At 45.9% G+C, this 72,089-nt stretch overlaps 2 protein-coding genes and 1 pseudogene across 2 annotated transcripts; 1 reads left to right on the top strand and 2 right to left on the bottom strand.

Moving 5' to 3' along the window:
• Positions 1-5,773: 5,773 nt before the first annotated feature.
• Positions 5,774-8,303, bottom strand: LOC120682064 (annotated as a pseudogene).
• Positions 8,304-40,717: 32,414 nt separating this feature from the next.
• On the top strand, positions 40,718-46,955 carry LOC120682079 (ricin B-like lectin R40C1). The gene is made up of 2 exons (XM_039963830.1): positions 40,718-40,968; positions 46,412-46,955. Exons 1-2 carry the CDS (start codon positions 40,840-40,842, stop codon positions 46,808-46,810), a joined length of 528 nt encoding a protein of 175 aa, XP_039819764.1. The 5' UTR covers positions 40,718-40,839; the 3' UTR covers positions 46,811-46,955.
• Positions 46,956-49,368: 2,413 nt separating this feature from the next.
• On the bottom strand, positions 49,369-51,202 carry LOC120680895. Its single transcript, XM_039962475.1, has 3 exons — positions 50,794-51,202; positions 49,679-50,702; positions 49,369-49,609 (listed from the first exon to the last, which is right to left on the bottom strand). The coding sequence occupies exons 1-3, from the start codon at positions 51,200-51,202 to the stop codon at positions 49,369-49,371; spliced, it is 1,674 nt and encodes a 557-aa protein (XP_039818409.1).
• Between the last annotated feature and the right edge of the window lie 20,887 nt (positions 51,203-72,089).

Raw genomic sequence — 72,089 nt, 5'->3', positions numbered from 1 at the left:
ACTGGCGTCCAGAGCAGGAAGGATGGAACCTTGGACAACCAATGAGCTATGGGCCTGGGAGCAGTTCAAGATGCTGGCATCAGCAAATGAGAGGAGACAAGTGATCACTCAGAATGGACAGTTACCTCAAATGTTGGCAGGACGTCGCATCTTGTGTCCTCAGGTGCCGGTGGAGCATCTCCTCTCGAAATTTCTGGCACATCGGCTGAAGAGCCGATGTGTGGCTGGGGATCTGTTGAGGGAGCGTTAGCAGGTGGTACCTCCGGCAGGGGTTCATCGATGGCTGAGAGTAGCAAGTCAACACTACCCTCTATAGTTTTCTGTGCCTGCAGGAAAGGAAAAAGTGGTTGGAAGACAGATGTTTCGGGCCAGAATATCTTGGATACGAGACATACCGGGATGTCATCAATTGGAATGATTGGAGCTTGTTTCTTCCTCCCTAGAAGCTTTGTCACCCTGGGTTTCTTGGCCGATGGCTGGCATGCGTCATCGCACCAGCGTCTTGTCTCGGGGGTAGCAAACAGGACCTTCTCCAAGGAAGGGGCATTCTTGCCGTACATGGGTGCTGGTGCCGTAGGTACATACTGAAATGGCTCCCCCTCGACATCCTTGGGGACGGGTTTTTCTTCGAGCTGCAAAGGAGAATTATGTTTAGGTCAATAGGCGAAGTACATTGGTACTTCGAAAGGATCCAGATCGGTGAACTTACCTCTTCTTGTGTTGGCACGTGTGATGGGTTGGTGCTGATCAAGAGGATTCCAAGCGGACCTCGAAAGAGATGCGTTTTCCAGCAAGTCCACCAGGGATCAAAACCGTCAGATGAGTACATAAATTCCAGATCGTGTGGTATTGGAATGGCAAGATCTGAGAAGAGGTCGTACACGCGGCTGGCTGGCAGGCGTTCAGTAAGGTCAGCTCGGCTCCGGAAATTCTCATGGATGATAAAAGGAGGAAGTTGGTTTAAGCCGAGTTGACGTGCTGCCACCACCGGCTAGTAAGCCTCATAGCCTGGTTTCGTGATTCTATTACTAGTACTCATGCTGACGGGCAGCAGGCAAGGGCGGATTATCAATGCAAATTGCGCTCGTGTGCCATCATCATCGGCAAAGGCGTCTAATCTGAAGAAAGAGGGGTTTTCAAAAAAACTTCGGATTCAGAATAGGCAGAGAAGGAAACCTGGGTTCTATCATGATAAAATAACTTGAACTATTTAGCTGTTTCCTCTTCATCTGGCCTACTGCCACCGGATGAGCTTGCCATCAGGATCAGGAAAGGAAAGGGTCGCCAAGTGTGGGAAGTTAGGAATACTTGGAGAAAAGTACAGCTGACACCAGAGTTGCAGGAACCACCATGGTCCTCCGGCCTTGATGCGATCGCCTGACAGTAGCCGGGTGTTGTTTAAAGATAAGTGGCGATATAGAGCACCCAGAAAGAGTTTTCCTAGTGCCAGGCGTTTTCCATCGGCCAAAGCATTTGCTAAATGAAGATAATTTTTCGTGGGTGCCAAGGAGGAGCCACAGAAAAGGAAGTGGTCAAGCCAAAGATTCAGGAATGCAGTGTGTTCCCGATGGTCGATGGTTCCTTTCAGTTTATGATGGTGCTCGATGTATTGGCCCCAGTTGCGCGCTGTGGCCTTGTCGACTATTTTGTGGCTGCACTCTGTCAGGGCAAAGGAAGATGGGCAAGTGGAATGGATGTCCAGACCTAGAATCATGACTACATCCATCAGAGTCGGGGTCATGGGTCCACGACCGAACATGAAACAGTTCAGGGTATCCGACTAAAAATAGCCGATGGATCTCAGAAGATTTTCATTTTTCTCTACAGGAGAAAGGGTTAAAGAGAGGGCGTCGGCTATCCCTATGTTTTACCAATCGGCCACATAGTATTTGGCTACGTGCTTGTACCAATTTACCCAATTTTCCATGGGGAATGGCCAAGTCCTTAATTGGTCGGTCCAAAGGTTTGGATCTGGTGTCTGAGCAATAAATGGAATCCGCTACAGTTCGGCAGAGATTAGATCCAGAGGCGGTTCAAAGGATCGAGGACCCAAACTAAGAGATTTGGAGGTGGAAGATTTGGGGATTAGTATGTCACTCGTCTGAAAATTCACAAAAAGCGCGAGGTTTGAATGCTACAGTCTTTTATCCCCAAATCTAAAGAAAAAAGGAGAGGCCAAAGTCTTACCTTTAGGCTGAGAAATTGTTGCGGATTCTTTGAAGATTCAGCAATGATGGTGGATGCCATCTGATTCGGTGCGAGTAGAGCAGCGGAATCCTTTGCAGGTGCGCTGTTCAGTTCTTGGAGCGAGAAGGGGGGGTTTGCTCGACTCGCCGAAACGGAAGGTGGAGTTTTTGGTTTAGTGGGTCGCAAAAGGGTTCGAGTTGTGGCTTTAAGACTGAACCCTCGTGCTCCGAGCCGATAGGTTATCGGCGTGAAAGGATAAGGATGAGCGTTCCAAACATCGGCCGATGCAGAGGCCAGGGGTGATTGACTCTTGGATCTTGGTATGGTGGTTCTTTTGCCGATGCCTGGGTAAGTCCGATGCATTGCCATCGGACCCAAAAAAAATGATGATGACAACAAAAATAAAACAAGATGATATATTATTGGGAAGTAGCTTATATTGATATTTTGCAGATAATTTACATAAGCCGGGATGATTTACTCATCGCTATCGGCTTTGGTGCTGCTACTAGCCCTAATGCTACTGTTGTTTTCGCCGCTGTCGCCCGGGCTGTTCGGTGGAGAATCAGCCGATGAGGCTCCAAAGGATGATCCTGGAGTACTGCCACCCTTGGTGTTGGTGGAGGTGTCTCCCGACAACTCGCCGGAGTTTGACGGGTAGGAGGCGGTTGGGGAGGCCCTCATCCTCGATGTTGCCGTCGTGTCCCACCAGGAGAAGCGGTCGTCGAGGCTAGAGGGGATGGTGGAGTCGGATAGGAGGCCGTGGAGGTCCTCCGTACCACGGTGGAAGCTCTGTGCGAGGAGAAGGAGGAGGTGGGTTCCATGGTGGAGAGCCCACGACGTCGCTAGAGTTCACCGGAGTCTGTGGTGACTCCGGGAGGAAGCGAATCGGTGAAGCGAAAACAGATGAGGATGAAGAAGAAGAGGGAGGAAAACCCATCGGGCTTTTCGGAGAAAAACCTAGAGGATATTCCAGGAAAGGAGTCGATGCCGTGGAGGGAGTAGAAGGAGTCGGCGTCGAGGAGGGAGAAGAAGGTGGAGTGGAGTTGCTGCCGCTGGAAGACTCCATTGGAAGATGAATAGTGTTTGAAGAAGGGAAGTTTTTTGCCGATGGAGGAAGAGTACGGAAGCAAGGCGACGGTGTCTGATTATAAAGGCGATAGGAGGAAGATGAAAGGGCATCAGACTCGGTTTCCGATGGGAGTCTCCGACGGTCAAAGATGGAACTGTGGATTCCCAAGAGTTCTCTTCTGATTTCGCAATAATCATTATTGGCGAAACCAGGGGGGCATGTGTTACCACCGGAATTTGACCAAGATTGAGATGGGCCAAGAGAGTCTGCTGGGCCGAATCGGATCGTCCAAGGAAGAGGCGATTGTGGTCCATGCCAAGAGCCGATGGGCTCTTTTTATCTGTGTCTTCGTTAGAGATAGATTAGTTTTTCCATGTGTTTAGGTTAGGGTTTGCTAGCTTGCATGTTAAGTCTTCGGACTATAAATATGTACTCATACCCGATGAATAAGATTGACGGCAAATGTTCCCACAGCATTGGTTGTCTCCATCTCCCTGGGCGCATCGCCAGCCCTACTCACGTCAGGGTTAACCTTGAGGTAAGCGCCATGCGGCTCTAAGGATCTTTCTTAGAGCATCACGGCTCAATGCCTTGTACCTTTGGTGGATCTCGTGCTGAAGCATTTTTGATGGCAAGATCTGCTATTTATCCCGGTGTTTGCAGCATAGCTTTAGTAGATCGATCGTGCTTTCTCGTTGCTTAATTGCTGCATTTGCCATGTCATCCTTGTGCATGGAATCAGCTGTTTCTTTATTTCACGCAGTGTGTCATAGAGCCGATTCACACAGGGATGACGCCTTGCTTTGTGTCGTTTAGTAGATCCGATCTGTTACTGTTCGTCTTTATTCAATAAGGATTCGCTTAACATCTGCGTTGTAGATGATTTCTATCGCGCTCATCTGGCCTAACTCATGGACGGGATGTTCCTATATAGCGGTGAGAGTTGTGACGGTCGTGGTTCCGATTTACTCAACACTCATAGAGCGAGTACCTTTTCTTTTGAGATTTTACTTGTTTTATCCGGATTTGTAAGATCCTCATTGTTCTTGGTTTTCGGATCGGGACGTGTTACCTAGCCGTTTGTTACAATCCACGACGTGCGCTGCAACACGTGCATGCGACCTGCCGATGGGTTAGCGCGTGCCGATCACCCTGCCTAATATGTCTTAGATCGGATCTATCCGTGTGGATGGGTTTCTTTGGAGATCCTGGCTATGCTCATGTATGCTTAGATCATTCTATGTTGTGCGTAGCAAGAGCCGATTTGGATAGATAGATCTGATTATATCATGTTCCGGAGCAGGTTTTACCCTATACAGATGCGGTTTTCATGCTTTATTTATCGATCGCATCTACAATCGGCAAATGTGCCGATATGCCTCTGAATGCCTTTGGATCGGCTGATTGTGCCGATACAGGGCAGCCGGGCTCACAGTTTGCCGATCCGAGCGATCTGCAGGAATTTAACGCTTTATCTTGTGTGATACAGGGAAAGCAGGAGACGGAAGCCTCACCACTCACCCCTTCCTGGCTGTAGGTCAAGCCAGGTGGCACGCCCGCAACACTAAGAGCAGGCCCGTACGAGCCGCAGCCAGGAGAGACGAGGGTAGCAGCAGCCCGATCTCCCAGCTCGTCGCGTGCTGCCCGACTGCTGGACCTTCCGCCCGCCTGTCTCCCGCGAGGGGCAACACAAGGAATTGGGTTTTTAGGGGAAGTTGTTAACATGGCAGACCATACTCTTTGAATTTGCAGGAAGCATTCAAATACTAAATTTATATTTAAATTCAAAATTTGAATCTATATTTCAATTCACATATGAAATTTATATTTGAATTTGAATATGAAATTATATTTGCATTCGGATGCAAGACATGAACAGTACATATAAGTATATATTGATTCCATCCAATGGGCATTAATACGGTAGCCGCATGGTGGCCCGAAATCTGCCCAGGGAGGAAGAGAGAGAAGAGAGGGGTCAAATGGCGTTTGACTGCCCACAACTCAGGAACTCATATAGAAATATGAAAACCAGCCAAAATAAAAGTTGTAGAGAAAGAAAAGATCTATAACTTTTCTTTTGGATAAAAGTTGATTTGAAAACAGCCCGCTGTCTGATATTGAAAAGGCTAGAAAGAAAGAACCGGCAACTAACCTAAATAATATTTGGGCCTTTGAGGAGAATAATGCCAGACAAATATCTAGAGATAGAGAGATCCTAGAAGGTGACAGGAACACAACATATTTTCATGCCGTAGCAAACTAGAGAAATAGGAAAAAAGAAAGAATTGAAGCTTTAGAAGACCCCCTCTTGTGGTATAGTAGAAGTCTAGAAGATGTGCTGTACCTGTACCTTCTCTGTCAACATACATTACATGCATGCATACACATGCATGATTACTAATTGATTATAAAGCAATGGTAATCAGGGGCATACTGAAATAAATCGGAATAGCTTTTTTTTAGACAAATAAAACGGAATAGTTTAGGGCCTTCACGTGATGTTAATCTGTAGTAATACCGATATGCCATGAATAGAAAAATAAAAAAAATTTAATATAGATAGCATTTGCGTAGCCTTTTGATCGACTCATACCGTATCATAAATGTGATAATCAAGTTAACAACCGGAACATCAGAAAGTTGGAGAAGTCTAGCTTGAAAGTAGCAGCCCAGCTAGAAAAGGCTCACATGCATGATTCTAGCCCATGCGAATGTATGGTTGACAACCGGTTATATACTTATATTCAGTTCAGAACATCAAATCACCCAAACAGAGATACATGCATGTTAGGAGATAGCAACGGATGCCTGCAACTAAGAAATTGGTACTGTATGCTCAGCGGGCACTTGGGCCTTGTAACATGCTACCAGCAGTGCTACCTCGAGCAAAAGCTGCAGAAGCAACTAGAGAGGAAATGGAATAGCCGTGCTTAACGACTCCAATGCCACAGCAAAACATCTCGAACATTTCAAGTCTCGTTTCTGTTTCTGCAACTTCTTTTACCGCCTTATCAACTTGATGCTGAAAGAAAACCTCGAGGTAGCTGCTGCTGCTGTGCACCATCCAAATGATTAGTTCTACTGTAACTCGCCGTATGCCTGGGAACTCAGTGTCTGGTGACTTGTACAGATCAAGGATCCTTTTAAACTTCTGCATGAACACATCCACTTCGAGGTTTTCATTGCGGAGGGCGTCGGCAAAACCGCTTGCCTGAATGGATTTACAGATCTGAACACTGAGACCGACAATGCTCTCCAGTAGTGCGCCCAGCTTGGTCCTCCATTCTTCCAAATTCTACATACGTGTAGTGTGCATTTAGGGTGAGTTCCTTTCAATAAAAAAACCATGTAGCTAACTAAAGGACAGCTAAAAAAATGAAGGATATATATGTAACTTCCATACATCGTGGGTATGCAGTTCTCCAGCAGATACCGGACCCTCCATTTTCTCCACTTCTAACTTGATTATTTTCAGCAGCTGTTTGTGATGACAAATTGTAAGAGTACTATATATGTTCCTAAATAGACGAAAGAAGGAGCAATCCAAAATAAGAAATTTAATGAAAAGTGTGAGTAGACCTTAGTGTATATATACTTGCACGCATACACCAAAAGAAAAAACAAAGATGCATGCATGTGAATTTACCAGAGGTAGCTGGCTGTCGATTGTCCTATTATAATGAGCATGCTCTGGTTTAGAGTTCACACGTAAACTCCCCAAGAGTTTTGCAACCATAGTTCTGAGCTCTGTAGAGTCAGAAGAGAGCATCTCCACAAGTTGCTGTATGTTTTCAGGCATCAGTTCTTCTAGGATCTTCCAAGCAATGCTTGTGCTGTCCACGGCAAGCATGACTAATGCTTCAACAGCAGACTTAGCTAGCTCTACTCTGTTAGATGGAGTTGCAGTTTCAGGAACAAGGAATGAAACAAGCTTCTTGACTATTCGGGGCGAACTCCCAATCTCTTCCTTTCCTATCTCATCCAAAGCTAAGCAGGCAACAACTCCAATTGCTTCAGTGAGTAGCTTTGTATGGCTGTTAGGATGTTCTAGTATCTTTCTGATGTTCCTGAGAACATGGAGGTTCTCGGAGGTTTTGCACCTAAGCACCCTCCCGGCATCACCGGTAGTTCTGACCAGCTTGTGCAAGACCTGAACTGCCTCCTCAATGATTTCTTCTATTACTAGAGACCATGAGATTGAGCTGCTGTCAATGTCATCACTAACAGCTGTAAGGTCCACAATGCTTGACATCACGTGGTCATCGGCATCCGTCACCTTCTTTCAGTTGTCTGGATTGTCCATGACCTTATTGAGGATTTTCACACCAAGCCATGTGAGCTCGATGCTCACATTGCTGGAACTTTGGGGATTTCTCCGGGCCATGGCCGTGGTTGTCTTCAAAGTAAGCAACGAGGACACCATGTGCAACGCTCCTGGGAAGCTCTCAACCAGGAGGTCCGGAGAGAGCCACAACACCACGTTGGCTGCATGCCCTCGAGTGTTCTCTTCCTCCCTCGTCTTGTTCTTCAGTCCTAGCATACTGACCACACTCGCCACCGTGTCGGAGGAAGCCCGTAGCCTCATCAGCGCCAACCCTCTGTACTTGTGCACACTGAGGATGCGGTCGAGAATCCGGACGCCGACGAGCCGGTCGGCCACCGAGTTGGACCTTACCATCTCCATTGCGAAGCTGACCATGTCCATGTTCATGGCTTCACGCACGCTCCCACCGCAACATTTCATGTAGGTGTCGAGCATGTAGCGCTTGATTATCTGCACCCCTGAAGAGCCGAGCTGGTATGTCATGCTGAGCTTCAACACCTGCTGGACATCGGTGACGAGCATGGTGTCGGCGAGGAAGGAGGCCAGGCCCTGCGCGAGCACAAGCCCGTAGAACAGGTTGAGGGACCCCCTGATGCTCTTGTGGTCGCTGCTGCCTTGGTCCGCCGGCTCGACGTAGTCCTGCCGGCTCAGGCGCAGTGCGGCCAGGACGATGGAGGTGAAGCCCGCGGCGAACTGTGCCAAGGTGAAGCCCGACGAGAGGATCTTGGCGAAGAAGATCCGGCAGGTGCAGCAGCGCCTGGACGTTAGGAATGATGCGATCGCCGCCCCGAGGCCTGCGGTTCCTCGCTCCGGGTTGGTGCGGTGTCTTTCCCAGCTTCCATGCTCCATGGCCTCTATTTTCTTGGTCTGTGCTGCCACAACTTCCGGGGCGTTGAGGATGAACGTATCCTCTGCATCCACAGCACTGCTGAAAAGTCTGCCATTTGCAAATAAAGCGCGCACTTTATTAGTTTAATTTGCAGCCAAGTGAGAGTGTTGCACAACACAAGATTTAAACAGACATCGATTTGCATTTATTTTTATACTAAAACAAGATGAAAATAATTAAGCACAGCAGTATACACACACGCCCCAACAAATCATTTTACAGAACATGAAAAATTAGGAAAAAACTTGAAAACAACAAAATAAAAAATAAACAAATATCCTTGCTAACCGGTCACCACCACAAGCCCCTCTCCCACTGAGATACATTTTTTTTGACAAGATATGTGTCGGCATTGCGTATCGCCGGACCGGCTAGTAGATTAACGTATGCGCGTCACTGGTTCGGATGATAATGCAAGGGAGACACAAGGATTATACTGGTTCGGGCGGAATGTCCCTACGTCCAGTTCGGGTCACTCATGTTCTTGCACTCAGTTTGCAGTAGGAGGTTACAAACGGGCGAGAGAGGGACGAGTTCCCAAGTCTCTAGTGTAGGCGTGTGTGGTTGCGAATGGGTTCTACTTGAATTGAGAGAGTCCGAGCCCCCCTTTCTAGGGGTACGCCCACTCTCTTTTATAGCTCAAGGGAGAGGGAGGGGTCGGATACAAATGTGAGTGAAATAAGATAAAGGGAGAGTCTGAGGGGTCGGATGAAGTCCGACCCCTTCTCCTTCGTCGTCAGCTCCGGTGGGTCCTGATGATGGCGACGCAGGTAGTGCGGCCCCATCCCTGGTCCTGTGCGGGTCGTGGCTGCCCGGGTGGGTGGTTGACTATGGATGACGTCTCCATCCGGTGGAGTGGGCGCTCTGTCTCGTCCCTGTCCTGTCGTCCGGCGCACTTCCCGTTGCACGCCGCTGTCGTCATGATCCGTACCGGGGAGTGGTTGCCGTTGTGGGCGGTCACGCCCTCCTGAAAGGTCCTTATTTGGTAATTGAGTGACAACAGTAGGTGGACTAATAATGTGGTATATGGAGATACATAGGTGATTAGTCCACATGTGATGATGAGAAGGAGCTCATTGCATATGAGACATGACATGGAGTCATGTGACCAAGGTAAAGAAGATCAAGACAAGGCTTTGCGTCGATAGACCGGTTGCAAGTGTGAAGGGCAAGTTGGAGGCTTTGAAGCGACAAACCGCATGTGGCGGGAAAGCTTGAGCAAAGACTTGGCGCCGATGGACCAAGGCAATAGTGAAGAGCAAGTTAAGTTGAGATCGATGAACTAATAAGGTCACATGATGATATGAAGTGGATCATATCATTCAAGGAAAATCAAGTCAAGTGTTGACTCATGATGATGATCAAAAAGCTTGATGGAAGTTGGTGCTTGTGTGGCATCAACATTTGAGAAGATGAAATGGAATGCGCAAGGCAAATGTATAACTTGTAGGGCATTTCATTTCACCGGTCATAGGTGTGCAGAGAAGTGCTTGATCGGATTTAGGATAGATGGCCGTACTATCAAGAGGGGCAAACTTGCTTGCATATCGGTCATCTAGTGCCACTTGAGCGATCTAACTTTGCATACGTTGCTAGGATCGAGCGGTGTTGAAAGTTATTCAAAAATGATTTGAAAATGCTAAGTAAGTCTTAAAGGTTTTGATCATCCCGTGGGAGATCATATTGGAGTTGGCATGCTTTGGAAAAAGGGTTTTTGTTGTGCTCCTAACTATGGGTTGGATCTTGGAATGGATTTCTGGGTCGATCCATTTTGTTTTGGATCATTTATTCAGTTGGGTTGTGTAGTCCTCGATCACTGTTGGTACTTTGTAACGTTACGAATAAAATCCGCAAGTGCACGGATACTGCTGTAACTTTCACCCAGGAGTATTCCAGGGTATCGTATCCTCTGAGAAATGTGAGTACACTATCTACGGGTTCAGGCTCATCCAAGGACACACACACTGGTGTAGGAGGGATAGGACAGAGAGGACTTCCTAAGATTTAGAATCTATGTTTAGAGAAAGAGATACTTCGCCTTTATACTTCGAGCTACCGGTTTCGACTGGCTTATAAAAGCCAGTAGCTTCAGTAATAATGCTCTATCCGATATCCGAACGTGGAGGGTTACTATGGCTCGAACATGGCTGTCACCACTTACCGGCTACCTCAACAAACCATGGGACTATAAGACAACTGAGTGATAAAGTCTAGTCTAGACATCTATTGGCGCTCCTTAAGTACCCATTTTATCCCTTGTTTATCCTTGATAATGGCATGAATTTAATTACAAAATCACTAACCGTCCTAACCCCGGCCTAATTATTGGTCATTTTCACACTTGCACATATATTTTGGAGGAACTTCGTTTTTGCAGGTTTTTGTCCTATTTTGGAGCATGAAATGACGAGGCCCGTGATCAAGCGCCAACACGAAGAAAGACGAAGGCCAAAGCCCAAAGGAAGGACCAAAGCCCATGTTGATTCGAAGCCCATTCATGCACATCCATCCTCCAAGAGAGCCCAAAGGACTGAGCCCACGAAGATGAGATCAAGATACTTCGGGATTAAGCAAAGCAAATGAAGATTTAAGGAAGGATTCCCTATCCTATCCTTTCCTCGAAGATATCTCCAAGATAACGACATCCAAAGGGGTGCAATCGTGAAGGACATAAACTCTAGAAGATGTGAGGAGTCTACACGCGAAAGATGAGACCAAGGCGGGCCCGAAAGAGGGTAGGCCAGCCGGCCTAGGCCCATGAGCCGGCCGGCCTAGCCCATTTCCGAGGTGCTTCGGCCTCCCCTTCGACCGGTGGCTTCCTCGACTTATAAATAGCTCGCACCTTATTCAACTCGCGGCATCCATCCACCCAGAACTCGACGAAAACCTAGGGCCAAGACCGGAGGGAGACGACGGCCGCCGCAAGTCTTCGAAGTTGTCTAGGAGATGGCTTAGGCCGCCCGTAGCCGCTATGGCCTCCCTGCGTGGTTGTGCCATGGTGGAGTTCATGAGCTAGTTGGAGTCGTCAATGGTATGTACTCGGTGGTGACGATCCAAACGAATCTATTTTGTGAGTAATGATAATCATGTATTCCGAATCTTTTAGCGACCATGTTCTCTCTTTTGATTTCGTTTTTTTTCTTTGGGTTTGCTTCATCCTAGATCTATTATCGAGATAGATCGCTTAGCATGATCTTGTAGTCATGGTGGATAGAGGTTCATGGCGGAACTACCAAAGAGGGTTCGACTTGCTTCAGGGTGCTTTCGTCCAAAGGGGGACGTCGTGACAGGGCGTTGCTTTAGTAGATGGGGTATCGAAGGATCGGATTGGAGATTTTGGGTTTAAAGATGCCATTGATTGAGATGCATGATTTTTTTGCTCGTTAGCTTGAACTACAACTAGATGACAATAGGCCTAGTCATGTCTTTGGTTTTGCTATGGTTACGCCTATATTCATGGATGAGATCAACCTTTACACAACACTCATATCTATTAAAGGTTACTCTATATGTGCAATTCATGCTTCATGTTAGGATATATCCGTTAGATTAGATGGAAAACCTTGGGTAGTTCTTTGTCGATCCACGGGTTGATAAACCTTGGGGGAATACTCTAAGGGAAAAGCTACATGATCCCGTGCACTTGCGGTATATAAATTGGGGCGCTAAGGAGCGTCAACAAGAGATCAACCTTTACACAACACTCATATCTATTAAAGGTTACTCTATATGTGCAATTCATGCTTCATGTTAGGATAGATCCGTTAGATTAGATGGAAAACCTTGGGTAGTTCTTTGTCGATCCACGGATTGATAAACCTTGGGGGAATACTCTAAGGGAAAAGCTACACGATCCCGTGCGCTTGCGGTATATAAATTGGGACGCTAAGGAGCGTCAACAAGCTTTTCTGGCACCGTTGCCGGGGATCGGCAACTCGAACCCTAGGGCGATCTATCTAGTTTTTTTAGACTAACCCTAATTTTTATTATTGCATATACCCTTGTTTTCTTGTTTGTGTCCTTGAAAGCAGGTGGAAAAAGCTAGACACCAAACTTGGACTTCGAGAAGTCCATAATCCACTTCAACAAATTTCAACAATCGGCAACAAGATGATCGAGGAGCCTCAACATGGAACATCGACAACGTCGACATGACGGCAACAACATCAAGATTCGCTCTTTAGTGGTCGGTGCTAACTTTTGTTAGTGGCCCAGCATCCGCTATCGAGTCCCCACTCCCCAAAGCAAAAGATGATAAATAAGGTACGCCACCGTGTCAATTAATTTTAAAGACTAATGTTTTTGGAAAGAATTGTTTGTTCAAGCAATAGGTATGAAGCATGCCCGCGAAGAAAATTGTGCGATCATCATCATCTATGAAGTGTTACTGTTGTGATGAGTTTTTCATCCAAGATCAGAGAAGTACCATGAGCAAATAATAGATTATTTTGAAGCTCCATCAAGTCTTCTTTCCAACAGATCAAGAACCGTCAACTTTGGAGATCGGTGTGAAGAGTTATGGTAAAATATTTCAACGCTGCGCGTTCTGAAATCCTTCTGGACAGATTGCAACGCCGTAATAAAACAAGCATTACTTCTTTATCCGGAGTCCAATTGGGGCGAATAACCACTTGTTGGAAAGATAATTTGATGCACCTTGCAATGGAGCAGAAGTTTGGTATATGTTCTGTATTGGATGAATGGGAATTCAACGAGAACAGAGGCAGTAGCAACTGACGAAGAAGGTGATGACGATGTCAAAGGATGATTGGAAGGCTGTGTACGCAAAAGATGATGATTTGAAGTTGACCAAAGCTGGAGGTAACAAGACTAGAAGAACCACAACACCACCTATCTTCTCCAATGGGATGCTCGATATACTCCTAATCGAGTGATGTTATCAAGGAAGGAAACCGTTCGGATCATCAACACGAAGCACAGGAGCATCTTCCAATCCCGACACCTTGGGTAGAGCAAGAACAATGGAGAAGACACATCATTGAAGCCGTGATATTTGCTGGTAATCAATAGTGATGACCTTGAAGCCTAGGGACGCACGACACTACGTTCCAAAGACCACATGATCGAGATCATTGACATCTTCGGATGAATTCACAAGAAGATATTGTTCTCATCAATGTCCAGCTTGACCTCAGAAGAAAATAGCAGCATATTTTTGGATATTCAAAAGCTCCACGAAGTTCCGGTTCCAACGAATCAAGAATGAAGTCAATCGAAGTTTCCCACAAGAAGTTATGGCCAAAACATCGAAGGTCGTGCACTCTGAAATTTTCTGGACAGCACGCAGTGCCAAAGTAAAATGGGCATAACTCCCTCATTTGGACTCGGTTTAAGATTAATGACCACTCGTTGGAAAGGTAATTTCATAATCATTTCAATAGATCTATATTTTGGTATATGTTCTGTTGAGTATATAGGAGAGATTCCACGAAGAAGAGGTAGGAGCAACGAGATGAGAACAAGATAGAGAAGATGACGATGACAACAATGAAGGGGAGCTTGGGCGATGCTTTCATCAAGCGTACATGATAAAATTCAGAGGCTTGGAGTAGAGGAAGAACCCCAATGACATTGGTAAATGAAGGCACAAGCGGTCGACCTTCGACAAACGAAGATGTTGCAAACAAACCACGACGGATTACAAGAGCGCAACATTCAACACATGGAGACGTGAGAAGCAAACCACAATGGACCACGGAGAGTGCATCAAGATGACATCTCGCACAAAGCACCACGACTCCAATGAGTATGAAAAAGCTCCGAGGCTAAGGTATACATTGAATTCTCAAGCTTCTATTGGTTTTGTTGATAATCTTTAAAAATCTCATGCTTGAACCGATAGTTGGAATGAAAGTTTAAATTCTATGCCTTGTTCTTTTCATGATGATAGGCTAGAGTTTCTTGAGAATGTTGATTTCACGCTTAAAGGACCTCTGCCTAATAATGAGCTCCGCGCTATGCAAGAAACACATGCTGCATTTAATTACACCATGCCTTGTTGATGAAATTTAATTGAGGATGTGATTATGTTGCATATGTTTACAAATAATTGCAAAATCTCGATCTTGCTTTGCGCTTGGTCAAGCTCATGACCCTAAAAGAGCACATGTCGGGAGAAGCCCCGAATTTCACTAACCATGCAGGACATGAAACTCAAATGATGAGGAGGAAAACCGTGCCCAAAATTTTAAACACCATCATCAACATCTTCAAGTTTCAAGAACAGACGTCGCTATGCCTCATCAATTTTGTGCACAAGTCCAGAGATTTACAATGCAAGAAAGTTGAATATTCAGGATTTCCATCAAGTCCTCGGTTCAACGCATCCATGATCGATACAATTGAAGACCCACGGGAGGAGCTATGTCTCAAACATCGGAGATGCACGTGCTGAAATCAGCACGGGGCAGATTGCAGTGACGGGGAAAAATGGGCATAACTCCCTCAATTGGAATGCGTTTTGGCCAAATGAAGACTTGTTGAAAAGAAGATTTCGTGCACCTTGCATTAGATAAATTGGTTGGTGCAACTCCCAATCCGGACATAGAGGAAAATCCGTGAAAAAAAGGTAGCGATGAAGGACAACAAAGAATGAGGTGACGATGATGTGAGAGACGATTGGGCAAGTTTTCCATTAAGCGTGATTGATCATGTCCAACATGGGAGGTGGAATAAGAGCTGCATGGAACACCTTCACCTCTTGCATGAAGGACCATGGCTTCACATCAATTTGAAGGTAAGAAAGTCGAGCTCTATGACTTTAAATGAAGCGCTTTGCGGGAGGCAACCCGTTCATTTTATTTATCTATTTATATATATATATTAATATGACCGTCTACATTGCACTCTTTAATCAGAATATCAAGTAATGTTGTACCATTGCTCTAACAAAAACCATGACTTCATGTTGTTCATTCTAAATGTTATTGAGGGAGCACTTTGTTATTTGATCTTGGGAAACTTGTAGACCTTTTTGTGTGCCTATTAGTGTTTAAAGTCTTTTTATTTGTGTTCTTTTAGAGGGAAATATGAAGTGTTGCACCACCCTTTGATTCTAAACTTGTGGCTAGTTAACTTAGGCTAACTTTTTGTTTTGTTTTAGACCACCTCATCATGTCATATCATTTTGTTCACCCACCCCGTGTTGCATTGCATTCCATGTTGTTCGTCTCACCCTTGTATTGCATTGCACATTGCATTTAAAAAAACTTTTTCTAAAAACATTGACTAGCCTCGCTTTTGAGATCCTAAAACCCTTAGGAAAACCACTCATAGAGCAATCCTAAAATCATAGGTTATGTTTTTCATTCAAAAAAAATCTAACTTTTGTTTCTCTCTAGTTTTTTTAAAAACCACCTTAGATAGAATTTCTATACCCAACACTCTCTCTTCAAAATTTTTGTTTTAAACCAAAAAATATAGGAAACCCATAAACCTACTTCTAAAACCTTGTTAGCTCGGTTGCTTGGTCCTTTTCGATAAATAACCTTTTCATTGACAAAAGCCTCACTTCTTATGAAGTGTCGCGAAGGCTTTTGGTCACTCTTAGCAATTGTTTTTGAATAAGCTAGTTGTAGAACAACATCAAAAGGTCCTTTCAACCTTGTTAACACTTGTTTTTGCTAACTTTGCATTTGCACTTTGCATCCATTCCATTGTTCATGCCACAAGTTGAGTCTAGGGATGCTTGTTTTGTTGGCTTTTGTCTCTACTCCCGACCATTACCCCGGGGGTAGTGTGTGCACTTGATTGTTTTGCAGGCATGACAGAGTGTTCCCATGAATTTGTGATCAAAGAAGAAATCAAATTCGTCAAGATCTCCAAAGTTTGAGAGCAAGCCCCGCTGTTTTCATCAAATTTTGCACATTGCAGAGACGTACAAGGAAGAACAAGTTGATATTCAGAAGCTCCATGAAATTCCCGTTCCAACGCATCCAAGATCAATGAATTTGAAGACCTGTACAAGGAGATATGGCAAGAACATTGGACGTTGCGCGTTCTGAAATTCGGGAGAGATTGCAGCGCTGGAATGAAATGGACATAACTCTCTTGTTCGGAATCAATTTTGGGCGAATGAGGACTCGTTGGAAAGGAAAATTTGTGCACTTTGCAATGGAGCAATGTTTCAATACATGTTCTGTTCTGGAAATTGAATGAAAAATTCATGAAGATGAGGCAACAATGGGACAACGAGGAATTGAAGGAGGCGACGATGATGTGAAGCAATGATTGGGACCATGACTTAGTACAAGAAGAAGTTGAAGGAAATTGAGGCAACAAAGGTGAAGACACATTGAAGATGATATTCATACACATGAGGGAAGGACTTCAAGAATTGTAAGATGGTCCATCTTCTCCTTCCACGCCTAGCATCATGCTAAGCATGGTGGAGGATTTCGTGGACAAGAAAGAAAGATCTCATGGAGTAAGATAATCACGGTTGCCACAAGATGCTCATGATTCTTCTTCCATGCTTAGCACAATGCTTAAGTTTGGGGGAGGCCGCGCTACACTTCATTACGAGCATCGAGAAGGACGGTAATTCTTCCTCAACTCTCTCTTTTTCTAAGTGCTTGTATATATATGCCTTCAACCATAAATGCAACCTTTGTATATCTCTCCCTATAATAACATGGTTACTAGGAGTACAACATAGATTTGTTTTTGTTTTCAATGAATGATAACCACCATCACTTTGTACTCACCACATTGATACATTTTGGCAATGCCTTATGCTTATGGAAAAATGATGAAAGTTGCTGCTTTGTTTTACCTACGCTATGTTGTATATGACTTGACCATTTGCTCTCAATTAAATGGAATTAAAATGATTAAATACCGGCTCTTTTATTTGTGGAGGTTAAATGACTAAATTCTAGACCCACATATTCTATGTTGCTCTTTGATTTAAGTCTACCGATGACCTTACACCTTGTGTTGTTTAATTTGAAAACTTAATTCCTATGCTATCTATGTTTGTGAATCTCTTGCAAAGTTCTACCTACCAAAGCCTATACATACATATTCTTTCATGATGAAACATTTAGATTGCAAACTTATATTTTGATGAGTTGGATTAAGATTGATTTCTTTGGTATGAGACTAAGAAGCTGGTCATTCCGTTTTTTTTTGTGTAACCTTCTTTCTGCTAGCCTATTTATCCATGCATTGTGAGTTTCTATTTCGGGAATTTTGCAAATCTCGCTGGATATCCACCCTAAACCAAAAATATCTTTTTGTGATTACCTCCTTGACCACAACCCAATTTGAGTATGGATTATCATTTCGACGGAATCAAAAGAATCAAGGGCACCATATAAAGAAAAGTTTTGGGAGACAAGGCTCCCCGGAGATTCAAGAGATTCTACGAAGAAGAAGGTGAATTTGAGATACTTACCCTAGCTAGTTGGTTCTCCCACTATTCATACTCGAGGACGAGCATTCGTTCAAGCATGGGGGGATGGCTGGGTAAGTATTCTATGTTATCAAAAGTTCTAAGGAGCAAAAAGAAAGAAAAAAAGAAGGAAAGAGAAAAATAGAAAAATGAAAAAAGGAGAAAAGAAAAAAAAATGAAAGAAAAAAAAGAAAAGAATAAAATGCTCCTTAGCTCTTTTTGGCTTCATTAATTTTCCAAGTTACTTTGAATAACTATTCCATACTCAAATCTTCCAACCATGTGCAATCCGATAACGAGAACTTCATTTGTGTCTCGAGATCATCCTTTTGCCACTTGCACATGCCCACCTATCTAAATATGTGTGTTTCATCTTTCTCCCTCTCCAACATTATTTTCCAATGGCCTTTTTGACAAGTCTCAGTAAATCCAATAGATCTCTCTCTTAGTTTGACAATATTTTAGATATAATGTTTTGCTAGGATTGTTTTTACCTACCAAGCTCCACATAAGCCTTCCACTTTTATATATGAGTAGAATAGGTTGAAGACAATCTAATGTAGGCTTGAGAGACTTGATGAGATGAGTATTTCCATGATCTTTTGCAAGAGAACCTCACTTATGTTTGATATGCATTCTTTTGAAAACTCTTCACGATGAAACAAGGTAAAGGTTTGAAGCTCGCTTAAGTTTGAGAGCATTGCATTTATTTATTATTGTGGCTTATTTTTTAATTGCTAGTCTATCTTCCATAACGAAAAATTAGCCGGTCACAACATGAACTTAAATGCAAAATACTTGAGAGAGCAATATGTCTTGTTATGTATGACTAAGTGCAGAGAGGACATTGAGGGGCAACGTTGATTTCTTTATAAGCAAAGCTCCTGGACTTACTCGAGGACGAGCAAGGTTTAAGCATGGGGGGAATGTTGGCGCTCCTTAAGTATCCATTTTATCCCTTGTTTATCCTTGATAATGGCATGAATTTAATGTCAAAATCACTAACCGTCCTAACCACGGCCTAATTATTGGTCATTTTCATGCTTGCACATATATTTTGGAGGAACTTCGTTTTTGCAGAATTTTGGCCTATTTTGGAGCATGAAATGACGAGGCCCGTGATTGAGCGCCAACACGAAGAAAGACGAAGGCCAAAGCCCAAAGGAAGGACCAAAGCCCATGTTGATTCGAAGCCCATTCATGCACATCCATCCTCCAAGAGAGCCCAAAGGACCGAGCCCACGAAGATGAGATCAAGATACTTCGGGATTAAGCAAAGTAAATGAAGATTTAAGGAAGGATTCCCTATCCTATCCTTTCCTCGAAGATATCTCCAAGATAACGACGTCCAAAGGGGTGCAATCGTGAAGGACATAAACTCTAGAAGATGTGAGCAGTCTACACGTGAAAGATGAGACCGAGGCGGGCCCGAAAAAGGGTAGGCCGGCCGGCCTAGGCCCATGAGCTGGCCGGCCTAGCCCGTTTCCGAGGTGGTTCAGCCTCCCCTTCAACCGGTGGTTTCCTCGGCTTATAAATAGCTCGCACCTTATTCAACTCGCGGCATCCATCCACCCAGAACTCGACGAAAACCTAGGGCAAAGACCAGAGGGAGATGACGGCCGCCGCAAGTCTTTGAAGTTGTCTAGGAGATGGCTTAGGCCGCCCCTAGCTGCCATGGCCTCCCTGCGTGGTTGTGCCATGGTGGAGTTCATGAGCTAGTTGGAGTCGTCAATGGTATGTACTCGGTGGTGACGATCCAAACGAATCTATTATGTGAGTAATGATAATCATGTCTTCCGAATCTTTTAGCGACCATGTTCTCTCTTTCGATTTCGTTCTTTTCTTTGGGTCTGCTTCATCCTAGATCTATTATCAAGATAGATCGCTTAGCATGATCTTGTAGTCATGGTGGCTAGAGGTTCATGGCGGAACTACCAAAGGGGGTTCGACTTGCTTTCGTCCAAAGGGGGGCGTCGTGACAGGGCGTTGCTTTAGTAGATGGGGTATCGAAGGATCGGATTGGAGATTTTGGGTTTAAAGATGCCATTGATTGAGATGCATGATTTATTTGCTCGTTAGCTTGAACTACAACTAGATGACAATAGGCCTAGTCATGTCTTTGGTTTTGCTATGGTTACGCCTATATTCATGGATGAGATCAACCTTTACACAACGCTCATATCTATTAAAGGTTACTCTATATGTGCAATTCATGCTTCATGTTAGGATATATCCGTTAGATTAGATGGAAAACCTTGGGTAGTTCTTTGTCGATCCACGGATTGATAAACCTTGGGGGAATACTCTAAGGGGAAAGCTACACGATCCCGTGCACTTGCGGTATATAAATTGGGGCGCTAAGGAGCGTCAACAAGAGATCAACCTTTACACAACACTCATATCTATTAAAGGTTACTCTATATGTGCAATTCATGCTTCATGTTAGGATAGATCCGTTAGATTAGATGGAAAACCTTGGGTAGTTCTTTGTCGATCCACGAATTGATAAACCTTTGGGGAATACTCTAAGGGAAAATCTACACGATCCCGTGCACTTGCGGTATATAAATTGGGGCGCTAAGGAGCGTCGGCAACACCATGTCTATGCTATTCCGTACTAATCATAACCCTGGCCAAGATTATCCTTCTCTATTCGGAGTCTTAAGCTAGGATCAAATGCTACTCTAAGCATACACTCAACTAATATAAGGCAGAAGAAATAACTTGCAATGAAACTCTAATTCTAAATAAGGAAGTTTGGAACACTTACAACCGAATAAGCATCCGTCGAGGTACAAGCGAAGAAGAGTGCCGACAAACCTGGCACTTTCCCCGGCTCCTCCTCACTCTCCTCCTAATCTTCTACACCCCCTAGGCTGCCTAAAGCATCTAGCATGAAGATCTTCAAGATCCCAAGGAAGAAAGGATGAAGGTGAGTTGTATGTTGTGTGTGGTGTGTGTTTCATTTCTTCACCCCCCTTTGTATTTATAGGAGGGAGCCACGGCCGAGGGGAGCTCCATCTGCAGGTTTACCTCCAAGAACCGACCTATGCTTCCAATGAGCAAGCTCCATGTGGCAGGTTTAAGTCGGTGGGGCCCATGGGCTGGTCGGCCGACCAAGGTGGTCGGCCAGCCACCCAGTGGGCCCAACCGACCTTGGCCTTCTTCAGTTGGGTTGAGCTCTGGGCCCACTTGTCATTGGCACGAGGAATGGCTTATGTTATGTCGGTTTCTTGCTCTGGTTGGCCCTCTAATCCATGTTATGACACGTGTCGTGCTCTGATTCGCCAGAACATCATGTCTTGGATCATGCCACACCGTTATGCTGCAAAATTAGTTTAAAATCACCTGCACACATTCTCAAGCATCATCTATGGAATTCATTAGTAAATAAATCTATCCTAGCATTTATTCCACATTATGGTTCGATTTTGTGCAGGAGTTGATGGTCAAAATGGGTCGTTAGTGACCGTCAACAAGATCCCCCACACTTGGCCCTTTGCTCATCCTGAGTAAAGGTCAGGACTAAGGTGCCTTGGCATCTCCTTGATCGAACATCCTGCACAAAAGTTATTCCATACCTTGCTTTTACTTGTGAACTTGGGTGTGTCTACCATGATGTCTGTAATTGTTGAAGAACATAATGAACTTGGCCTCAAGTGTCGTCTTGCCATGTTGCCAAACTTGGGGATTTTTGCAAGAATTTTCACAAAAAGTGTTCATGGTCTTACTCTCCTTGATAGGTCTCTCAATGTCACTCATGTGTATTTTCTTACCAGGGCTTGCCTCTACTCTGTCTTACTGATATGGCTGGCATATGTGGAGTTTGGAAAGGGAGTAGAAAGACATCTGCTTTGACTCAAATCTGTTGCAAGATCAAAGATTGGATCCATAGATATAATACTTATATTTACAAACTGATTAGGTTAGTGCATAGATAATTACATGCTCCTTTCATGTCTGACTTTATTTATTGGATCATGCTTCTTTGGCATGCCATCTTTTCCTCTCTCTTTTCTTCTTCTTTTTTTTGGGTCATGCTTCTTTGGCATGCTATCTTTTCCTCTCTCTCTTTTTTTGAATACTATTGTCAGACAATATTTAAGGAGCATTGATCTTCATCTGTGCATACAACCTTTAATTAAGAACATAAATAAAGTTAACCATGATGGATCACAAAATTTGATCGAACCCAACACGTAGTCAAGAGACATATGCAAATGATTTTTTTGAGTGGGAAACATCATATGGCTCTAGTAGGAAAGCATACATGGAGGTAAAGACCATGAACTTAGTTTTTATTTTCATAAATAAATTCCCCAAACTTGTCAACATGAAAGGATGAGCAGCTTTGAACCAAACATATCACGTTAGTCAACAATTAAGCATCATGGGGTCCTATAAGATTTGGTTCACAAACTCAAGCGCAGTATGAAACAACATTCATGCAAGCGTTCATCAAGAACTCCTTTTAGCATATTCTTAAATAGTTTTCGAATATTTAAAATGTTATGCTCATGTTTAGAAATGCTATAGGGAGGAAACAAGTGAGGTAGTGCAAACTCAGGAGTCGGAGCGAGAGGTGTGAGTGACGTATGAAGATGGTAGTAGCGTATATGCGCGACGTCATGGGATCTCCCCCCACACTTGTTTTCGAACTGCTCATCGATCATAGACAAAACAAAATATGAAGGATAAAAGGGCTCTGTCGGCATTAACACCAGGGAGCCAAAATTCTTATTCAAACAACCAACTAATCCTGGGGCGCAACCAAACTGAACTAAGCCTATACAAATTAACCTAAACTAGCACCCAAACTAAACTAATGATAATGAGGGATCCCCTCTGTAAGACCCCTACTCTAAATCTCTGATTCCTATGTGCCCTCACTAGGTGATCCATCTTGTCATCAAGGTACTCCATGTAGAGGTCAAGGTCTTCTTGCATATCCTTGATTTCTAACCTCAGTCTTTGTTGAGACATGTCCAATCTGACGTTGGCCATGTGAGCTCTTCTGAGTTCATGGGAGAATTCACCCATCTCAATTTTACCTTGATGACCTTCTGCCTTGGCCGGTGGCCGAACTCCGAAGATTGTGAGATGTGGTTGGAGCAGTGGCTCATCAGGAGATATTTTGTTGCGCCGGTAATCGTGACTGATCACGTGGCCCTCCTTGGTTATCCAAGAATGCACGTACTCCTTGTCGGGCTTTAGTCTTGGCCCGGGTGCATTCTCATCTTGAAAAAGCTTGATGGTGAAAACCTCCAACTTCTTCTTCGATGGTCTATTCCGTGGCTTGCGCTGCCGACCCTCCTTGGGAGGCGCTTCACCAGGCGAGAGGGAACCACCAGAGGAGTCGGGAGCCGAGCGGGCACGTGGGGCCGTCGGGGTCGGCCGACCGTCCCCTAGCATCCCTCGGGTCCCTCCTCCTGGGGGTGCTTCGAGGTGTCGCTGGTGAAGTCGCGAAAAAAGAGAAAACTTCTTCTTGTAGGGCCTCCGCGAAGTATTGCTCCATTGGGCTGAAGGGATTGTCTCGACAGGGTTCCGAAGCAATGAACGGGATTATCTCCTTGCCGGCCATGGTAGGTGGTTTATGGGATGCTGCTGGAGTTTGATGGGGGGTATGGAGTAGATGGAAACAAGGTGGAGAAGGAGAGGGTTTAGGTTTTCTGGAAGGGAGGCACATGAACTCTCCTTTTCTCCTTGCGAACGCCGTCATATCTCACGGATTCGGGCTTAACATAGGTCAGAGGGGCCATGCACCAAGGATGGGCCGCATTGGGGCCAGCCCATGCTCTGCCGACCATGGTGGTCGGCGGACCATGGCTAGGCCCCAGTGGGCCCTAGCTTCCTCTGGTCGACAGGTAGGGCTGGATATAGTATAGTTATAGTGGGCCCACCGCCCTTTTGGCCTATATGGCTCTTAATTAGATATATACGCATGATTAACTAAGTCAATCACGTCTATTTCTTCATCAAGAGCTCTGTTATGGTCTAAGAAAAGCTTGAGGCATTGACCGTTTACCTTAAAGGTGTTACCGTCATCATCTTGTATCGTGATAGCTCCATGAGGGGAAGTGTCGATGACGTGGTACGGTCCTAGCCACTTGCTGCACAATTTTCCGTGAGCAAACAATTTGAACCTAGAATTAAAAAGCAATAACTTGTCCCCTGGGTTGAAGGTCTTGGGCTTCAACCGCTTATCGTGCCATCTCTTGGTTCTTTCTTTGTAGATCGAGGCACTGTGGTAAGCTTTATCTCTCCATTCCTCCAGTTTCGAGATTTGGCGCTTTCGGTACTCTTCGGCTTGTTTTAAATCCATGTTCCATTTCCGGATGGCCCAGTGCGTTGTGCTCCAGCTCAACAGGTAAATGGCAAGTTTTCCCATAGACGATCTGGTAGGGTGACATTCCAATGGGTGTCTTGTACGCTGTGAGGTATGCCCATAGAGCATCCGGTAGTTTCAGCTTCCATCCCCTCCCCCATTTCATTCACGGTCTTCTGCGGAATATTCTTGATTTGTTTGTTGGATGTTTCTGCTTGACCGCTGGTCTGGGGGTGATACGGGGTCACGATGTTGTGCCTTGTCCCTAGTTCCTCGAGAAAGTTTCGGAAAGCCGGACCAATGAAATGCGACCCTCCATCACTGATTACCATCCTTGGTGTGCCAAACCTTGGGAAGATAATCTCGTGGAACATCTTACGGGCGTGCTTTGCATCTGTGGCCCTACATGGCATGGCTTCGACCCATTTGGAGGTGTAGTCTACGGCGACCAAGATGTACTCGCAACCATGGGACTTTACGAAGGGTCCCATATAGTCGATGCCACAAACATCAAATAATTCAACTTGAAGGTTATAAGTTAAGGGCATCGCGTTGCGAGCTGTGATCCCTCCATGCCTCTAGCAGTTTGGGCATCTTTGGATGAAGTTCATGGTGTCTTCATACATAGATGGCCAATAGAATCCACTCTGCCAAATTTTCGCCTGAGTGCAAAATACACCATAATGACCTCCGTGTGGTACTGCATGGCATTTTTCTATGATTTGCGTCCTTCTACCGTAGGTACACAACGTCTGAGTAACGCATCTGCACATACTCGGTACAGATATGGTGCATCCCATAAGTGGCGTTTGCTCTCATGGATTAGCTTCTTTTTGCTCTCCCCCGGGGGTACATACCCTGAAACCATGAAGTTCACGATATTCGCATACCAGGGGTGCGAAGCTGTTACCTTGAAAAGCATATCATCCTGTAGGAAGTCATTTATCGGCGGTTCTTGAGTGCTGGTGATGGGCATGCGCGATAAATGATCCACCGCTGAATTCTGTACTCCTTTCTTATCCTTAATTTCTCGATCAAATTCTTGGAGTAGGAGAATCCATCTGATCAACTTTGTTTTAACATCCTTCTTAGTGAGGAGGCACTTGAGTGCTGCATGGTCGGTGTAGACTATGACCTTTGTCCCCACTAGATAGGATCTAAACTTATCGATAGCAAAGACAACTGCTAGGAGCTCCTTTTCTGTTGTGGCGTAGTTGAGCTGGGCTCATGTGAGTGTCTTGCTAGCGTACGCGATTGCGTGATGCATCTTATCCTTGGTCTGACCTAGCACGGCCCCCACCGCATAGTCACTAACATCACACATGATCTCGAATGGGAGCTTCCAATCTGGGGGCTGTATGATTGGAGCTGAGACGAGTGCCTTTATGAGAGTTTCAAAGGCCTTATGGCGCTCGTCGGTGAATTGGAAAGGAACATTCTTGGCTAAAAGGCTTGTGAGGGGTCTAGTGATCTGAGAGAAATTCACGATGAATCGTCGATAGAATCCCGCATGGCCTAGAAAGCTTCGGATTCCTTTCATGTTGGTGGGAGGCGAAAGTTGCTCAATGACTTCGATTTTTGCCTTATCCACCTCTATCCCTCTTTTGGACACCAAGTGTCCTAAGACGATGCCTTCACGGACCATAAAATGGCTTTTCTCCCAGTTGAGAATCAGGTCCTTTTGTTGGCATCTCTGAAAGACTTTGTCCAAATTTTCTAGACAGTGATCGAAGGTCGTTCCATAGACCGAGAAGTCGTCCATGAAGACTTCCATAATTTCCTCAATCATGTCTGAGAAAATGGACATCATGCACCTTTGGAACGATGTGGGTGTGTTGCATAGCCCAAACGACATTCGTCGGTAGGCGTACGTTCCATGGGGGCATGTGAACGTGGTCTTGCTTTGGTCTTCGGGATGGATGGGTATTTGATGGTAACCAGAATAACCATCAAGGAAACAGAAGTAGGAGTGCTTTGCCAACCATTCTAACATCTCATCGATGAAAGGCAGCGGGAAGTGATCCTTCTTTGTGGCCTTGTTGAGTTTTCTGTAATCTATACACATCCTCCATCATGCCCTCTTTCTTGGGCACAACCTAAACCGGGCTTACCTACTCACTATGTAGAAAAGGATAGATGATTCTGGCATCTAGGAGTTTGAGGACCTGTTTCTTCACTACCTCCCTCATAGCATTGTTCAACCTTCTTTGGGGTTCCCTAGAAGGTGCTATTTTGGGATCCAGAGGGATTCAGTGAGTGCAAAGAGCGGGACTGATGCCCTTGAGATCCTGTAGGGTATAGCCTAGGACTGATCGGTGCGTTTCTAGGATGGCGATGAGCATGTGTGTCTCCTCTTCTGAAAGTTTATCACTGATGATCATGAGAGACTCTACATTGCTATTTAGGAAAGCGTATCTAAGCCCAGAAGGTAAAGGATTTAGCTCAATCGGAGGTCGTGATGGCTTTTCGGTCTCGGGCAGTTCGAAAGTCTCGTTAGAGTCTTCATCTGCCTCGAGAGTATCCTCCTCGAGGTCTGAATCAAAAGATTCGAGAGCGGAAGTGGCCATTATTTTCTTGATCGGTTCGAGAGTAGGGAGATCCTCCATTGAGCATCTTAATGCTCGATGCACTGGGATGTGGAGAATGTCCTTCCCTAACTTGATGTTTAGGCACCCGTCTTTAGGAACATCCTTAAGGAGAGCCTTAAGGGGATGTCCTATCAAGAAATCAAAGTTGAGATCTTCGAAGACATGAAAGTTCAGTCGCACCTTAACATCATAGTGCCAGAATGACACATTTGTTAGTATCCCGCAACTGCTTGTAAAAGAACCTGAAGGTCTCTTGAGCTGTCTATCTATCGGAGTGAGCTTGTAGTTGCCCAAAAAGGCTAAAGCGAACTCATCCGACATAAGATTGGCTCCAACAGTGGGATTATAGAGAGCGTCCATGTAACACCCGGTTTATAAATGAACATAAACCGAGCAATCATATACGTGCCAGGATCAAGTCACACGTATATACAACAGAATGAACAATATATCACAGCACATATCACGAATAAGACATAATAAATCGAAATACGAATGTTATTTATTACATTAATGACAAAAATGTCTGATACAGCGGAAGCGAAGTACAAATACGATCAAACTCTCCGATGCTGAGCAGGACACCACAGGGACGTCGACTGGGAGACGAAATGCCTAGAAGTCCTCGTAGTCCTGGTAGCGCTGAGTGAACTCCCTCGCGTCGGCAGGAACTGAGCAGCAGTAGAGTATCCAAGAGGAAAAGGTAGAGAAGATGCAAGAGTGAGTACACAACTTGTACTCAACAAGTATAAGACAAACTATGAGGCTCTAAGGTTGGCTGACTGACTGCATTAGCTTTTAAGTCTTGGCAAAATTTTATTAAAGCTATTTACTACAAGTTGATGAATTACCATAAACCCAGTTACATAGTAATTAATCAAAATTAATCATGTTACTACTAAGAACCATACCGAAACCACCAAGGTAACCCCGAGAGGCACCCCCCTCGTCGGAAGGAGATATCCCCACTAATCAAAAGGAGGATCTGGGCCGCTCATGACCGTGAGCACGGCTAGTATACCAGTTTTACACTCTGCAGAGGTTGCACATCTTTACCCACAAGTCGTGAGCCACGCCAGTTGTTCATCACACTTCCTTAGGTGAGATGACTAGCAAACTCACTACGAGGCCTTTACAAAGAATCTCGTTGGTAAGGAATAACCGCGAGGGTTGGATCGGCGACCATGTAGCAGGTCTAGTGGGCGTCAAGAATACCACAGACGAGGCCACTCAGTACGAGGGACATAGAAGCTTACCACCCTTGCCCCGCAGGTAAGTTACAACAAACCAAAAAGACCTAATTATTACGCCAAGACCGTCCCATTCCAGTCTTGTGGTAGCGCTGTTGTCCCAGGTTGTCACTCTATGAACGGGTCCTTATGGAGAGTGGCCAACCAGGCAGTAAGCACCGTGCTGGCCCCCTAAACCATGTTTCTAACAAAACCAATTTTAATGAGAAGTGAGCCACTCAAGCCACACAGAGGGCCACTCTCAGAATCAAGTTGCATATACCATTAATCAAATTAATTAAAAAGGACCATTATGCGTTATAGCGCGGCACCTAGCACAACTAACCAAAATGCAACCCAAGGGATATATATAAAGGATATAAAGTGACTAGGAAAATTCTTATAGGCATACAGTATTAAAATGCAGTATGAAATTGCATTTAAAAGTGATAGGTTGTTCATGTTATACTTGCCTTCCTCGTACTGCTCCTGCTGCTGCTCAAACTGGTCGGAAGATGGCTGCTCCGGGTACTAGTACTGGGGCTCCTATGGTAGCTCAACGTCTACTCACGATCACATGGCCAAAAAAAGGCACAACATAAACATACATGCAAACAATAGCTAAAACTAATAAACAGTACAACAATACATAAAAACAGCACACTAAACTAGTCTAAAACTATTCTACGTGTTACAATGATCGCGTGGACATAAAGAACGCCTAAAACGGAGCTAAAACGCAAAAACTAGAGCTAAAACAAGATCTAGGGGCTTATCTGCGAGAAAAACTAAGTTACAGGGGGTTTCTAGGCAAAAACCAGGGGTTTATGTGCAAAAACCAAAAAGTTCTAGGGGCTGACGTGCAAAAAGGCCTCATCAGGATGGCGGGTTCTATTTTAAAGAAACTCAGGGGGTTATATGCAAAGTTCTGGGCAGATCTGCAAATAGTTTTTAATAAAGCTGGACCACGGGTTGATTTCCCTAAAACTTAAGGGCTCTTTAGCAAAACTACAAGGGCGAACCGATATCGGCCGTTGGATCTGGATCTGGTGGTTCAGATTTGGTTGGAATCCATCCGTGCGCGGGGGCGGCGGCGCTCGCCCGCCGGCGACTCTGCTCCACGGCGGCAGGGCTGAAGCTCGCCGGAGCTCGCCACAAGTGGCATTACAGGGCTCAACTCGACCGGGTTTCAGGTCCAGGGGAACGCGCACAACTTAGCTAACCCAACTACAGCCTCGGCGGAGGGCCGTGGCACGGCGGCGTGCGAGCGCAGCGGCTGGGCGGGACGGTGCCGCGCCGGTGAGCAATCGCGCGGTGCAGGGAACAAATAAGGGGTAACTGGGCACGGGAGGATTTGTTACCGCGACGCGAAGGTCCTGGGGTGCGTAGAGGCGGGAGAGCGGTGGTGCAGGGCGGATCTGCGGCGGCACGGCGGAGCTCCGAGCCCGGCAGGGTGGCGGAGTGCGGGGGACGGCCATGCAGCGCCTCCCTGGTCGTCTGGCCCAGTGTGAACAAAGCGCGTCTGCTCTACAAGGCGAGAGGACAGGTCAGGGGGGTTGGAATTGTACCGGCATCATGGGATTTCGGCGAGAGGCTCACTGTGGCGGAGATCCACCGTCGGGGCAGCGCTAGGGCTAGGGTTTGAGGGAAACGGCGGCTGTGGTGGCGAGGTGGAGCGTGGGTGAGGCCGGGGATCCTTTTTATAGGGCTGCGGCGGCGATCCTGGGCATGCGCGCCCCAGAGGGAACGCCCGCCGGGGATCTCGGCGTGACGGGCGCACGGGAGACGCGGGAGGAGGGAGACGAGGCTGACCGGTGGGGCCACGGCGTCAGCGAGACTGGCGGATGCGGCGCGCGCGGTTGCTGGGCTCGGGCGCGTGAGCTGGGCCGAGCGGCGTGCGGGGCAGGTCGAGGCGCGGGCGATGCGCGCGGGCTGGCCAGCGCGGGGGGGGGGGGAGATGGGCCGCGCGAGCTCGGCCATGGTGAAAGAAGAGAGGGGAGAGGAGGCCGGGCCCGAGAGAAAGGAAAGAGTGGGCTGAGGGGAGAGGGGCTTGGGCTGGTTTGGGTCCGGGTGGGTTTTATCTTTTCCATCTCTTTTCTATTTCTAAACAAATCAAATCTATTTGAATTCAAATGAAATTTGAATTCAAACTCCTATGCAAACCAACAAATAAAACCATGCACCAGCATGAATGCAACAACAAATTTTAATTACTTGTGAAACAAAAATTAGATTAAATGCAAGACTAAGCAAATTAAATCCTTAGAAAATTAAATAAAACAATTAAATTTATTATAAAATGCTGAAATTTAAATTAGGGTGTTACAGTCCACATCTTGATCTCGTAGACGGCAACAGAGTGACGAGGAAGGGGAGTAAAGATGAATTGGGTTTAAGGATGACTCTCCTTCCTGCAGCCATTCGCTACTCATCAATATTGTCAACTCTTGAATCGTCTCCCGAAGATAGTTTTCTTCTAAGGGATCCGTAGGGGTGACAGGGATCATTGGTCGCTTCTGACAGAAATATCTTGAAGTGTTGCCGAAATCTTCAAAGAGATCAGACTCGATATTTCGGAGAAACTCCAGAGGTAGAGGATCCTCTTCCTCTGGTGTTTCAGGTTTAAATTCAGGAGAGGTCTCAGTGGTCGAATCTATAGATTGGTTTCTAAAGGTTCCGATTCGATCTCTGAAGGTTCCTCTTAACACATCTCAAGTTCTGTCGGAACTGGCTCATGGATACAAACGAAAGAGGTTCTATCCAAAATTTTATCAAGGACTTCCCTGCCTTCGGATGGGATAAGATGAGCAAAAGATCCTCCAGAAGTGAGGTCGAGATGGTGTGCAGACTCCTTGTCAAGACCAGTATAAAAATGCTGAAGCAATAAATGCTAGGGTAATGACAAGTCAGGGCCTGATTGAACCAATAAGGTAAATCGGGCCCAAGCTACACCGATCAATTCCTTATCATTCTGACGGAAAGTTAAAATTTCCGTTCGTAAGACACATATTCGCGAAAGCAGGAAGAACGCAGAACAAAATCTATTTCGAAGTTCAATCCAACTTCCATTCACACATCCTACGACACGAATGTACCATTGCTTCGCTTCCTCCGAAAGGGAGAAAGGAAACAACTTCCATTTAAGAGTTTCATGTGTCATGCCTAAAATTTTCAAACATGAGCACACTTGCTCAAATTCACACAGATGATGGTAGGGATTTTCACAATCCATTCCTGAAAAGGAATTTTCCTGAACTAAGGCTATAAAGCCTGAGCTGAGTTCATAGCTGGTGGAAAGAATTGGGTCAGCGGGAGATGATGGCTCATATAACTCGCTCTTGGGTGAAGAGAGCTGTTGAAGGGATAGCTGCTCTATGGATAACAGGGGTTGAGGTAGAATCAAAGAAAAAGAAAAAGATACGAGGACAACTGAGTCCGAAGATAATGTAGCTACCGTTCCCCGGCAACAGCACCAGAAAGCTTGTTGGTACTTTGTAACGTCACGAATAAAATCCGCAAGCGCACAGATACCGCTGTAGCTTTCACCCTGGAGTATTCCAGGGTATCGTATCCACTGAGGAATATGAGTACACTATCTACAGGTTCAGGCTCATCCAAGGACACACACACTAGTGTAGGAGGGATAGGACAGAGAGGACTTCCTAAGATTTAGAATCTATGTTTAGAGGAAGAGATACTTCGCCTTTATACTTCGAGCTACCGGTTTCGACTAGCTTATACAAGCCAGTAGCTCCAGTAATAATCCTCTATCCGATATCCGAACGTGGAGGGTTACTAGGGCTCGAACAGGGCTGTCACCACCTGCCAGCTACCTCAACAAACCGTAGGACTATAAGACAAATGAGTGGTAAAGTCTAGCCTAGACACCACATCTACGCTATTCCGTACTAATCCTAACCCTGGCCAAGATTATCCTTCTCTATCCGGAGTCTTAAACTAGGATCAAATGCTACTCTAGGCATACACTCAACTAATATAAGGCAGAAGAAATAACTTGCAACGAAACTCTAATTCTAAATAAGGACATCTGGAATACTTACAACCGAATAAGCATCCGTCGAGGTACAAGCGAAGAAGAGTGCCGACAAACCTGGCACTTCCCCCGACTCCTCCTCACTCTCCTCCTAATCTTCTACACCCCCTAGGCTGCCTAAAGCATCTAGGATGAAGATCTTCAAGATCCCAAGGAAGAAAGGATGAAGGTGAGTTGTATGTTGTGTGTGGTGTGTGTTTCATTTCTTCACCCCCCTTTGTATTTATAGGAGGGAGCCACGGCCGAGGGGAGCTCCATCTGCAGGTTTACCTCCAAGAACCGACCTATGCTTCCAATGAGCAAGCTCCATGTGGCAGGTTTAAGTCGGTGGGGCCCATGGGCTGGTCGGCCAACCAGGGTGGTCAGCCAGCCACCCAGTGGGCCCAACCGACCTTGGCCTTCTTCAGTTGGGTTGAGCTCTGGGCCCAATTGTCATTGGCACAAGGAATGGCTTCTGTTATGTCAGTTTCTTGCTCTGGTGGGCCCTCTAATCCATGTTATGGCACGTGTCGCGCTTTGATTCACCGGAATATCATGTCTTGGATCATGCCACACCGTTATGCTGCAAAATTAGCTTAAAATCACCAGCACACATTCTCAAACATCATCTGTGGAATTCGTTAGTAAATAAATCTATCCTAGCATTTATTCCACATTATGGTTCGATTTTGTGCAGAAGTTGATGGTCAAAATGGGTCGTTAGTGACCATCAACAATCACCTAATATGGTTGACAGAGTTAAAAGTTATGAGTGTTTTACCGATGGTCGATTTTGCTGGAAATAGACCAGCGGACCATCTGCTACTGGGCGGCAGATGGTCCGCCGGTTTCTGGTTTGAACATGAACAGAACTATTCTGGACTTTGGGTGTTGTCCCAAGTTGTACGGCGGATGGTCCGCCCCTGGAGAGCGGACAGTCCGCAAGTCACTTCCATTTTTAGTCAGAAACATTTTCGTTTCTGGGCATTCGGGGTTTTGAACGGCGGACGGTCTGCCCGGGGCTCTAACGGTCGACTCTGACACACAATCATTGCAGATCTAGCTGTTCGTTTAGAATGGCGGAACGTCCAGTCTCAGTGTGGCGTCGACGGTTTTTTGAGGTAACGGCTAGTTTGGGGCCTCCCACTATAAATAGAGGTAGTGGCCGGCTATTTTGCGTAGTTGAGCACCTTGGGGACTTGGTGTCCTTGTGTGAGGGTGCTTGAGAGCCCTCCAACTCACTTGTGATTAGAGCAAATCATATCTGCTAAGTGAGAGAGCGATTCTAGTGTGTTGCATTAAGAGATTGCAAGAGTTTGGCATTAGGTGATCGAGTTGCAAGCTCATGGTGCTTGTTACTCTTGGAGGTTGCCACCTCCTAGACGGCTCGGTGGCGTGTCTCCGTTGTGAAGCCAGCAAGAAGATTGTGCGGTGCTCTAGAGAAGTGATTGTGAGGGGTATTGTGCTCACCCCGCAGGAGTCGCGAAGAGAAACTCTAGTTGATCGAGACACGAAGAGCAACAAGTGGTCCGGCCGGATCATGTGCTAGAGCTTGGTGTGAGCACTCCACGTGGGAGAGTGTGACTTGAGCGTCACCACTAGCAAGAGGATCGGCGGCAACCTTAGAGCTTGTCTCAACAGGTACTAGCTTGGTGGCAACCAAGTGAACCTAGGGACAAAATCATCGTGTCAACATTTGTCTTTCCGTTGGTTTGCATCCCCGATACACAAGCTTGTTTTTACTTACTCATATTTTATACTTGTGTAGTTGCTCTTGTAATTAGTTGGCTAGTGTAGCTTGCTAGTTTTCTTTCTCGCTTGTGTAGCTTAGAAGTAGCTCCCTTGCGTGACTAATTGGCTTGAGTAACCTTGTTAGTCACTTTGCTTAGTTTGTGTAGCTAAGTAATTTGAGCTCTCTAGTTTGGCTCATGTAGCCTTGCTCTTGAGAACTACTAGTTATGCTTAGTTTTTGTGACCATTGCTTACTAGTATGTCTAGGAGCTTCCTGGTTGTTTGAGTACTAGTTGCATAGGCTTGTGTGACCTTGCAAATTAGATTTGTATAGGTGAGCCATACCTAGCCCGGTACCTTAGTTGCTCAATTAAGATCTTTTTGCAAGGTGCAAGTATTAAATAGAGGGGTGTAGTCTTGGCTAGACCGTTTAGTTTAATTCCATTTTTATTTTGGTTAGTCGGAAATGTTTTAAGTTTTAGAAAGGACTATTCACCCCTCTCTAGTCCGCCATCTCGACCCTACACCTCTGCTGTCTGACGTGACAGCTTGGTGGTGGACCCCTCATTGACTGGGGGGGGGCGTCCCCCTCTGGCTTGGGGTCGGATGGCTGACACGTGGCGGTGTGAGCCCTTTTCCGAACTAGGTGGGATGGGATAACTCCCGCAGGAGTCGGGCGATGTGGTCTGCCCTTGTAGAGGTCGGGCGAGGCCGCTCGTCGACGAGTCTGTGGGCCGTTTTCTTGAGTTGGGCTGTCTGTGTCTTGGCTTGGCGTTCGCCGCCCTTATTTAAGTTTTGAGTCGCTAACTGGGATTAAGTCTGTAACTGGTGGTTTAGCTGCACCGGTTACTTTTATCCTCATCAATATGCACACTTGCATAAATCGGGATTCGAACCGCTTACCTCAAGCCTCGCGCATACCCTCCTCTTCACCACACTACACACTCACTTGTGACTATGGAATATGCTATCCTTTTATATTAACTCTTAAATCGATTTGTAGGGGCGGGTGAGGCTATGGCCCGCCCCTACAAATCCATTTCTAGGGGCGGGTGTCAACGTCATCGCTGTCACCGTCTCTAAAAATATTTTTTCATTTTATTCCAAAAATTCTTTTAAATCTTTAAATATAGTCGAACAAATAAAAAATGGAAAATTCTACACGATGGTTATTGTGAACTGTAGATATAGAAAAAATATACCAAATATATTTCAGTTTATATAAAGGTTAAGATCGTGGAAACTTGAAAATATAACTTGAATTGTATGAGATTACTATACAGTTATAGCCATATACAGGGCACAACTAGCAAATTATCTTGTGATACTAAATATTCTTAAATAAATAATATATAAATTATAAAATCTTATATCTTACCACTAAAATTTTTATATGGAACTACTCTGAAACGAACATGGCACCATTTATGCCATTTCGAGTGATTTTGGTGATCGATTAACAACGCAATCAATGGGACTAATGATTGTTAAGATGACCGTTCTCAGGCTTTTAGGTTCAAGTGATGACAAAGAGAAAGAGAAACTCTTCGGTCGGTAGCACCGGAAGAACTGACGCATGAGCATCGGTGCATCTGATGGTTGTCGGAAGAACCGACGCCATGGTACTTTGGTGTAGAAGGGAATCGAAGCCAAGTCAGCTTATAGGCACCGGATGAACCGATGGGTCAAAAAGGGGCATCGGTGCATTGGGCGTACTGTGTTCCAGAGACGATGCAAGTCGCGCAAGAGCCAAGTCTTCAGCACCGGTTGAACCGGTGAAGCATCGGTGCATACCATCGGTGTAATAACGTCAGCGCCCAGGAGAAGATCTTTGAGCACCGGATGAACCGGTGATGCATCGGTACAAAGCATCGGTTCAACCGGTGGTCACTGTGTCAGCTGTCAGGAGTTCAACGGCTACTTCGGGTGTTAGAGTGACCGGATGAACCGACGCTACCCCTGCCAGAGGCATCGGTTCATCCGATGATACGCAGATTTTCTGCTGACCGTTGGAGCAACGGCTACAAGACTTGGTGGCCTATATATATGCCTCACCCCGGCCATTTGAAGGCTGCTGGAGTCCCAAGACACCTCATATACATCCAAGAACACCTCCAAGCCATACAAGAGCATAGTGATCATATCTTTAGCCCTTAGCACACTTTGAGAGTGTTGTGTAAAGGATAGCTCTTAGTGAGTGTGATTGCAAGGCCTTGAGCTTTTGTGCTGTGGTTCTCTAGTGAACCAAAACAAGAGCTTGGTGCGCCGGCACCTTGGAGCTTTGAAGCTCGCCGTTAACGTCATCGACCCTCCGACTTGGTGTGGAGCGGCGACGACATCTTTGTGCGGGGGACGTGGAGACCCCCATCCTTTGTGGAGAAGCTCCTTAGTGGAACCCGGGGCCAAGGTGACCGTGATTGTGTTCACGGAAGAGACTTGGTGGCCGAGTAGCAATACTCTTAGTGAGTGCTACAACAACGTGGATGTAGGTGTGCCTTTGTGGCTAACCGAACCACGGGATAAACACCCGCGTCAAGAGTTTGCTATCTCCTATCCCGCTCATTAAGCTTCCGCATTTCATTCTAGCATTTTGTGTGCCTTTACTTTCATAGAATAGTTTCTTGATAGGAAAGGCTATATGTTGTTAAACTCTTTTGGGATAGGGGTTTCACACTAGAACTACCTAGTTGCACATCTAGATAGCCTGTTTTAGTTTAAGTTTTGTGCAAACTAGTTGGAGCCATAGGTCTAAGTTTTTATTTGTGCCTAATTCACCCCCTCCCCCTCTTAGGCTAGAGCACCCGATCACTTTCATACTCTATATTCTACATCCAAGGTTGTTTGAAAACAAATTAGAACTTGTAGATTTTAAAACTAGAGAACTTATAATAATTTTTTGGACTATTAAATGACCTTAAATGAAAATGTTGTTAGCTACAAAATCTTAGATCTCGTCAAGCTTTACAATTTTAGTGTAAAGTTTGTCTTCATCTGATATCATATGAATAAGTTATAATTTTATGTATGAGACCATTTGTAAGGGCCGGTCAGGCCAATGTATTTTTAGGGGCAGTTGATGCCATCACCTACCCCTAAAAATAGTGATCATTTCCAGAGATAGGTGACGCCATCACCCGCCCCTAAAAATGTGGGTGGGTTAACTGCTACAGTAGCTCTGCTCTATTTGTAGGAACGGATCAAATTTTTATCCGTCCCTAAAAAAAATGGACGCTGCTACAAATCTTTTTTTGGTAGTGTACCTATTTGAAAATGTAATGATTCATACATACCATAGTATAGGCGGTTCTAGAAAACAACCCACATATGTATCTGAAACTATTTTTTGTAGTGAGCATTTTCTTAACAAATAAAAAGAATCAATGTTGACGATTAAAATTAGCATTATGTAAAAACCGGCCAAACTGGTTTGTTAAACCCAGCCGGAGGGGTTTGGACAATAATGTCAAATCACAAACTAGACTCCTATATAGAATGTTAATTTGGAGTTGAGATGACAGAGTTGTGGCTTCAGAATGACTGAGAAATTCTATGGCACAGACCTGTTTTTCTAAACCGGGCGGACCTGATTTTGTCATTCTGATCCGAGTAACGAGTTATGTGTGGCACAAGAATTATAAGAGTTCCAACTTCTAATGCGGCAAGACCCCTCTATAGATATGAAAAGTCACATCTGGTTATTTTTTCGTCTCTCATATTTTTTCAAACTCTAAACTTATATGCTTATTTTGTGTCGATGGCAATTAGAGGCATTCTAGGCAGCTTGCATATCTCAGAACAACCAAAGGTACGCTTGCTCCGATTGGGTACTTTCCAGGCAAGGGTTCATTTGACATGACTTGTTTTCACGTTGAGGAATAGCAAGTTTACTTAAAAGATAACGCATACATACATAGGGATAGATGTAAGGATCCATGAAGCGTATGCCTAACCTGGTGGCTTCCAAGAAGGTGATGATGGTGATGAACAAGAAGTCCTTCTGCTTTATTAGGGTGGAGAATCCACCAAGCAGAACGACGGTGGCCCAAGCGAGTGCCAGCTTCCCCATGCCGCTGATCGCCTTGTCAATAAACGCCCACCGCAGTTCAATGGTGTGGTTAATCCTGGCTTCCGGCAGCCGGCGTTCTTCAGGCACACTGGTCGTGGTGCCAGCAGCTGCACTCTCCATGGCTTCCCTCTTACGGCTTAGGTGCTTGACTGGTTCTGTTATTCTGCTGTCTTGGTCGACGGCAAGACAATAACATATATATATATATATATATATATAACATGCAAAAAGTAATTGTATTAGACCAGTCTTAATGGAGGTTTCATGGGGAGTTTCATGACATTAAATTCTATACTACATCATCAATTTTGCTGACATGACGAGAAGAGAGGATGAGAGAGTTTCATGGGATAAGAGAGGAGTTTCATCTCCATGAAACTCACCTGACACAGTTATCTAGTTTCGAGTCTAGGTAACTGTGCCATGAAACTATGCATTGAGACTGACCTTAGACCCTATGCGGCTTTTGCAAATCTTAGGGCGTAACGGCGGGCACACAATTGTCAGTTTTGAATGCAATGTACCCACCATAGAGTGTGACTCATCTACTTCAAGTTTTCACTAACAAGCTAGCAAGTCTTATTGAAGTTTTACCTCAGTTTTTGTATTTACCAGCCTGCATGATGATCCTTTTCCTATTAATCCTAATTTCTGTGTGCTGTTTTGACGACATTATATTATGGTCATCATCATCTTTCATCCATCTCCAATTCTAGCAGTGGCAGTGAGAGCTACTGACAAGTGAGTTCATCTGATTTTTTTTTCTAAATTCAACTTATTCTAAATTTGGCCAAGACTATAGAAAAGACCAATAATATTCATGATATGAAATGAGCATCGTTAGATACTCTATGAAATATATTTTGTCATATTTTACTTCATTCGTTGATTGATGTTGTGACATTAATTACGGGAACATTCCCCTGTCTTGGAAGTTGGAAGTGATGCCTACATAATTCTTCTAAATGGGGCTTATACCTTCTAAAACTGGGGCGTATAATTCTTTACTTTCGAGAAGTTACCACGTTTAGCCATCTGACAACGAAAACAGAATTTTCTTATCACTTCTGGTCGAAGCTGACCTATGAGTGTTTGAAGAGAAACCGTACGATTCCAAAGGACAATCTTACATGAGAAGTCCAAACAATGGTGTACGGAAGGATTGCCCCTTTCGCAGAGAACTATAAAGACTTGGCTGTTAGTGCAAGCTAAGGATTAGAATACATTTCTTGCCAAAAGGAGCAAGCAACTTGTAATTCAATCCTGCTAACCACGTGAACCTGGAAGCTAGTCTGAAGCTAGTTCATTATTTTTTTCTTTTTCATTTTTTAACACTACTAGAACTCCACGAGTTTCCTACAGTTTGAAATGTAATCCTAGGGAAACACCGGGAAATACTAGGGAAATGTGTTGCCTATAGGCAATTCATCGGGAACTATTTCTAGGGAGGAATTTGATGGGAAACAAAGATGTGCGGTACGGTTGTGCTGGAAATCGTAGGGGAGGAATCATTCCCTACGATTTTAATTTGTAGAGAAAGTTTCTGACATGGCAGCCTGTATCCTACATGGACAAATTGTTATGGCAGCCCATACCCTTTCAATTTGCTGGAAGCATCCAAATTCAAAATTTATATTTAAATTCAAAATTTGCATTTATATTTCAATAATACGGAATTTATATTTAAATTTGAATATGAAATTAGATTTGCACATAAGTATTGATTTTATTCCATCCATTTGCCTTGTTCCTGGTGCTGCCTGCCCACGGTTGCCTCGTTCTCGGCGCGTCTGAGGTATTTTTTCCTTAAGGTTTTTTTTAATCATAGTTAGGTACATTTGGTCTTTAGTTAGTGTAGTCAACTTGTTTGATATTATATAGTTTGTTTAGGTGAATAGTTTAATATTAGAATAGTAGAATAGTTTAGTATTAGATGTTAGGTTAGATTGTGCATATTGTACCATAGTCTATGCAACAAGTAGAGTGAACATTGTAACCTTTTGCTGATGTAATTTGAATGCATCTTAAAGTCGGGGTTGCTAATATACTTCTCATGATTTCCATCGGTTCTTTAAAAAACAATTCATAACACAAAAAGGTTATTGTAAACTTTCCATGTAATTCGGTTTAAGGGTCTACATATATGCGTTAAAACAATAACTTCGCATTGAAGCTAATTCAAGATCCAACAGTTGAATCAATCTTGTGACAAGTTAACGGTCATCACAACAACTAATTAGGATACATAGACGGGCAAGCAGAGTTCTCAGAAATATTTGTCACATGCTACTAATGTACCATACAGTTTTAAAACTTGGCAACTACCTAGTATTGAAAACATATAAAAAAAAGCTATGATTGTGAAATAAGAACAAAAAATTCATGATACAATAAGGAAGCATGCATAGTTAAATTTGAAACAAAACATAATTTTCTATTAAAATAATATTATTTAAAAAATTCCAAGATTTAGTCTGTTTTACCTTAATTCAAGTTCGTACTATAAATAAGGCAGTTTAAGTATGTTTCAAGTAAATTATGAAAATATATTTTATAATGGATCTAATTATTCTCATTTGACATTTAAAATATTATTACTCTTCTCTATAAATTTAGTCAAACTTAGAACAGTTTGACTTAGGACAAACCAAAATACTTTGTATTTTAGGATGCAGGTTGTATGTCTAATTCATAATAGAAACAAATTAATTAGCACAACTAAACACCTTCACCTGCCGCGCATCCGGCTCCAAAATGCAAAAAATATGGACCATACCCTGAGAATCTAATGCTAATCCCTTAAAATAAAGCTTCAATGCGTAGGGGCACACTTGCTCAACACTTTCCCCATGAGCCATGATCAGGGCTGAGGAGTACATCACCAGGCCTGCAGGCAGCCATTTGGTAAGGAAGAACCGCCACATACAGCCTAAAGGCCCTCTGACTGAATTGGAGTGCCGCTAGCCGATCGACGACCATGCAACGGGAGGAGCCTGCTTCTCCGATTCCGATGAGGATATTCTGCAAGGCGAACACGGGCTTGAACATGGCCGTTCGAGGCGACGAGGTGCTTCTCGTAAATGCCGACTCCAACGATAAATCACAGGTACGTATAGTATATAGTATTCTGGCGCCTGAACATGTCGCATACTGCAATTTGCTAGAAATTAAAGATGCCATCCCTCGATTCATGGCCCGTCGATCCGGCAGGCAACAGGCCAGTCCGAGCTAGACAGCCGAGCGCGTTCATGGCCGGCCCTGCAATTACAGCCGGTGGCGCGGCGCAAGGGTCAAGGGCGGCGGGAGGCCGGCGTTGATCAACCGGCCGGCCAGATTTCCTTTTTTTTTCCGAAGGGGCTGGAAGCCCTGGTTCATTGATTAGCCCGTGTCTTTTACAAGAAGCCCCCTGAAGAGCAAAGAAAATACAACACACACCACAACACACATTCTCCAGGAGCTCAAACTAACACAAAGGACCCTAGCAAACTTGAATTTGAACGAAAGGTCCCCAGGTCCTTTGTCGATCCTAGCTTCCGCGAACCTTGCTGAACAGCCGGAGTCGGAGAAGATCCGCTTCGACCAGGAGCAGAACCCAGCCAAGAACTCGAATGAGGCCTCCAGCTTTTTGAAGCCGCATGAGAAGAAGTCGTTGGGGTGTATCGGCCGCCATCGTTGAATCCTTGGCCAAGCATTGACTCCGCCATCACCGGTACAGGCACCAGTGACCGGAAGGAGATTCCGCTATTGGCGGATGAACCACCAACCCGGAAGAAGAAACACATGGGGGAACACACCAGATCCATGCCCAAAGATTCCACCCTTTCGCAGGAAAGGAGGAAGAGGGAGCTCACACTCACCTCCCCGGCGATGCAATCACCGGAGAAGAAGAGGAGCAAGACAAGCCACACTCTTTCCCTGCTGAGGCATCCGCCAAGGACGGAGAACTCATAGGAGAGAATAGGCACAACAAAATCGCTCAGAGTGAGCAAGAGGCCCACTGACCTGCCAAAAGCTTCACCGGAGAAGATGCCCAAACCACCCACTTCGCCGGCGGGAAGGATTATTCACCATCAGAGCGGCACCATCGCAGCCACCACTCCTGGACACCAAAGCTCCACCATCGACCTCGACAGCAAGCTAAACCTAGACCTAGAAATTAATTTATCTAGTCTATGTACATCCGCCCGCCGATTCCCCAGCCCTCCTCCCTCTCCAATGGTAGCTCGGCCATCGGAGCGGAAAGGGGCCAGCAGAATTGGCGCTGGAAACCTAGATCGCCCGGTCGTCGCCCTTTTCGCCCGCTCCTACTGTAGCACGAAGGAAATGGGGAAGAACCCACAGCGCAGTCTTTCCGAACCGAGGTGGCCGGCCAGATTTCTGATGGTTCGCGGGCTTGCATTGGATCGGAGGAGCTAGCACCCGGCTCAAATCAGTTACAATGTAATTAAGTCAATCCATGGGTTAAATTAATCTTATTACTAGTGATAGTTAGGGATGTCAATGCAATGTGTCAGTTACCATTGCTTGCTTAACGGGTCAAATTTTACCATCATCCATACCCATAGGTTGAATTACCATCCATATTAGTTAAGAATAGACCACAGCTAAGCACCAAGGCAGCATTCCAATAACGCCTTCCTGAGCCAGCAGGCTACTGAAGACACAGAACTCCGTCGTGTTCCAAGTGTTCCCACGCCGATAGTTAGCCAAACGCACCACTCGGCCCGGCACGGCATTACCATGGCGCGGCTGGAGCACGACTGCCTAGTCATGCCCTAGTGTGCTGGCACGCCGTGCCGACTCTGCGGGCTAGGCATGTCACTAAGCCTACATAATAGTGTCGTGCCATGCCGGTCGGCACGGTGAGCCCAACGTGCCAGTGCCGGTCCGGGCACTAAACCAAAAAACTACTCATTCAACTCAGATATTATGTATCAGTTCAAAAAACCACTTATTCAACTAAGAACCTGATCAAATAAACATATATTTCAAAAGAATTAGAAACAGGCACATCTATTTCTCACATCAAATCTTCATCACTTCAAATTTTCACCTACAGAGATAAGTAGATCATACATCACAAAGGAAGTCACACAAAGACAATAGATGATAAAAATACTTCAATTAATTGAGTTTTAGTGCAATGGCTGCCTCATTAAAAACCTATCTAGATAAAATCTCACACCTCGTAAGAAAACCATAGATAGGAAAAGAGTATAGCCCAGTTCAAATCAAATAGTTCAAGCTCAAATCACATAACAGTACAGTTACACCACCATAGCATACCAAGATAAACTTCTGTGAAAGAAGCTCCAAGATACGTGTCCTCCATTGACTGTTGTACCCTTGCTTGGCTAGCTTTGCAATCTCACTGTAACAAACTTATTATCATACTTGTTACACATGGTTGAAAGCTCAGCTCTTACCTCAGTTAACTAAATAGAATAATCAGTACTGGTGAGTTGAGATAAAAACACATTGTTGAAACCACTTAATTTAGCTATAGGATACAAGATGAATCCAACAGAATAAAGTATGTGGATGTCTCTCCATTAATTAAGATATTTATCTTTCATAGGGACTACCACATATATAAGCAAGTTATCATTCTCATGAGTGTTTAGGTGTCCAGCAATCTCAATTATATGATGCAGTATTAGTGGAGATATAGGATAAAAAAGTTCAAGAAATGTTAAGTTATTCTCATCAACATACCAATGTGCTTGAGTCAAAAGCATAGGATTAGCTTGTGCACTGGGATAGTGAGTCTGGAAGAACACACTAAATTTTGCTCTTATAAGGGATAATATGCTTAAGCAAGAGGCATGTAGAGTTCCACCTCACCTTCATGTTCAAACCAAACTTTCTAGGACGTTCACCAACAGCAATACAATAGCTTTTATATGCAGCAATGTGTTTGTTAGAAGAGTTTAATAAACAAATTACAGTTCTGAATGCCTCTTAGGTAAGGCTTCAGCCTACCTCTTCAAGCCAGACTTAACAATCATATTAATGTTATGACAGACATTAATGCAAGAACAGATCACCAACATAAGTAGACAATCTAGGGGGTCAATCTTTCCATAGCATTAGTATTAGCAAAAGTATTATCCAAAGTGATAGAGAACACCTTGTTAACCACAACATACTCCTCAAGCATAGCAAGCAAACGCTCAGCAATGTCCTCACCAGAGTGAGACACATCAATGAGCATGAGTCCAATGATTCTCTTTTCCAATTGCCAATCATAGCTAATATAATGGGCAACCACACTAAGATAGTCCTCCTTAGCATTTTCAAACCAAATATCAGATGTAATAAGACCAATAGAAGAAACTCCAGATCCCAAAGACTCAACGAGCTTAGCACGACAATCAGCAAAGTACATCATGATCTCTAGTCGTAGTCTACATATATACAGAAGAGAACCTAGGGTGCTGGCCTAACTTAATGTACTCTTCAAAGGCATGAGACTCACCAAAACAGATAGAAAAATCAAGTCTAGCAATCAAACTATAGAGTTGTGTACGAGCAACCTCAGCACTATACTCCCAATGATTAACACTAGCATCTGAGTTCTGAATCAAGGTTTAAGACATACATGGATAATGAGACTTGTGTTGCTAGCTTCACATCTTTCCTTATACCACGAGAGATGACCAGTGCCACTACTAGAGAAAACAGGGTAGACAAATTTGCAATGCTTGCACACAGCTTAGAAATGAATGTTCTTACCATCCAAAACTTTGTAGATCTTGTCGAAATCATTCCAGACATCAGATGTGCTCGGAAGCCGCCCCTTGGTACCGGTGATCACGTTCTCATTGTCGGTACCAGCATCACCAGCACTAGCGCCAGCACCACCATTCTTGCCATCACCAGCAAGATTAATAGGCGCGGCTGCATTGCGGCTGAGCAAGGCTTCCTGGTCTGCCCCAAGGTCATCTTCGTCATCTATAGGGAGCCCCAACATACAAAAATCATAGTTGATGTAGTGCCTTTGTGTCTCATAATCGTTGTCCATCGCCGCTGCTATAGTCCCTCCATGGCCAGCACAAGAACAAAGAAACAAGAACACAAGAATATAGGAACAAGAACACAAGAACAACAACGAGGACAATAACAAGTGCCTGACTTTTACCTGCTATGAGACCGGAGCACCTGAGGGCGGGGTCAATGAGATGCTGGTCCTTTGGTTCCTCTACGACTTCATAGATTGGCAGCCGATCTGCACAGCTAGAGCACTATAGGGGCCTCCGAGATGAGGATATAACGAGATGGAGCCCCAGAACACTAGGATCTAGGATATCAAGAGATGGAGCACTAAAGCAAGAACACAAGAACAAGAATGAGGACAAGAACAAGAAAATTGGTCTGACTTTTACCTGCCATGAGAACAGAGCACCAGGGTAGTCGGTGAGGTCAACGGAGCACGGCTATGGCCGACCAGCCCTCTGGTTCCTCAACGGCCAAGGTAGCTAGAGCACCAAAGCGGCCGCCGAGTCGAGGAGAAGATGAAAGACCTCTAGATCTAGACTCTGTAGTGGAGAGGGAGAGGACGAGAGTGAGGAATAGAGGCGGCAGCGGAGAGGCAGAGGTGGAGAGGGGAGCCAGGGGGGTGCTGTGGTGACACGGAGACCCGCCACTGAAGATCTTGAAGACAAGTGAGCTCGAGACCTAGTGGTTAGACGGAGCGGAGAGAGCAAGGCGAGGAGGCAGAGAGGCAAGTGAGTGGTGCTAGTATTTGGGGTGCCCCAATGGCTATCTGGGCTAGTGGGCTGGTTAGGGAGCCCCAATGGCTATCTGGCCTGGCCGAGGACAACGACTAGCAAGCCTGGTACCTGAGGTTACAAGAGCATCGGTAGCATCTGAGGTCCTAGGTTCGACTCCCTATGGGAGTGAATATTTTAGAATTTAACGGCGTTTGTGCTTTCAGTGGTAGGCGACGTTCCCATCGACAACGAGCCGCCTGTGGTGACTTTGTCAATCTCGAGAATTTGCCGGCTCAGTCTTCGAAGATACTCATAGGGGTACGGTTTGCGCTCGTGTGTTCATAGGAGTGAGTGTGCGTGCGTTGTGAGTGTCTGAGTTGTACTGTGTAATCTCAAAAAAAAAAGCAGGCCTGGTACCATATCGCTATTGTGCATGTCCCTTAGTCGTGCCGTGCCCGAGCTGAGATGGCGGCCCAGGCATGGCTCGTTGGATTGTGTCTGCCGGCGGCACTATTGTACTCGTGGTCGGCCATGCTTCGGGCCGCCCGTTGGGCCCGGCCCATTTGGCCAGCCATACTCTGCCGGCTGTTTGTAGATCGTCGGTAACCTCTCCACCACTGCACCGGATTGCAGTAAAACAAAACAGCATGTCTTTGCTCATCTGATCTCATTTTCTGAGACATTATTACTATATTTAGTCTTCAATATTATCGTACCTGTAATAACTAGCGTACATCCGGGTGATAGCCAACTAACTCGTTCTTTCTTCTCATTCTCTGCTGGCGGTGTTGTGTGCTTTCCTTCCAATGTTTGAACGAAACGAACATGCATATGCAGCACTGGTTTCAGGACTGCGACGCCGTCGGCAAGGTCACCGATGATACAGGGCGCAGGGCATTCGCGCTGGTGAATAGGACAACGGGACAAGCCATGGTGAACGTCCGCGACGAAGACGTGCCCGTGAGGCTGCTTCCCTACAGCGGGCATGTAGCCGTGCCGATCTCGATGCTGTGGTCGCAGGGTGTGCAGCTCGACGGCGGCTTTACTGAAGTAAGAACGCTCAAGGACATCTCCCTGACCCTCAACGGCTTAAATGGATATGTCAAGCAAGGAACGGTCATAGGGATATATAGTTCGGAGCCACATTCCCCTCATGCCATCTGGAGGATTGATCCCATTCACACACCAACCAACATGTCTCATGATCGATCTCTACTGGACGTACCCGATGTGTAAGCAAATCTGATTTATTTGGATTTCTAAATGTATCCCGTGCCTATTTGTACTACATACCACTACAAACCTGATGTTTACTTTTAACTTCAGCTGAGACTACTGTAGTGAGACATATTTAATTTTAAGAGTTCAGGCACCTCGATTACATTGCTTTGAAAGAGTTTTGCTCCCTCCATCTCTTAATACAAGCATAGTTTATGTTTTACAATTACAGGCTACGCTTTCGGTGCTCATGGGACCACGCATTTTTACGTCAGCAAGTTCAATTAATACCACGCTTGTGGTACTTATTTATGCCTTTGTGGTCACTTGATCAAACTTTATTATTTACCGGTCCCTAGCAGCGGACGCAGCAGTGTGTTCGTATGGTCACTTGATCATGGTCTCATACAGTAATTGTTGTATATACATAGGAATGTTTGTACTCTTACTGTTCTGTACGTAAGGGAATCACTTCTCCGAAGTCTTTATTTTCAGCTAAGTCTTTATTTTCCAAAGTTATTTTTTAATGTTTGGAACCACATTAAATATATTTGAGCTAGATAGTGTGATTTCACCAAGAACACTCCCTTATGATGACATCCTCCGAAGCTTATCCTCTGACGGGAAATCTAAAATCTTGTTTGCTTGAACCAAAGAAAGTGGCTGTTGGTTTTTGGCATTTTGAGAATTAGATATTTAGTAGCCAAATGAGAATTTTTCTTGTTACAAATGATGCAATTCAAGTCCGCCTTGCATTTCTCATTTGTATGATCGCGGCTCTTGCATTTGTAACAATGCAACCTCTTTTTCTTTTGACCGCTTCATGTTCTTGCTGGAGTTGATGTAGACCTCGAGCTGCACCCTGCAGTCCAGCTTCTGCTACGCTTCGACTTCCTGTGTGTTGACAGGCTGATAGCGCTGCTGGGGCTGCTGGCCACGGTACTGGTCTGTTCGCCCTGTTTAGTTCCAAAATTTCTTTCCTATAGTACCTATCACATCGAATTTTTCGACACATGCATGGAGCATTAAATAGAGTTGAAAAAAAATAACTAATTATACAGTCTAACTGATTAGCACGAGATGAATCTTTTAAACTTAATTAATCTATGATAGGATATTATTTGTCAAGTAACAACGAAATGTGCTACAGTACCAAAACCCAAACTTTTTCAGGAGCCCTGAGGATGGGACTGCTTTCATGCATGACGTCACATTGTGTACAAACAAAGCATATTTGTAATTGCTTTTTAAAGAAAACTCGTGGGGTGGTCGATCTTAACCCCACTGGTTCTAGTTTTTCTTTATATATAGCAACGACCTACAGACAGTTAACTATAGCTTGTACGTAAAATGGATCATTATATTTCACGTGTTGCGCCCGTAGAAGATAGACGTTGAATTCTTGTCACCAGCCACAAATACAGCAAATAAGAAATTCCAAAAAATACACAACTTTCAAGGACGAGAAAATTGTAAAAACAGGACTCCAATCGTTGCCCTTCGTAGTTTTACCATTCCAAACATCGTCATCCTAAAAATAGGACTCCAAACATCAACCACTTGATTGTACTGTCATTTGGTGTATTTCCTATCTTTTCTTTCTTTTCGTTTTCATGTATTTGGAGTGTGAAAAGACCCTTTTGCCCCATGTGATTTTGCTGCACTACACATTGGTTCAATCGCTTCCTGATCGCTTCGATGACCGCCGACCACTGCTCCGCCGCCGGCCTTCGCCGCCCAGCCGCGGGCCTCCGCACCACTGCCAGATGACACTCTGATCACTTCGATGACCGCCGACCACTGCTCCGCCGCCGGCCTTCGCCGCCCAGCCGCGGGCCTCCGCACCACTGCCAGATGACACTCTGCCCTGGACGCGCCATGCCACGCCGCCGCCAGACGCCGCTCTGCCACAGAAACGCCCGGCCTGCCCGCGCCCGCCGAGGCCAAGGGCGGCGGCGTGCCCAGCGCCAGCACCGCCCAAGGCGGTGGCATGCCCAGCCAGATTCATATGGAGGCAATTGAAGTGTGGTACAGCAAAATCACATAGGCGTAAAAGGGTCTATTCACACTCCAAATACATGAAAAAGAAAAAAAGAAAAGATGGAAAATACACCAAATGACAGTACAATCAAGTGGTTGATGTTTGGAGTCTTATTTTTACAATGACGATGTTTGGAATGGTAAAAATGCGAAGCACAATGATTGGAGTCCTATTTTTACAATTTTCTCCTTTCAGGATCATAGCAGGGCTTGTTTGGCTTCTTGATCATCCCGCCATGCATCAGCAGAGCCCAGAGGTGCGTGATGAGCTCGCCGCCAGTGGCCAGCTTCTTGACGTGGCCGGACACGTTATCCGAAGGTGCCACGGTCAGCAGCAGCTCCACCCACATCTCGGCTAGAACATTCCACCGCCGTGCCTCGTCAGGCATCTTGGCCGGAATTAGGCTGCCCAGCCTTATGCCATCGGCAAGGATGGCCTCCTCGTAGCCGCCGTTCACCTCGCTGCTGCTGGGTTCCATGGTGAACAACCTGTGGAGCATGTCGCCCTTGGAACGACAACCATTGAGCTTGAAGAATTACTCTATTCTTCGCTGCAGGGCTTCCATCAGTAGCCGTTCGTCGTAGATGGCGTCCGTCACCAGCTCGGGGGCTTGAAACAGCAGGTAGGCGCAGTAGTTGGAGAGCGTGGCGGCCACCTCACGACGGCTCCGGGTGATACTGCTGCCGCCACCGCCAGGCTGTTTGTCCGGCTGCTCGGCGTTGTCGCAGATGGTGGTGGCGATGTGCCAAATCAGGATGCTGCCCACGTAGCCGTACCTGTACCTTGAGGTGGACCAGTCGAAATCCTACAACAGATTGTTCCTCTGCAGGGTGCGGTCGCCGTACATGATGTACGAGAGCCAGTCCGACCGGAGAAGCTGGTGGATTGCCCGCTTCACCGCCACCGGCAGGCTCCGCCGCGTGACCCTCCTCGCTTGGATCAGGCGGCCCTTGACCCATTTGTGGAGCGGCATGCGCACAAGGCAGGACGTCTCGTTCTCAAGGCAGGCGTGGACAAGGGAGTACTGCCCCACCGAGTTGCTCCAGTACTGCGTCGTCAGCGTAGCCCGGCACATGAGCCATAGGAGCATCTCCAGGACGCGGCGCCCATGCCACGACGGCTTGCGCACGTACCTGCACAGCAACTTCACCTTGTGCCAGTCCGACAGCACCAGCGACAGGTACTGGAACAGCTCCAGGATCACGAACAAGACTATCACCAACCGAGCCAGCCAGATGTCGAGGCCTGTTGTGATGAAGAAGTTGATGTTGCCCCCAGCACCAGCAGGGCTGCTGCTGCTGCTGCTGCGGTACCGGTAGTGCAGCAACGGCGAGGACAAGAGAGTGCATAAGCTCAGAACCATGGCGCACGCGAACGTGACTGTCTCCGGGATCAGAGTCTGCTTTGGCGAGGGGTACCTTGCATAGTGGAAGTCATAGAGGAAACTCAGCTCCACCTCGATCACCCGGAACATCCTTTCATGATCTTCCCCGCCACTGGCAAGCCCCCTCCGGACAAAGACAAGCGTCCGGATGTCGTCGGGCTCGTGGAGCGGGCTCTCGTTCAGGCGCCGCCGGAGCAGCTTGAACAGGGCAAAGGAGAGGCACAGATCTTTAAACTTATTGCCTGCCTTGCTGAGTAGCAGACTCCCCTCGCACTGCCACACCCTGTCCACCGTGACGAGGTCATTGTCCGTGACATCCAGCTTGTACTCCCCGCAGCCATCCTGCGCATTCTTCTGGCCAGTCACCACGTACTTGTAGCCTCTCATGGTCTCAGGATCGAAGTCGTTGACGCTGCTAACGTACTCGTGAGCCATGTACTTGGAGATGAGCCAGTTGTCGGCGGTAAGGACGCGGTCGCGGCCAGCTGAGAGGAGGCTGTAGGCGCATCACAAGCTTGGCGACATTGAGCAGCCAGAGCAGCGGAAGCAGGATCTTGAGGTGCAGGTGCAGCGAACCGATGTAGGATAGCAGGAGGAGGAGCACGTAGAGGACCTGCGTGGCCTGGTTGAGCATGGTGCGCGCCTGGTTGTCGGAGCCGTCGACGCTGCATGTGGCGATGCCGTCGGAGCAGCCGAGCAGGAAGCAGGCCCACACGACCACCAGGTCGTTGTGGAAGGAGCCGGACTGCATCAGCCCGATGGTATAGGAGACCGCCGGGTAGCTCATCATTAGCGCCAGCCAGACCACGAAGCGGTACGCGGCGCTGCGGCTGGTGCGGCGGCCGGAGCCGAGGAAGACAAGCGTGGCGAGCAGGGCGCAGCTGACCGTCACCAGCACCTCCACGCGGGCCAGGAGCCCCACCGGGCTGGCCGCCCACGCCGTGGCCGCGCGGGTGGCGTTCCGGACAGACAAGTGCTGCTCCATCTGAGCCCTTGTGGATTTGTAATCTAAATTGTTAGATCGAGTAATTGAACCGTGGGAAGGGAAAGGAAGGAATTCAAGATTCCTTTCTTTCCTCCGTCCTACCAAAAAAAGAGCACACACATGGAGTGAAGTACTGACGCCGAAAGGAATCGCTCGCTCGTACGTGCTGGAGTCCCCCGCAGATCCAGGCAGCCTTGTCGCCGGACCGCAATGGATGCGCCTCCAAAGCGAGCCACGGGAGATGAGAAACGGTTCGATTTTTACACTAGAGCAACTGCCAACTGGACTGTGGAGATGATGATTTAATTCTAATTTGTTCTCCCATAAATAAATTAAAGAAAGAGAAGATTACTTTGTTCGTAGTTCGTACCGTGTTCCACGAATTAGTCGCCCGCGCCGAAATAATGAAGCCGCCGGGTTGTCGATCGAGCTACCCACGACCGGATCCAGGACCTCACGCCGGATCCAGGCACCCGTGGGGCGTCGCCGCTGCTCCAGGCACTGGCAGGAGGTCAGGCCAGGAGCTTTGGACGGCGGCCGGTAGAACACAAGGGCTCCTGGATCGCCGTTGGAGCAAGAACGGGCAGAGAGAGGGGGTGTCAATTGGCCGCCACTCTGAGACTCGTCAGGGATCGGAGCGCAAGCGGCAGGTGGCTGGAGAAGTGGAGACTGGAGACCGCGCACTACTAAAAAATGATTTTTAGCAACGCTACCTTTTTTTTCCAAGGGCGGGTGTAAATGTACCCCGCTCCTACAAAAGGAGGGGGCCGCTGATACCGTCAGCCGCCCCTAAAGATCTAATTTCCAGCGGTGGCTAGTGCTATCAGCCGCCTCTGAAAATGAGCCCCATTTTCAGGGGGTGGTTGATGGCTTCAGCCGCCCCTGGAAATATGTTTCTAGGGGCGGCTTGTGGAGTCATCCGTCCCTAAAAAAAATCATAAATATCTAGGCACGAGACCTTCTTCTTCCTCGCGACAGAACTCTCTCTTCTCGGGTGAGGTGCTATCCGAAAATGTCATAAATCAAAAATAGAGGAGGAAAGGTTTTGAACTTGATTTCCTTAGAGTTGGGGGCTCTAGGAGGTAAGTAGATGCTAACTCTATGTTTTTCATAAGCTTTTGGGTTAATTTGAAGGCTTAAATTGCTCTCGAATTCTCTAGCTAGATCTAGATCTCCATTGGATGGATTTACCATCTAAGCCACGATTTTCCTTAAATTTTTGGATAAAATTATGCTAAATTAGATGGAGAGCATAATTATGTTATTATTTGCAACCAATCTTCTTGTTTTAGCCTCATTTCTAGAAAAACAAATTACTAGATATATAAAGGAGTGAGAAAAAGAGTTCATTTCCTCTTTTTTCACATAATGTAATGGGTTGGGGTTTGAATTTTTTCCCCCTTTTATTTGTTTCCAATATCTACTCTTAGCTGTTGAGTTGTTTAGCATTTATTTCCAATATTATTTAAGAGCTTGTTTTAATCTGTTCAAATTATCTATTGATTTTATGTTGTTGGTGTTTAGAGATGGATAGGACATGGATGTATAAAGCATGAAGGATGGATGCATATTTCCATGAACAACTTAATAAATTTATTCAAGCTGCGAAAAATCATGCAAGAATTGAGAAGACACATCTGATACATTGCCCATGCAAACTCTGCATAAATATGGGAGTATTTAGCGATACAACTATAATTAGATCGCATGTCTTGATTGGTGGTTTCATAGACAACTACATGATCTGGAATAAATATGGTGAAGAAGCACCACCTCCGAGAGAGAATCAATTCGAAGAAATATTACAAGACCCCTAGTTTAATATATTGTTTGATGATTATGATGATGCGTGCGGTGATGATGAAGATGGTGGTGGTAGCTATAGTGATGGTTTGGATGGGGGGCCCATCGATATTGGCAGTGATGATGATAGCGATGAAATTGATGATGGTGATTTCCTGAGCCAGTTATTACACCACACCAAAGCAGAGCTGTTGGTCGGTAGTGCAAAGGGGATAGAAAATTTCGAGACGGTGAAGAAATCAGCAGAGAAAAATATATATGAGCGATCTAAAAGATGTCCGAAACACTGGACCGTTCTTTGTTTTGTACTTGAGCTATTGACCCTAAAGGCTAAGCACAGCTGGTCAGATAGTAGCTTCAATGATCTCTTGGCTATGTTGGCCTGGTTGCTTCCGAAGCCAAATAAAGTGCAAAGAAGCTTGTTAGCCCGTTCACAATGGGTGTGGAAAGAATTCATGCATGCCCAAATCATTGTATTTTGTATCGTGGGGATACTTTCAAAGACTTGGACAAATGCCCTGTATATTCTGCAAATAGATACAAAAATAATGCTGGTTATTGTGGTGGCGATAACCAAGGTCCAACAGACATGAACAAAAGGAAGAGGCAGGGTGCCTCAGTGGAGCCACCGGACACTACTTTAGGCATATCCGAGAAGAAGAGGCGAATTCCTGCGATGGTTATGTGGTACGTCCCGGTTGCCGACTGTCTAAGACACTTCTTCTCAAACCCAAAGGATGCTGAATTGATGCGCTGGTGGGATTCAGATAAGCACAAGAAGGGCGACGAAAAGCTTCGACATCCAGCCGATTCTCGCTAGTGGAAGAAGTTCTATGAGAAGTATTATCTGGAATTTGGAAAGGACCCGAGGAACATTAGATTTGCGTTGAGTACGGACGGAATGAATCCATTTGGTGAAAGGACTAGCACGCATAGCACATGGCCGGTAATCTTGACGTTGTACAACCTTCCTACATGATTGTGCCAAAAGAGAAAATATCTTCTATTGTCCATCCTTATACGAGGACCCAAGCATCCTGGCATCGATATTGATGTTTTCCTTGAACCTTTGATGCAAGAGATGGAAACACTATGGAGGGAGGGTATCAATATGTTTGACGGTTTTACACGGCAGACCTTTAATCTCAGAGCTATTATCTTCACCACCATCCATGATTACCGGGCTCTATTTGTCCTTTCGGGACAGATCAAAGGTAGGACGGGCTGTACAGTCTGCGTGGATGAGACTGTATCATCTTTTCTAAAAGGTTGCAGATAGTTAGTTTACCTTGGGTATAGATGTTTCTTGGTGGAAGGACATCGTTACCAAAGTAAGAAGTTCCACAACTTTTTTGATGGCAAGTCTGAATTACATTCTGCTCCAGTAAAAAGAGATGGGCACTATGTTTTCAAAACGGTGAGGGCCATCCAGGTCAGTTATGGGAAGGTGACAAAAGATGGGAAGAAGAAAAATAGAGATAAGACACCAATCGCAGGCGTACTATTTAAGAAACAGTCCATATTCTACAAGTACTTGCCATATTGAGGTGATCTTGAGGTCCGCCATGCAATCGATGGGATGCACCTGAAGAAGAATGTGTTTGGTAACACGATTGGGCTCCTTTTAGAGACATCATCAAAGACAAAGGATACCTTAAAGTCACGTCAAGACTTGGTAGCCATGGAGATAAGAAAGGATCTTCACCCTATTGAAAAAGGAAATGGAAGATATGAACTTCCTCCGGATTCCTACAACTTGACACATGATGAGAAGAAGGCAATGTGCGAGAGCTTACGGGGGATCAGAGTGCCTAGTCGTTTTTCATCGCACATAAAGAAACTAGTCTCGATGAAAGACCTCTCGCTATGCGGATATAACTGTCACAATTGTCATGTGTTGTTGACGTTGTTCCTCCCTATTACAATTAGAGCGATCAAGCCAGTATACGTGAAGATGGTAATCACTCGGCTGTGCTATTTCTTCAACAACATTTCTCAAAAGGTGATCAACGAAGATGAATTGAATGATCTTCAAGAATTTATTGGGGAGACTATGGCACAACTCGAGATGTGCTTCCCTCCTGGTTATTTTGATATAATAGAGCACTTAATGGTTCACATGGTCGACCAAATACGTGCACTGGGTCCACTTTACCTACACAAAATGTGGACATACGAGCGTTTCATGTCCATTCTAAACTGGTACGTACTAAATCGTGCTTATCCTGAGGGTTCTATGATCGAGGGATATAGTACTGAGGAAGTCATCGAGTGGTGCATTGGTTACCTAAATAATAAAGTATCCATTGGTCTGCCCGTTCCTCGCTTTTTTGGGAGGTTGGAAGGGGTTGGGACGATTGGGAGAAAAACATTTATTGACAAGGATTTTAAAGGAGTGCAACAAGCACATTATAGCATCTTGCAGCATCTCACGATAATGACTCCTTTAGTCAATGAGCACTTGAGCATGATTCGTGCCGAATGTAATGGCCGCTCAGATGATTGGATCATGAGAGAGCACAAGCGTCGATTGACTGCATGGTTGAAGGATATGGATCTACCAGATGGAGATACCTTGGAAGAACAAACGATTAAAAGATTAGCAGCTGGTACATCTAGCCAGGTCACATCTTCGCAAGGGTATGATATTAATGGATATTTATTTTATACTGCCGCAAAGGATAAGAAGAGTGTATCCCAGAATAGTGGTGTCCGCATTGAGGCCTTGGACGAGAGAACAGGCGAAAGTACCAATTACTATGGTGTCATAGATGATATATGGGAAATACACTATGATTACAATATACAAATACCAGTATTTCGGTGTCGTTGGGTCAAACACCCTAGAGGTGTTGAGGTGGATGCCTATGGACTCACGATTGTTGACCTCAATAATGTTGGTTACAAAGATGACCTATGGGTACTTGCTTCACAAGTCACACAAGTACTGTATGTAGCTGACCCTGCAAAGAAAGCAAAACATATTGTTGTTCCAGGAAAACAAGATATCATAGGAGTTGATGGTATCAACGATGTGGAAGATTATAATCAATACAACAAAATGAGCCTCTTCACAGACCTACCACAGAAGATTGAACATTATAGAAGCAAGCTTAAGAAAAGATGACAAGCCATGGGCATGCAAGGATGGCGAATCGAGAATTGTTGCCGCTTGAATCAGTAGCTATTTAGAATGGAGTGCATGTAATCGGATTCATGAAATTTGGAATATTAGACCTATTTATGAAACTTGGAATATTTTGTTGATCTCATATTTTTCCATTGTTCTATGGGTCTCAAAAATATTGACCTCAGATTTTTCCCTTGTTCTACTGGTCTCAAAAATGGTAGGGTTAAATTTTCAATTTTTTTGGATATGATTTGCTATTTTTTCTGGCTTGAACTCATTTTCTGGTGAATTTTTAAAAATATTAAAATTAAAATACTTTAATAGAGGTGGGTGACACGACCACCCGCCCCTACAAACAATTTTCAGGGGCGGTTGGTGCTGTCACCCGCCCCTACAAACCATTTTCAGGGGCGGTTCGTGATGTCACCCGTCCCTGAAAATGCTCCTACTATATATACCTGAGGGCTTTTAGACTTGGTCATTTTTTGCGGACCACGAAGGACGACGCCGCTAGGCTGCCGAAACGCGCCGCCGTCCTCCTCCGCCCGCGCAGCTGTTGTGCCCCTCCACCCACACCGCCGTCCTCCTCCGCCCGCGCCGCCTCCGTCTTCCTCGCCCGTGGCGCTCGCGCAGATCTACGGTGCCGTCTTCCTCCACTACGACGCCGACGTCCTCCTCCACTCCGGCACCCACCTCCGCGGCCGGAGTTAGCTTCCACGCGCCGCCCTGAGCTCCTTGGCCCGGCCACGCCCCGAACCCATCACCGGAGCGCCGCCGCCGCCAAGAACTGCCGCCGCCGCCCACTCTTCCTCGCCGGCGAGCCGCTTTCAGCCATCTCCGCCCCAACCGAAGCCTCCCTGAGGTAGATTGCCACTTCCTCTTGCTCTCTCACCCCGGTTCCCCCACCGCCGGTGACTAAACCCGCCGGATTTCGGCCGGCGCGCCTTCCCTGCTCCAAGTCCGGCCAGGGACTGCATTGCAAGGCCCCAAATCTTTCCAAGGGCCTCTGTGCAATGTTTCGTTTCTTTTTTTTCAAAACAGTGAACTTCAAAAATCCATAACAAATTGTAGAAAATTCAGAAAAATACAAACTCAATTGTTCTGAGTTCATTGTAACTAGATCCACACTTTTTGTTACATGCACTTTTTTATTTGACAAGTAGTTTTTGCTCTAGTATAAATATAAGTTTATTAGGTTCTTATTTACATCTCAAGTTATAGCCATGTACATAATGTTGCAGTGTAAAGTTTAGAAGTCCATTTGACTTTTCTAGATGTAGGTTTAGTTAAAGTTTGCTAAGTCCATTTGAATTTAGTTAATTTATGATTCAGTAGATAATGTAATATAAAAAATTAGGCATAAGATAATTTTTTTACTATTAGGCATGATATTTACTATATATCAAATTTGTTGATCAACAAGTATTTGTTGATTTACATGTAGATTGACCAACGCCGCCCCGCCGTCCGAAGGTGACCAACTGATGGCGGATTTCTACTGTGAACACTTCGTACGCTGCGGTTGGGTCCCACTCCGGCGTCGGCTCCCGACTCTCCAGAATGGAGTCGATGGAAGAAGCAGGGAGGGGGGAAGATGAAGGAGAAGAGGAGGAGAAGAGTCTCCAAAGGAGTTGGAGTCGGAGGAGGAAGAGATCGCAATTACTGGTGCTGGAGGATTGGGGTTTTCTGCGCTACTAGCTTTGGGAGGAAGAAGGAGTTTTGCCGTGAAGAAGAGCCGATTCAGGGTGAGATTAAATAGTGAAAAGATGAAAGACGGATCGGCAGTTTCACATTCTACGAGGAGCCAGTTGCAGAGACATTGCGTCTTCCTTGGTGGTTGCAGTGTGTTTAATGAGCATTAACGGGAAGATGAAGCGACAGAGTGGTTTTGGAACTATCATTGCCAAAACCAGGGGGGCATGTTTTATCGCCATAAATTAACAAGGTCAATTTATGAGCTGAAAGCAACATGGACTTAAAGCAGAAGATTAAGAAGGCTTGTAAATCGGCTCCTGCGTGAGCATTTGGGCCACATGGACCATGTATTTATAGAATTAGTTTAAGATTAGAGATAGAGTCCGATCGGGACAAGATTAGTTTAGATTGTTTCCCAAGTCTCCGGACTATAAATATGTACCCTATGTTATTCATGAAAGGGAGAGCGTCATCACGTCTTGCAAACAACAACTCTCGGCGTATCGCCACCCCTAACCTTAGGGTTTCATCCAAGTAAGCGCCATGCTGCCCTGATCGCGTCTTGCGATCAGGGCGGCGTTGTTCTTGCTTTTACCTTGGTATTACTCATACTGAAGTGTTTTTTATGGCGAGTAGTACTAGTTATCTCGATGTTCGTAGCATGGCTTTTAGTATATCTATTGTGCTTTGTTGCTTATCATCTACGAATATCATGTTGTTTCTATGCAGTCACGTTTCAATCTTATGCTAGTTCTTGTCGCATAGAATTAGCTGCACAGAGACAACACCCTGCTTCTTTTCTGTTTAGTAGATCCGATCTGTTATGGTTTCCTCTTATCTTTAGGAGTTGGCATAATATCTGCTAGGTTAGGCCTTGCAAACGGGTTGGACGATCCGGTGGTGTGGTAGATGCTTTATCTTAGCCTTGATAGGGATTGTTCCGGGAATCGGCTCTTGCTAGTTCTTAGGCCTCTGTTTTGGGTTGTGGTTTAGTTATCTATTATGTTCATTAGGCCCAGTCACGTGTAGGATGTTCCGATCTAGCAGTGAAGCTTTTACCATCATGGATTAGATTAATTAGATTTAATTGAAGCAGCTTTACAGTTATTTGCTTTATTCATCAACATCTGGATGCAAACAGATCTAATCTGACACCGGGACTTGATCGGCTCTTTAAAGCCGATGCAAGAGTCATCCCGGGGAGCCGACCACGGCTCGGACTTATGTTTCCACGTGTTTGTGTATGCAGTCTAATCGTTGCAAGCACGTTCGCACCTTCCTGATCAGGTATAGGTCAGGTGGCACGCCCTGCGTCTTCAACAAGCCGCGGTGCGCGCTGGAATTGCGGGCCGTCGACGAGGGAGCAGTGCCTGCCAGCGCCCCGGCAACCTCCTGGCTCTTCGTGTTGCCTGTCGCTGCTCGCCGGTGGGTTTGGACCGACAACACATTCTGGCACACCCGGTGGGACCCTTCTCGGCAACAACTTCCACTGCAACAATGTCTGGAGCTCAATATCAAGAACCCGCTCCCAAGCCCGTCACGTATGAAGAGCTCCCTCATGAACACAAGAAGAAGTACGATGAGATCAAAGCTCTCATCGGCTCTTTTGAGAGGACCCACAACCATGGCATTAAGTGGAAGTGGTTCTCACCTGAAGGCGCTCTCGACAACGTAGACCTGTCTGTACCATCAGAGGAGCGCACCAGGGCCCTGCGTCAGGAGATGAACTACATGGTGGCCCATACACTTCATCGGCACTCTCAGAGCCTGATGAATGAGCTTGAGCGCGTGGCACATCGCGTCATCCAGGAGATAATCAAGAACCAGTACTCTCCATCGGGACCAACCCTGGGGAGTCACACAGAGGAAGCTGCACTGCATTCTAGGCCGCTATTGCCGTTCTCATTTGCGGCTCCAAAACCACAAAATTCGCCGATCTACGTCGTCCACAAGATCGGCGGTGATCCTGGAGAAGGCCAATTCCTCACCGAGCCACCCAAGGAGATCCCGCATGGCTACACGTGCGCCTACATCCCTGACAGCGTCAATCCAACACGCTCGGTGCAGATGGTAAACCCAGGAGCTTCTGGAGCAGACACGGAGAAACAAGCGTGGCTGGCAAAGTACGCTACTGGGCCGAGTGTTGAGCCATCGGCCCCAGGAGTTCTTAGTGTGGAGCAGGTCAGTGCAATACTGAGAGACCAGTTCGGCATCCTGCCCAAGAGGAAAGCGATCGGCTATTCCAAGCCGTATCCAAGTGACTACGACTTGATCCCGTTGCCTCCCAAGTATCGGCTTCCTGAGTTCACCAAGTTCAATGGGTCAGAAGGAGCCAGCTCCATAGAGCATGTGAGCCGATACTTAACGCAGCTTGGGATGCTCTCAGTATCGGATCCTCTGAGGGTCCGATTCTTCGGCCAATCCCTTACAGACCCGGCTTTTGGATGGTATGCATCATTGGCTCCGGATTCGATTCGAACTTGGAGGCAACTCGAAGATCAATTCCATACCCAGTACCACTCAGAGGCTGCTGAAGCTGGAATTGCCGACCTCGCCCAAGTCAGGCAAAAGCGAGGAGAGACTGTGTCGGAATACATACAGTGCTTCAGAGAAGTCAAGAACCGATGCTACTCATCGCGCATCACAGAGAAGGAGGCAGTCGATTTGGCTATTCTGGGACTCGCTAAGCCGATCAAGGATCTGGCTTTTCAGTTGGAGTTCACCTCTCTGGCACACATGGTGCAGAAGCTTATGGCATATGAGCTTTACCATCCTGAGCTGTGCCCGGACAACTTCAAGCGCCATGTAAACATGGCCCAAGCGGATGGATCTGTTGACTCTGGCGAAGAGCAAGAAGTGGCCGTGGCAGAGTGGACTCGGGGGGCAAACCCTGTCCCGTGCAAGTGGGTCAAACAGCAGGGGCTTGTGAAGGTCTTCGACTTCGACGTGACCAAAGTAGAGCAGATATTTGATCTGCTCCTCAAAGAAAAACAGCTGAAGCTCCCAGAAAATCACAAGCTACAGACGGCACAAGAGCTGCAGGGGAGGCTGTACTGCAAATGGCACCACTCGTTCACTCATGCCACGGGTGAATGCAAGGAGCTGCGTCGTCAGATCCAGTCGGCTATCGAGCAAGGCCGATTAATTCTGGCTCAACACACGATGAAGGTTGACACGAAGCCCTTCCCACAATCTAACGTGGTGGAGCTATCAGATTTCAGATCTGAGGGCCAGAATTTGGCATTCCAGATCAACATGGTGGGACCCATGTGCCGCCATGACAAGCAGAGGAGAGAGGCCGCTTCTGGCAAACAGCCGCAGGATGAACACAAGCTGGAACAACAACATGTGACTGAAGAGCAAGTGCGTCACATCCGCAACCAGCTTCCAGCTTCTAATCGGCTTCTGGAAAAGTACCAATACCTGTACAAGTTGCGCCGCCAATACGAATCGGAAGAAGATGAGTACGAGCACCGCATAGGAAGGACACTGGGGAGACGCCAGGCTATACGCGACCACTAGCATTGCCCGTTCTTCAGGTACTGTTGGAATTCCAGCATGAGCCAATTGCCTACTTTAGATGATTTCTTGGAGTGCAGGCCTCGAGGACGCTAGCAGGACGAGACATCGGTGTTCCAGCGCTTAGGGCCCAGAACACGTCGTAATGACCGTGTGAGGCGGCCATCCAAGGGTGATTCCGAGCCAGAAGAAGAAGACAGGTACCATCATCCACGGTGGTGTCCTGACGGGCTTAATCGCTCGCAGAAGCGCAGAGTGCAGTGCTTGCGCAATATAGAAGATGCAGAAGCAAAGTACCTTGACGTGCTGAGGAAGGCGCGTCCAGATCTCGCGGAACAAGTTAAGCACCCGCGAAGGGTGGAAAGGCACCCTCCAAGAAAAGAGTGGCACCCCAAGCAGACAAAAGCCGATGAGAAGCCATCGGCTGATGTGAACATGGTGTTCGTGCTCCCATTAGAGTTCCGGGCACCCCAACCGGAGGATTTGTCTGTTGCACAGTTGGATCTTGGCCCACAGCCGATCATCTTCGAGAAGCCCAAGGAGAAGAACTACAAGCACCTGAAGGGATTGTATCTCAAGGGCTTCATCGACAGCAAGCCTGTGAACAGGATGTTGGTCGACACTGGCGCCGCAGTCAACCTGATGCCATACTCCGTGCTGCTCTGATTGGGTCGTTCTTCTGCCGACCTAATCAAGACCAATGTGATGCTCAACGACTTCAACGGACAACCATCAGAGGCAATGGGGGTTCTTAATGTGGAGCTGATAGTGGGCCACAAGATGATCCCGACTTCGTTCTTCATCGTCAACAGCAAGAGTACATACACGGTATTGCTTGGGAGGGATTGGATTCATGCCAACTGTTGTATCCCTTCCACAATGCATCAGTATCTCGTCCAGTGGGATGGCGATGAAGTGGAGGTGGTCCGTGTAGATGACTCCAGCGAGGTCTCATCCGCAGACATAAACGCTTGGGATGCGGAAGGACAAGAGCCGATCTCAGGGATCACCCTGGAAGATTGTGATCGGATCGAAGCAACAAAAAATGGACTGAGGCTGGTCTTATCCACTGGCCTCACAGAGTAGAAGCATCCTGGCATGCCACGGGATGTAAAAGAGATAGAGAGGCCGGTCCCAGCGACCGGCCCCCAAAAATAGAAAAATCATGTTTGGGTTCGGAAATTTTACATCATGTACATACGATGGCCTGCTCTGGTAGTTGGCCACTCATCGACTATTTGGTTCCGAATGATAATGGAATTATAGAAGCGGCCAGCCCGTGCGGTTGGTCAAATAATTTTTCTTGTCATCTCCTTTTGTTTGCCACTGATCTTGTCGATAATGAAGACTCACCTGCGTTCGCAGCTGGTTTTTCAGACGACGGCATGCTATGATACGGGTTCACGTCAGCTGACAATTTGGAAGAGGTTGACATCGGTCCTGGGGATAAGCCACGGCCGACATTTATCAGCAAGAAGTTGGATCCGGCCTTGCGTGAGGAGATGATTGCACTACTAAAAGAGTACCGGGATTATTTTGCATGGGACTACGCTGAGATGCCCGGTCTAGACAGAAGCATCGTCAAGCATCGGCTCCCGCTCAAGAAAGGGTTTCGGCCGTTTCAGCAACGAGCACGTCAGATGAAGGCCGAAGTCCTAGAAGAAGTCAAGAAAGAAGTGGAGAAGATGTTGGATGTTGGGTTCATCAGGCCATGCCGGTATGCAGAATGGATCTCCAGTGTTGTACCGGTGCAAAAGAAGGATGGCCGATGGCGTGTCTGCGTCGATTTTAGAGAACTCAACAGAGCGACGCCGAAGGATGAATACCCGATGCCTGTTGCAGAGACGTTGATCAACGCAGCTGCTGGCCACAAACTGATGAGTTTTGTGGACGGTAATGCCGGTTACAACCAGATCTTCATGGCCCCAGAAGACATGAACAAGACCGCGTTTAGAGTACCAGGCGCAGTCGGTTTGTTTGAGTACTTGGTTATGACCTTTGGACTGAAAAATGCCGGTGCAACGTACCAACATGCCATGAACTACATTTTTCATGATCTCATCGGCAAACTGGTAGAAATTTATATTGATGATGTCGTGGTCAAATCCAAATCAGCTGGGGGCATCTAGAAGACCTGTGTCAAGTTTTGGAGCAGACTCGAAGGTTTGGGCTCAAAATGAATCCAAAGAAATGCGCTTTCAGCGTATCGGCCGGTCAATTTTTGGGATTCCTGGTGCACAAATGGGGAATTGAGATCGGCCTGAAGAGTCAAGAAACTGTGAAGACGATGAAGCCACCTACTACCAAGAAAGAATTGCAGAAGCTCATCGGTAAAATTAACTTTGTCAGACGATTTATTTCTAATCTGTCTGGGCGTATCGAACCATTCATGGGTTTAGTGAAGATCAAATCCGATGATGAGTTTCGCTGGGGGGCAGAACAACAGCATGCTTTCGATGAAATCAAAGAATATTTATCAAAGCCTCCAGTGTTGGTTCCTCCTCAGCAAGATAGGCCGTTCTACGTGTACCTATCCGTGGGTGACACTTCTATTGCTTCGGTGTTAGTCCAAAAGCACGACGGCTAGGAGAGGGTGGTTTTCTACCTCAGCAGGCGCATGTTAGACGCCGAGACCAGGTATCCTGAGATCGAGAAGCTTTGCCTTTGCTTATACTTTACATGTACAAAGCTTCGTCATATTTTGCTCTCGGCGGAAACAATTGTCATATGCAAATCGGATGTCATAAAGCACATGCTGTCGGCTCCTGTCCTGAAAGGCCGGCTTGGAAAATGAATGTTTGCATTGTCAGAGTTCGATATTCGGTATCAGCCTGCAAAAGCGGTCAAAGGACAAGCACTGGTAGATCTTGTTGCAGACAGGATCAGCACTGATATTGCTGCATTATTTATTCATGCTTGGGCTATGTTTTTTGACGGATCGGCTTGTGATGATGGATGTGGTGTGAGAATTATGTTGGTCTCGCCTCGTGGGGCGACTTACTCCTTTTCCATCAGAATGACTGCCCCATGCACCAATAATTTGGTGGAATATGAAGCCGTTCGCAAAGGGATGGAACTACTGCTCGAAGCTGGTGCAGAAGCGGTGGAAATTTTTAGAGATTCAAAGCTGGTGATTTCTCAGCTCACGGAGGAATATAGATGTGAGAGCGAGGCTCTTTTTCCAATATGGATGCAGTGCCGTGAGTTAATGTCATGATTCAGGTATATCAATTTCCACTGGATACGCAGAACTCTGAACAATGAAGCCAATGATTTGGCATAGATGGCTTCTGGCTACAGGGAAACAGCCGATGGAGTCGATGTAGAGGTTCAGTTTCTAGAACCCGGAGACTGGAGAGCCGATATCTTCAATTACTTGAAGGATTCGGCTCGGGGGGCACCCAGAAGGATAAGACTCAAGGGCATGAAGTATGTTCTGATAGGGATGACATGTTCTACAGGACTTTGGAAGGACTACTGCTTAAATTTCTGGGACCTCCAGAGTCAAATCGGCTCTTGCATGAGGTTCATGAAGGAGCCTGCGGTACTCATCAATCGGCTCATAAGATGAAGTGGCTGATTAGGCGATCGGGTTATTACTGGCCCACCATGCTTGAAGATTGCTTCAAATATTACAAAGGATGTCAGGCATGTCAGAGGTTTGGCAAAATTCAGATAGTGCCAGCATCAGTAATGAATCCTATCATCAAGCCGTGGCCATTCAGGGGTTGGGCCATGGACATGATTGGTCAGATCAACCCGTCGTCTAGCAAGGGTCACCAATGGGTCTTAGCTGCTACAGATTATTTCACGAAATGGGTAGAGGCAGTGCCCATGAGGTCAGTAGCGTCAAAAGATGTGATTAGCTTTGTCAAAGAGCACATCATTCACAAATTTGGGATCCCTCAGACCATTACGACCGATGGAGGATCGGTCTTTATATCAGAGGAGTTCAGGAAGTTTGCCGATGACATGGGGATTAAGCTGATCAGATCATCACCATATTATGCCCAAGCTAATGGATAGGCTGAAGCATCCAACCAGAGCCTCATCAAGCTCATAAAGAGAAAGATCGATGAATATCCTAGGCGCTGGCATGAGGTGTTGTCAGAGGCTTTGTGGGCATATTGTATTTCATGTCACGGGTCCACCAAGACATCGCCGTACCATTTAGTCTACGGCCAAGACGCTGTGTTACCATGGGAAATTACGGCTGGATCAAGGCGTGTCGAGTTCCAGAATGATCTGACAACTGAACAATATGCAGCCTTGATGAATGACAACGTGGAGGACCTGACAGAGCTAAGGTTTTGGTCATTGGAGAAGATCAAGGAAAATAAGGCTAAAGTTGCTCGTGTGTACAACAAGAAGGTCAAACCAAAGAATTTTCAGGTTGGAGACTTGGTTTGGAAGGCAGTATTGCCATTAGGAATTAAAGATAAAAAGTATGGTAAATGGTCTCCAACTTGGCATGGGTTGTATAAGGATGATCAGGTTTTGCCTGGGAATGCATGCATGCTCGAGGAATTGGACGGCGTCAAGTTTCCTATTGCTGTCAATGGTCAACACCTCAAGAAGTATTTCCCGAGCATGTGGGAAGGCGAGTAACAAGAGCCGATGAGATCCATCTGGCTCTACCGAGAAAGGCCAACACGTTGAGTTGACCAGTAAAAAAAAGAGAGAAAGAGGCCAACACATTGAGTTGGCCAGTCAAAAAAAGAAAGAGAAAGAAAAAAAGAGAGAAAGAGGCCAACACATTGAGTTGGCCAGTAAAAAAAAGAAAGAGAAAGGCCAACACATTGAGTTGGCCAGTAAAAAAAAAGGAAAAAAGAGAAGGGGCCAACACGTTGAGTTGGCTAGTAAATATACATATGAAAAACGAGACAGCCGATGTATAACCATCGTCTTAAGGTGTTTTTAAATGAGCACAAGTTTCAGGTTTTACAGGCAACTTCAAATGTTTTGAATAGTTCTACTAGTTCAGAAATCTTTCTATGACATGGATGGCTTCTGCACGTACAACGTCAGCTTTTGCAATTATTTCTTCGTCGTCCTTGTCATCGCCTGATACTATCTGCCGACTCAAGGTGCTTATCTCTGCAAACTCTGTCCATATCTGTTCAGTCATTTCTTGGGCTTCCTGTTTAGTGTTTGCGATCGAAGCTTTCTCCTCTTGGATTAGTCTTTGGGTATTGCGGATTTTTTCTTCAAGTTCCATCAATTCCTTTTCCAAGAGGTTGAGTCGTTTTGTGCTCTCGGAGATATCAGCTTTAGCATCCAGAGTTGCTTTCTTTTGGTTGAGGGCTTTGCACTTTTGAGCTATGTCAGTTTTCAAAGAGACTTGAGAACGACGTGCTTCTATTCTTTGTTGAGCTGCCTTCACCTCTGCCCAGAAGAAAAGGAGATGGCCGGCTGGCCAAAGTTTGACTTGAAGTGATTCTGGAAGCTGGGTTTCTATCTGCCCGAGAATTTCTTTTATTTTGCTGGAATCATCAACCAGAGCAGTGATCGGAGCAGATAGTAGATCCTTGATGAGTTGAAGCTGATGTGCCAAATTAGTCGATTGCTGCAGAGATTGTGTTTCTGCTCTAGGGATAGTCAGACCCATTGATACCGGGTCAAAGGAAAGCAAACCTGAAATATCAAAGCTCTAGGGGCATATCTGAAGTTACAGCAAGATACATTTATGAAGCTATCGGCTGATTCAGAATTGGTTCTCATAAAAGTTACCTGTTCTGAACAAGAAGTGATGATCGGTTCAGGTGTAACCGATCCGGTTGGATTGGAGGTGACAACAGGGGCTTCGACTGTGTTAGCCTGTTCGTCATGCACATCCATCAGAGCATTTGAAGTATCAGTTTCAGGGGTGTGTTCAGTTGCATCCTGGAAATAGAACTACGGTCAACCAGAGTACATGTGTATGCAATAAAGAAAAGTTTTAGAAAGATGAGTTACCTGGTTGGTGTTCGACTCTGATGGACTCGGGGAAGCTGGTGCTGGTTTCTTGATGACTCGCCTTGTAATCATCTTCCTTTTCTTGGTCAAGACTCGGGGGGCAACACTTGCAGAAGTTTGTCTTCGTTTGGAAGCCGACTGAAGTAAGTCTGGCTGAATGGTCATTATTACTTTCTTCATTGGTGATGATCCCTTGCAGAAGAGTACGTCAGGGGTAGTTTGAAGAAAGTGGAATGGCTCCCCGTTGCTGGTCATAGGTTCTGGACCATCCTGTTGCTGCTAACAGAGTGAGCAGGATTAGTCAAGTAAAGGAATGGGTGATCTAGAAAGCGTAAAATGCATAAATTTAGTACCTCTTCCTCGGGGATTACATATTCAGGATCAATTAGCTGCAGTCGAGGACCTAGAGCTTTCCTGAATATATGAGTTTTCCACATTCCCCACCATGTGCTGAAGTCGATTGATGAGGAGGTGAAGGACAGATCGGCTGGTATTGGAATGTGGAGATCGTCGAACATGCTGTACATCTTGAGCTGGTGAGACCATCAGCCAGATCGGCTCTACTCTCCACCAAGTGGTGAATATGGAAGTGGGGAGGGACCTATCCTAGGCCAAATTGCCGAGCTACTATGACTGGTTGGTAAGATTCATAACCTGGCTTGATAATTCTATTAGAGGTGCTAATGCCAACGGGAAGGAAGCCAGGTCGGATCATTAAAGAGTATAAATGCCGAGTGCTGTTGTCATCGGCAAAATTGTCTAATCTAAAGGTAGTTGGGTTCTCAAAGGATTCAGATTAAGTAAATGGGAAATAGAGTGGATTATCTAGTCCTTTGTAGAAGACTCTGAACCAGTTTGCTGCATCTGCTGAATTCAGTTTACTACCAGGGAGACTGAATAAAGCTTGGCCATAGCTTGTACATCTAATTGGTTTGCCACTCTCATCAGGAAAAGAGTTCTTGGTCAGGCCTTGGAAGTTGGGAATATGGTGCTGAAAGTACAGTTGTGCCCACAACTGAATAAACCACCAAGGGCCTCCAGTTCTCAGTTTCTTTTTGTTAAGCAAATTAGATGTCATCAAATGGAGATATCTGTATGTTTCTCCAAGGAAAAGTTTGCCTAGGCCGGTGTGATTGCCATGGGCCAGGTGATAGGCCAAGGGAAGGTAATTCTTAGTTGGAGCTAAAGAAGGACCACAGAAGATGAAGTGCTCTAGCCAAAGATTTAAGAAGGCTGTGTGTTCCTTCTCAGTCACTGGACCTTTTGTTTTCATATGTTGATTCATATAAGTGCCCTAGTTTGTGCAGTTAACCTTGGAAGAAAGTCTGAAGGGGATTTCTGCCATTTTGTGGGCAGCAGGATTAGGAGAACTAATGTCTAGGCCAGTGATCATGGTGACATCCAGCAGAGTAGGGGTCATAGGTCCATGACCAAAGAAGAAACAGTTCAGAGCATCAGACCAAAAATAGCCGATGGTTTTCAGAAGATTTTCATATTTGTCATGTGGAGACAAATGATAAGCTAAGTGCATCGGCTATGTTCAAATCCTGCCACAAGGGCATATAAGTTTTTGCTACTCTGCTGTACCATGTAATCCATCTCTTAGGGGGATTAGGCCAGGCTCTCAAGCAGTCGGCCCAGAGGTTCAGATCGATGTTTTGACTCACAAAAGGAATCCTATTTGCTTCACAAGAGATCAAATCTATGGGGTTTTCATGGGTTCGTGGGCCAAGACAGAAAGATTTTGGATTGGAAAGATGCGGCAGAAGAATGTCTGACACCTGAAGTTTAGAAATTCAGAAGTATGCATATGGTGTCATGTTTCAGAGTTCAGTGTTTCAGAGGCTTAGTAAGCTGAAGAAAAACTAAAGGATTAGGCCGAATGTTACCTTCAGGCCGCATATTGCCGCATCATCGATTGCAGAGCTTGTCGTCTGAGCTGCAGAATCTGCCATGGTCCAGATCCATTGACTTAGGGTTTAGTTGCTGTGGGTTCTGATTCGAATTCCGGGTGCTTGGAGAGTTCTTGCTCGAATTTGTAAAGCTGGGTTTTCGAATTACGCTCGAATTTGAGAGTATGTCGAGTTCGGTTCAAGGTGGAAGTGATACTCTACTCTTGTGCGGGTTGCTTCTAGTTTGAATTTCGTCGGCTCTTGGATATTTATAAAAGCCTGATGCGTTGCCATCGGCTTTTCGGAAAGTAAGCGGACACACGGAATTGAAGGAAATTCGATTTCATTAATAAAAGATCATTACAAGGAAAGCCGATTGTTACAAAGGAATTAATCCTTCGGCTTTGTGATCCTATCCCTACGATGCTACCTACATCTACCAATCGTAGGTATCTGAGTACCTACGACGCTTGGGGCTTCGGGCCGGCGCATCCCCGCTGCCGTCGTCGTCGCTGTCATCGTCGTCGTCGTCATCGCTGCTGCCGCCTTCAGACCCGGAGTCGCTCCAGCCATCGCCGCCGCCGCTATTCTCTTCCTCGCTGTCCTCCTCGGAGGACCTGAGGAACCGAAAGGGCTTTCTGCCCATCGGCTCGTCGTCGTCGGAGGGGGAGTCGATCTCCTCTTCCGAGGAGGAGTCGACTCCGTCCGAAGAGGGGTCTTCTTCCTCGCCACTCTCCGACTCCTCCTGTAACAGGAGCCGGAGGTCTTCTCCTTCAGTTTCGAGCTCGTCCTCCTCGGAGACGACCCCGAAGTCGAACTCCTCTACATCCCAGTGCAGAGGAGCCAGCGCTTCGTACGCTGCGGTTGGGTCCCACTCCGGCGTCGGCTCCCGACTCTCCGGAATGGAGTCGATGGAAGAAGCAGGGAGGGGGGAAGAAGAAGGAGAAGAGGAGGAGGAAGAGTCTCCGAAGGAGTTGGAGTCGGAGGAGGAAGAGATCGCCGTTACTGGTGCTGGAGGATTGGGGTTTTCTGCGCTACTGGCTTTGGGAGGAAGAAGGAGTTTTGCCGTGAAGAAGAGCTGATTCAGGGTGAGATTAAATAGTGAAAAGATGGAAGACGGATCGGCAGTTTCACATTCTACGAGGAGCCAGTTGCAGAGATGTTGCGTCTTCCTTGGTGGTTGCAGTGTGTTTAATGAGCATTAACGGGAAGATGAAGCGACGGAGTGGTTTTGGAACTATCATTGCCAAAACCAGGAGGGCATGTGTTATCGCCATAAATTAACAAGGTTAATTTATGGGCTGAAAGCAAGATGGGCTTAAAGCAGAAGATTAAGAAGGCTTGTAAATTGGCTCCTGCGTGAGCATTTGGGCCACATGGGCCATGTATTTATAGAATTAGTTTAAGATTAGAGATAGAGTCCGATCGGGACAAGATTAGTTTAGATTGTTTCCCAAGTCTCCGGACTATAAATATGTACCCTATGTTATTCATGAAAGGGAGAGCATCATCACGTCTCGCAAACAACAACTCTCGGTGCATCGCCAACCCTAACCTTAGGGTTTCATCCAAGTAAGCGCCATGCTGCCCTGATCGCGTCTTGCGATCAGGGCGGCGTTGTTCTTGCTTTTACCTTGGTATTACTCGTACTGAAGCGTTTTTGATGGCGAGTAGTACTAGTTATCTCGATGTTCGTAGCATGGCTTTTAGTATATCTATTGTGCTTTGTCGCTTATCATCTACGAATATCATGTTGTTTCTGTGCAGTCACGTTTCAATCTTATGCTAGTTCTTGTCGCATAGAATTAGCTGCACAGAGACAACACCCTGCTTCTTTTCTGTTTAGTAGATCCGATCTGTTATGGTTTCCTCTTATCTTTAGGATTTGGCATAATATTTGCTAGGTTAGGCCTTGCAAACGGGTTGGACGATCCGGTGGTGTGGTAGATGCTTTATCTTAGCCTTGATAGGGATTGTTCCGGGAATCGGCTCTTGCTAGTTCTTAGGCCTCTGTTTTGGGTTGTGGTTTAGCTATCTATTATGTTCATTAGGCCCAGTCACGTGTAGGATGCTCCGATCTAGCAGTGAAACTTTTACCATCGTGGATTAGATTAATTAGATTTAATTGAAGCAGCTTTACAGTTATTTGCTTTATTCATCAACATCCGGATGCAAACAGATCCAATCTGACACCGGGACTCGATCGGCTCTTTAAAGCCGATGCAAGAGTCGTCTCGGGGAGCTGTAGGGTCGAGATGGCGGACTAGAGGGGGGTGAATAGTCCTTTCTAAAACTAATTACGCCGGCTAACCGAAAATTATGCGGAATTGAAACTATTCGCTTAGCCAAGACTTCACCCCTCTAACTATGACTCTAAGGCACCTCCAAAAAGGAACCTACACAAAGCAAATGGAGTACCAAGCTAGTAAGAGCTCTCCTAACAATTCTAATGCCAAGTCACACAAGCCTAAGCACTAGTACTTCACAAACCGGGGGAGCTCCTAAACAATTCTAATGAGCAAAAGCACAAAGCCAAACCTAAGCTCACTAGATGCTCAAGGACAAGGATACACAATCCAAATCCAAGAGCTCAACTTGCTTAGCTACACAATCTAAGCAAGAGCAACTAATTAAGCTACACAAGCTAACTAGTTACACTAGGATCTCTACTTCTAGCTACACAAGCAAGAAGATGATTACCAAGCTACACAAGCTAACTAATCACTAGAGAGCAACTACACAAGCACAAGATATAGATGAATATAAATACAATGCTTGTGATTTGGAGAATGCAAACCACCGAGAAGAGTAGACAAAATTGACACGGTGATTTTTATCCCGAGGTTCACTTGGTTGCCACCAAGCTAATCCCCGTTGAGACAAGCTCCAAGGT

This window comes from Panicum virgatum, chromosome 7N (assembly GCF_016808335.1).
Source record: "Panicum virgatum strain AP13 chromosome 7N, P.virgatum_v5, whole genome shotgun sequence".
In the NCBI taxonomy this organism is placed as follows: domain Eukaryota; kingdom Viridiplantae; phylum Streptophyta; class Magnoliopsida; order Poales; family Poaceae; genus Panicum; species Panicum virgatum.
This window is presented reverse-complemented; position numbering and strand designations above follow the sequence as displayed.

What these genes read in the sequence shown, in the direction of transcription:
- LOC120682079 (XM_039963830.1), top strand. Translation starts at nt 40,840, where the DNA reads ATGCAACGGGAGGAGCCTGCTTCTCCGATTCCGATGAGGATATTCTGC. An exon ending in ACTCCAACGATAAATCACAG is followed by an intron (nt 40,969 to 46,411) that starts GTACGTATAGTA and finishes ATGCATATGCAG; the next exon opens with CACTGGTTTCAGGACTGCGA.
- LOC120680895 (XM_039962475.1), bottom strand. Translation starts at nt 51,202, where the DNA reads ATGGAGCAGCACTTGTCTGTCCGGAACGCCACCCGCGCGGCCACGGCG. An exon ending in CCTCCTGCTATCCTACATCG is followed by an intron (nt 50,703 to 50,793) that starts GTTCGCTGCACC and finishes GCCTCCTCTCAG; the next exon opens with CTGGCCGCGACCGCGTCCTT. An exon ending in GACTGGCTCTCGTACATCAT is followed by an intron (nt 49,610 to 49,678) that starts GTACGGCGACCG and finishes CTCAAGGTACAG; the next exon opens with GTACGGCTACGTGGGCAGCA.